The 56,542-nt window shown below is 42.2% G+C and overlaps 3 protein-coding genes and 1 long non-coding RNA gene across 8 annotated transcripts; 3 read left to right on the forward strand and 1 right to left on the reverse strand.

Moving 5' to 3' along the window:
* Positions 1–487: 487 nt before the first annotated feature.
* LOC138926646 (uncharacterized) lies at positions 488–6,917 on the reverse strand. Its single transcript, XR_011443231.1, has 3 exons — positions 6,895–6,917; positions 1,506–1,846; positions 488–1,450 (listed from the first exon to the last, which is right to left on the reverse strand). It is a non-coding gene; the product is annotated as an uncharacterized lncRNA (long non-coding RNA).
* On the forward strand, positions 5,775–56,336 carry 5-HT7 (5-hydroxytryptamine receptor 7). Of its 5 annotated transcripts, none has more exons than XM_017245662.3 (4): positions 5,775–6,528; positions 21,720–21,747; positions 47,453–47,541; positions 52,622–56,336. In XM_017245662.3, the coding sequence occupies exon 4, from the start codon at positions 53,014–53,016 to the stop codon at positions 54,637–54,639; it is 1,626 nt and encodes a 541-aa protein (XP_017101151.1). In that variant the 5' UTR covers positions 5,775–6,528; positions 21,720–21,747; positions 47,453–47,541; positions 52,622–53,013; the 3' UTR covers positions 54,640–56,336. The 5 variants fall into 5 exon arrangements, with proteins under 5 accessions (XP_017101151.1, XP_070137579.1, XP_017101153.1 ...); XM_017245663.3 differs by lacking the exon at positions 5,775–6,528 and adding an exon at positions 6,545–6,919; XM_070281478.1 differs by lacking the exon at positions 47,453–47,541.
* On the forward strand, positions 31,625–32,464 carry LOC108128203 (coiled-coil-helix-coiled-coil-helix domain-containing protein 10, mitochondrial). Its single transcript, XM_017245666.3, has one exon. The coding sequence runs from the start codon at positions 31,723–31,725 to the stop codon at positions 32,251–32,253; it is 531 nt and encodes a 176-aa protein (XP_017101155.2). The 5' UTR covers positions 31,625–31,722; the 3' UTR covers positions 32,254–32,464.
* On the forward strand, positions 34,048–34,613 carry LOC108128204 (coiled-coil-helix-coiled-coil-helix domain-containing protein 10, mitochondrial). The gene has a single exon (XM_017245667.3). It carries the CDS (start codon positions 34,163–34,165, stop codon positions 34,520–34,522), a length of 360 nt encoding a protein of 119 aa, XP_017101156.2. The 5' UTR covers positions 34,048–34,162; the 3' UTR covers positions 34,523–34,613.
* Positions 56,337–56,542: the final 206 nt, after the last annotated feature.

Consider the following 56,542-nt stretch of genomic DNA (forward strand, 5'->3'; position numbering starts at 1 on the left):
GCACAAACACATGCACAATTTCGCAAACATTCGCAAGGACGCCCATACACAAACACACACAAAAACTGAGGTCCTCTGTAATGCCTGCAGGATTCACTGGCCATTTGACGAGGCCTATTATGGGCGCTACTTTTCTGCCATTGCCGTCAGTGGTGCGTGGAAATTCAATCTGTGTTGTGGTCGCTGCAATTTGTGTTTTCTTTGGTCTGTTTAGTTACAGTTTTTTATTGCCTTGATATTTGTTATATACTGGCATCGATAAAATCGTTAGAAGCAGGACATTACCAGCGCCAGGATATTTCAACCTTGTACACCGGGAAGTAAATAGTTTTAAAGACGAAACATATATTATTTTTTTTTTTGAAAATCGGAGCCAGTAGTGGCAACATTTATTATAATTTTAAAAATTTCCTTAAAACTGAAATTTTTTTTTTATGAACAAACTAAATTATACTACCCTTTCTTTAAATGCATGGCAAGACCCTTGATTAGTTGGATTTTTGCCTCATATTGTATTTATATATTTTTATTAGATTTGCAATTTCCCGTCTTACTGTTTGTAGTGGAGCCCGGAAAAAATGTATTACGGTCATGTTGGAATTTTTCGGTATAGAATTCCGAGGGGAACCTAGACCACGTGCCGCTGGCCTTAAAGTTTGCTGGCTTGGCGAAAGTTTTTTATGGCCCGCAGCTCGCTGGCAGTGAAATTGCAAAGGCAGCCAAATGAACGTTGAGAGCATAAAAAGCGTCATTCAAATTAAGGACATTATTCCAGGCGCGCCCCTTTCCTTTGCTCATTTCGGAGCGCATTTGTTCAAAGTGCGAGTGTGTAACGCATTTAAATGGAAATGTCAGCGTTGCGGAAACTCGCAATGGTTTTAGCTTTGAGTTACTCCTCTTGAGCTTTATCCTATTTTCCCTATTCAGGTGCTTTAATTGTCTCCCTTCAGCTGGCTGAGAGGTGGGTGGCCCTTAAGCGTGTGTGCGCGTGCATGTGGGATAATAGGGTTTTTTTTTACATTTAGCACTTGGCTTTTTATACGTCTTATTTATGCATTTCGTTCATTTATTTTTCATTTATTGTCTCCTTGTGTTTGACATTTGCATTTCTTGTGAGTGCGTCACGTCTTGCTTTGCATACTTTTGAGCGGGCCACTGAGCCAAATGTTAATCATACGCCGCGTTGTCTGCCATACCTGTCAGCGGCAACTCGCGTTCTAATTGAATTGCTTTGACTTCGGAGGTCAACGGAAGGCTGGGAAGAAATTTAAATCTTAAAGCGAAACGAGGCGCGAAAACACCTGCTTTGATCTCCGGCGTCTGATAACCAGCCAGCCGGCCGGGTGTGTTTTTTGTATCAATTTGCCGGGAATCAGGGACTTTGAATCTGAAGTCTGGTGTCAGCAAATGTCAGCAGATCACACCGACAACACGACGACAATAACAACAGCTAAAAGTAAAAAAAAATAAATAAGCCAGTGTAACAAAAATACATTTGAACTCACGAAAATTTCAGAGCCACGACAGAGCAGCAGTGCCGGCGTGAAATTTAATCAAATAAATTAGCAATAAAGTTTTATTTTCGCTGTCACCATCTCAAGCTCGCGCGCTACACGTTGCGTATACGTAATACGAAAGTGTGATTTTATTGCCCGCCAGTTTTTTTCGACTTTTGGGAGCTTTTTTTATATTTCAACACTGGTTCTCACACTGGCCGCGTTTCAATTAACATTGTCAGCTTGATGCGACCTTCAATTTGAAGTAAATTAAAACCGTAGGAAGGGACATGGCCACACAAATAGACTCGAACTCACACGTCAGCTGTCAAAATGTCCATTTAATTAGGCTGAAATGAGAGATGTGATAAGGGTGTGGATTAGAGGGGTTTTTAAGTAACTGCTACGCATCGAACCTATTCCTAAGCCGGCGTATCCTTCTTTGTGCCAAAGGCAAAAGTTAATTGAATTTTTGTTTTTGTTTTACTTTTGGCTTGCCGAGTGCGTGACTGTAATAGTTGGAAACAAGGGGCCCGGATACAGACATAAAATTGGTTTTCGAAATACTTTGCACAGGGACCGGCGAACGAGGAGTTTACAGATTGTCCTACATACATGTTGGCAATAAAAACAAGCATAAATTTAAGCACCATAAGCGTTGTAGAGGCGCCAAAAGTTCTGGCAGCGATTATCAATACAATTTGCCATCCAACCGGGGCATTTATCATTTAGAAATATGGCCCTAACTACCAGAATATGCTTTACAAGGCAAAAATAAAAACAAACCAGCTTACCTTATACACTCTCAGCCAAATAAATAACAAACACACGGTATACCACAAACTCGAAATGCAAATAATGAAACAAACACAGAACACAGTCGCCCTCAAAAGTATGCTGCAAAATTTTAAACGCATGACGCAGCCAATTTATATGCACGAAAAAAAATTTGGAAAGCGAATTGAATCGAATCGGCAATAAATTGAAAACAGCAAAGTCCTTTGTAATAAATTGTAAAGGATAGATATACGAACAAAGGCTACTCATGGCTGGAAATTTTTTAATATGAAGTGAAGAGGCAAAAACTATATAATTTGTTCCAAAACTTGATTATTTGTTTTTCAATAAATGAAAGTAAGTATACAAAATATCCTCTAAAGAGCTGCTATCTGGCATGTCCCACTTGTTTATCTTTTCAGTCATCTCCATCCCATTGAATATTCCATTTTCCCCCAATATTCCCAAACGACTGCTGGGCATCTCGCGCGGAAAACCCAAAAGAGTTTTAGCGAAATGAAAAATTGAAAAAAACTCGATGCGAAAATACGATGATTTTGCGGTCGCCAGCTGAACTGATGCGTATCGGCGGCTTAGACTCTGGACACAAGCCGGGGCAAAGGGCATAAATCATGATGTATTTATCATAAATCAAATTGAATTCTCCTCAAACAACCCACCACCGCCTCCGCCTCCGACTGGCTGCATCCCAGTAGGGATTGCCGGGTTTTGGGTTTCCGTGGGTTTGCTGATGTGTTTGCTTGGCGCGCATATTTTATTTATGATTCTTTTCCAGTTGACTTGCGAATTTGTTTTGTCTCTATCTGACAGCTCTTCCGCCTCGGCATCGATTGTTGATTTCTGATTTCCCCCGTCCTTTGGATCAATCATTGTTTCCCATAACATCCCCCCACGCCCCATAATTTCAATATTGAGTTGAGGATTGTAAAGCAGGTAAAAATGGAACAGCCGACTGAGTGACAGCCAATCGCCAGTAACTTACACGACTGGCATGACATTATCAATTCCTTGACGTATAGGGACTGTGGCCTCAAGAGTGAAGAGGGCCATTGGTCAAAGTGATAAATGCGGCCAACCACTCGAAATGGCTGGGAACATCCGTGGCCCGTACCACCTTTGTGCCTCTTGACCATTTGCACAAATTACTCGACACTTTTGCCGTGGCACTCTGAAAGCGAAATATCTAGTAGTCATCATCTATTAGTTGAACAATAAATTTCTTTCAACTCTGACTGGCCTTTGCTTCTTTAATTTTATTTTTAGCAAGGGGTCAATGGTATGCAGAGGTCATTAAGAAAACATGGAAATGGCTTGGTTTTTAATCGTTCTATAGGAGAAATTGAGGAAAGAGTTCATTTTATGGTACATATTTTTTTTGTGGAATAAGATTTTTTTAAATTTAACTTTGAGTAATGCAATGATGTAAATGTTTTCCCACATATTCATATTTTTCATCCACACCTTAATTCCTTTTCAATTTCTGCCCTTGTTCGAACATTTTTCTTTCGTTTTGGTCTGTTCACTTTTCACTTTCGAATGGTCATTGCCGATGGGTCAATCGATGGGTATATAGGACTAGGAAGTTATTTCAAAGGAATTTGGAGAGATTTTTTTTTATGAACTGGCTGTTGGTATGAACTAGTCGAGCCTGGAAAGTTCGGCACACCCCTCGGCGTTCTATTTGGATTTGTGGCACTTTTATTGAACACGGACCTGCATTAAAAAAACATATTTTATCGCACTCCGAGAGCTTGTTACGTCGATGTTTGTGTGTAGTTGTAGTTGTTATGGCCATGTTGGTGCTTCTGTTTCGAAAGTAAACAACAATTTTCCTTTTTTTATATTTTACACCACCATACTTTTGTGTGGACTGCACTTGAAGATATGTATTTCTGATCGCCCGCCTGTTTAATGAATTTTTGTATTTAATGAATGAACAACATTGCTCTTGTTGCCGTTTGTTTTATTGTGGGTTTTGGGTTTTTTTCTGTGTCTGTTCGGCTCTTTTCTGTTCTGTTCAGTTCGCTTCTGTTCTCGTGTATGAATTTTTATTCGTTTTCTGTTTGCCAATTGATTGGAAATATTTCTTTTCATGTTTTTCAATTTGAAAAACCTAAAAGAACCGATGACGGGGCGGGCTGGGTGGTGTAGGCACCCCCTGCCATCTGTTCCAGCCTCCTCGATCCCCAGAATCTCGGCGGCAAAGTGCTTTTGAGCGATGGCGTATGAGCTTTTGTTTAGATAATAATAATTTTTGGCATTTTATTCGAGTGAACTGCGGTGCTCCTGTTTCGATTTATGGTCTTTGGCCGCCTGACAGCTAATGTTGGCTTATAAAGCTTTAATTTATTTTGTTTTGATTACTGCTTATTATCATGTCCATAAACTTGTTGCCGGACTATTGGGTTTTCTCTGACGATAATTGGCTCGGTGGGAACTGTTTACCCAGAGTGCTCAGATGATGAATTGTGATTATTGGGGCATTAAAAATAATCTTTTGGAAGGGTATTTTCATCTGGTTTTGCCATGACGTTTTCGGGCAAGAATCTCCTAGAAGCGCATCATTCTTATCTGTTGGCTTTTCCTGATGCGATGCTGTTAGCCCCTGCCTGAGTTTTCCTCTGTTAGATTTGCTGAATATCTCTCTCTCGTTGTAATTTTATTTTTCCCTAGCTTCCCACTGTTAACTTGTAACATTTTTAGTTTTGGCGGTATATTTGAATTTGTTACACAAATAAATAGTGCGTACAGTTTTAATGGCTGTTGGGATAGTTTTTATTGGTAAACAAGCATTATTGAGCTTTATTTTTATTGCTTACTAAGCATTTTGGCAAATGAATTGCAATGTCTACCGATTTTTCTCTACATTTGATAGAGAATCATATCATTCAATATGATTAAGCACATTTCCAGCAGTGGTGTAATTACCCATTATTAAATACATATTTCTTTTTAGCTTTCATTGTTTGATGACAACCTAAAACCATGTTCACCAAAACTATTGTTTGAAAGTTGTACATGGAGAAACCAATAATGAGCTTTTCCACTAATTAAATGCAAAAAAATTTATTACAAATTTAAGTGGTGTTTTTATCGCTAAGAGGAAATATTTACCCAATCAAACAGGCTTAGTAAATATTTATTATAAGCCAAGTCGCTTGCAGTGTTTCACTTTCCAAGCGTTCTCCATGGAGCTATATCCTCTCGCATGCGATAATTTTCCCCCCCAGTGGGTGGTGCTAACAGTAGCAGAACTGTCTGGCTCTGGCTCTCTCTCTTCCTTACTGGGGCGACCCGCTGAATTTCCCCTCTTGCAGAGCAACCTGGGAGAGAGAGCGCATCACTGCTCGACAGACCCACTGACACACTGGCCACTGATAACAGACCGCACTGGTGTGCGTGATGGTGGGAGAGAGTGCTGTTAAGGCCGCACAGGTACGGGGCCGAGCACTCTCTCCGCCATCAGCCGCCCGCTCGGCTGCTGTTCGCTGCCTTCCGTTCCGTTGTGTTCGGAGGTCGGTCGGCAGGTCGCTCGGTCCCGTTTCCAGTTAAATTTTTACCGTGCACCAGGGCAGCGAGCTGCGAACAGGCGGACGGGCGGGTCTTAAAAATCAAGCGTCGTGCCCGCAGTTTCAACGCGCTCGAAATCGAAATTATCATTGAATATGAAAAACAAAAATATTTAGTTTCAATCGTAAAATATCAAATGCCCCCCCTTACTCAAACGTGCGTGAAAAATCCAATTGCCAGCGACTGGCCGAAGAAAAAATAAACAAGTGAAAATATTTTGAGGAATTATTCAAATGAAAATACAAGCAGAAAAATAATGTGCTTGGGCTACTTGAATAAAAAATAAGCAAAAATATTCAATGCTATTAGTGTGTGGAAAGAAAAAATTCAATAATATATCCGCCAAAATCTGTCGGGGTCTGCAGATGGAAAATCAAATGAATATGAATGGGAAAGTGCTCGAGCGTAAATAGGCCAGAAGTCGAAACATTGGGAAGCCAGAGATAGCCACCGACCGACCAGGCGCTTGGACAAACTTGTGCAGTTTTCTCAGATATTTTCCAAACGCCGTGCGAGTGCTATTATTAAAGTAATTTGTGCGACACTTGCCACCTGTTTGACAACTTTTTGGAAAACACAATTTATGCAAAAGGCCTCGAGAAGAAAGCAGATCCGATCCGATCAGATCCAACGAAAGCGAGAGTGTGTCGTTGACCGGGAATATGTAAGTCTTTAAACCAATACTATATTCTTGGCTTGTTTTGTTTATCCCACCGCCACGGTAGACCAGACCCGCGAGTCTAACACCTTAACACCCATTCGCGGACGATCTTTGTTATCGCGAGTGTTTGTCAGAGACTTATATTTAGATACACTGGAGGCGGGCGTTATTGTGATTACTCGGCCAATCTCGGCAGTTGTGAACTCTGTCTTTGGGTATTGACCCTGACCAAGGAAGAAATAAAAACAGACATTGTAGTGGCAAGTGTCCACTAAGTGATGTACGCCCTTCACGGCGAGTGTGCCAGGGAGTGTGTGATTTTTTGTTTTTGTCGCTTTCACCCTTTGAGGGTGCTTTGAGTGCTCTTACCAGGTGCTTGCCGGGTGCTTGCCAGGTGAGTAGTGGGAAATTCCTCAAACTCGGTTAAGTAGCTACTGATATGCACAGGCACTTCAGCCCCGGGCATGGCTAATCAAATTACAAAGTCATACACCGCTTGATTTAATAATTCTGTTTCATGGCGCGATTTGAAGCATGTGCCAGGCCGCAGATGCTGCTGATTCTGGCCTGCCTGCTCCCGGGCGAATGCAGCAGTTTTATCTTTAAAGTTGGCCAAATTACCTTCGAAAGGGAGGCACACAGATGTGCACCCGAGTGCGGGTGCGGGAAGGGGAGCGGCCTTTGTGTATAAATTTACACTTAACTGCAAAACAACAGGCTTAATTGCCCGAAACCAAACAAAACTCAGTTTGCCAGGGAAGCTGACTGACTGCCAGGGTCCATGGTCCATGAAAAAGGCGGGCCAAGATCTGGGCCGCACTTTAAAGACTCTTTTTTAAGACTCGAAATGAGTAGAGTGATAAAATATTTATATTATATTTTGCGGTTGTGTTTTGAAGAACATTTAAATACTTCCTGGTATGCCTCAGAAATTAATTACAATCGTAATGCTCCTCTTCGCCAAAATAATGCTATAATTGCTAATTAATTTTTAAAGGTCAAGTTGCTGGGCAGAAAATTTCCTTTAAACAAATGAAAACTTCCGAGAAATTTCGAACACAAGCCCCGGCGAGTGCTTCTCGAAAAAAGCAACCACATCGTTACTAATTGTTTAAAATTATTTCTTAGCATTTGCAACAAATGCTGCTCGCATCCTTGAACATGAAAAGTAAAATAAGAGAGTGCTGCCAAAAGATGTCGGGACAATTCATGTGGGCACTTACACTAATTACAGCAGCCGTCACTGAAACTAAGGCGCTGCCGCTGCCGCTGCTACTGCTGGTGTTTCCGCTGCCAAAATGGCCAAAACGGATAGAATGGCAATGAGTCATGGCCATGGATGTGGCACGTGGTGCGCTTTACGTGGTACGGTGTATGCTTTAAGAATTAAGGCAAAGTTGCCAGCCTGGCTGGCTGACACACTTTCCCGTGTCTGATGCTCTTTCATCTATTGTAAATTGACTCTCGACTGTGGACGGAGAAGAATGCCTGGTACAATGGGTCGTATGCGTAATATGGTTGACAGTTTGCTGCTCCTCTGTTTGTTGCACTCCCACACAAAGGCACACATGCTTGTATGAGGTGCATTGTTCAGGAATATTGCACATACGCCGGGGTGGCTGCAGCAGTGGCGGCGGCGGCGGCTAGAAACAAACAGATCGCTCAAATCAAAGGCGACAATCCACAACAATGGAGTAGAAAACGCCAGCAGGCATCGCGGAAATATAAAGTAAACTATTGTCTGCCAGGATTGCGTCAGAGTCTGGGACTAGTGTTTATTTTTGTGCTCTTTGTAGGCACTACTTGGCTAGGTACATTGCGCATACGCCTGGTAGGCCCTACAAAACTCACAAAACGCTACTGGCTGACTGCCTGGCAGCAAGCGCTAATAAGCGTTTAATTAATTAATAATTAATCACTACGGCTAGCTCATCATTTCGGGCCGAGAGGTCAGCAGCTGGGTTTGTCATTTTCCCATTGTCTAGGCTTCCCATTGCTGCCCACGCTTATCGTAATGGCCGAAAAGTGCTAATCGAGGCAATTAACGTGGCCAAATTTAATTTCCGTCCCCGAGCGCTATCAGTGGAACACACAGGCACCACCAACATCAACACAAAGTCGACAAAACGAAGCGCCAGGTTTTTATTTACAAAATATTAGTTCATGCCCGCCATTGGGAAATCCATCAGGTAAGCCAGGGATTTCTCAGTTTCAGTTGCATGTGTCTTTGTTTGTTTCCCTTCTTGTGTTTGTTCGCCCTGTCTATTCCATTATTTGTTTGCCATTTTCCTTCTTTTTGGGATCTGACAAACGAGGCCAAACAGGTATCCAAGAAGTTGGAGCATTTTTCGGGAGAGGGTAGCGAGGGTTGTTTTTGAAAGGCCATTAAGCAAATTACTTATGTTAATTAGTTGGCACGGCTAATGGGGAATCGCAAGGATTTGCAGACCCCGATAAGTCGAGTTTAAAGCGGGCCACAGGGACTGACGGGGACTGAAATCTTTTCCTGATTATCCACCTTCCGCTCCAATCTAGCCTTGTTGATTTATGATGTCAAATTTACCCAAGCAGATTCCCAACTTGAAAGTCAATTTCACAATGCCCCGGGCCTTGCCACACAATGAGAATTCAATTTCCCCGCTGTTTCGGCCAGACTACTGAGACCCTTTGATTCATAAAATTGCATTTATTTGCCAGATGAGCGACTCACAACAGTGCAACAGCTTGTTGCCAGAAACGCATTCGGAATATTGCATAAATAAATAATACGCAATAATAATTGAGAAGCAGTGGCAGCAGAGACTCCGACAGACGGCAAATAATTCACATTATCCCTTTGTGCCATACGAACGCAAAGGAAACCATTCCGGTTTCCATTTTCAAATCATATAGTACTGGGGATGTCATTTTCGGATATTCAATACCAGAAACTTGTGTCTGGACTATTATAGATGACTATTTATGGAAAGGACTTTTTCGCTTATAAGCTTACAATCATATTGAATAATTTTCATTTTTAGCAACTCATTTTTCCTTAATCGTTCAATGTCCTTGAATTTTAATAAAATCCCTTTATGAATTCCATTTAACGCAGAAGCTTTCATTAAAATTATAGATGTTATGGCCTTAAGCCGTAAAATAATTTAAAGCTTAATTAGCTTGGTGCAATATTCGTGCGTTAATAAACGAGCATATTGAAAATGCCAGAAGCACGGATCAGATTGGATCGAACCGAAAGGGAGAACCGAACTGCATTCCCATTCAGCTGGGTATAATTTCATTAAAATCAACTCTTGTTGCACTGCCTGCGGTCGCTTGAAAGAAGATTAATTACTGACTTCACGTTGGCTGGGGATACTGCACTTTATAATTCAGTATCGACATATAATCAATAGCTTGTGCGAATCATGAAAAACTAATTAAGCCAGCTTGAATGCGAACAAAAATTAATTCGAATTGCATTTTCGGTTAAGGCTAATAGTAATAACAACCGCCATTAAGAACACTGCACAATATATTTTAATTTTGCGCATAATTAATGCCTGCAATTAAGTTGAGTTTTCGTTGTTGTTTTCGTTTTCCACCTTGGCGTAATTGTCACGCACCACATATAAACGTACCGCCTGTGCACGCCCACTAGGAGACGTAAACAATCCACTTAACATGCTGGGAAATACCATTTGATCCTGCTATCCATCTCATGCCGCATTGCGTATACGCCGCGTGGGACGGCCGAACAGAGCGAAAGGAACGAGAGACAGAGCCTTTGGCAACATTGTGTCACGCACATTATTGATAGGCAGGCTCAATCGTTTCGGCTTGAGTTTCTCGGGGCTCAGTTACAGCTCCTGCTGTAGCCGGCATATACTTCACCCAGGGACTCGCCCAGCATCTGGGCAATTATGGCTGGTCGGGCGCTGTTTATTAAAACGACATAATTGCGAATTTAAGCCCCGAGCCTTGGCTGCTTCAATCAACTGGATCAGCTGCGGCCTGCTCTTGGCACTCGCATCGTTAACCGTCATCTGCCGCCATCCTTTTGCACAGTCAGCTTGAAAAAGTTTGACCAGAGAAATTTGCATAAGAAGGCGGTCAGTAACAGAGAACTTTGGCCTTGCCGGAAAATTCTTTGTGGGCTTTTGTTTGCACGCCTCCCGTTTCAATTATGATTAATGACCAGTAATTAAAGCGATGAAACCGGCAACACAAATTGATTAGAGGCTAACACGTGAGTGGTTGGGGGACAGATTAGGAAGTGGTTGGGAATCTTTTTATTTTGGAAAATATTGGACTAAATCAGGGACTAATAAACCCATCCTGTCACCTCTTCAAATCAGACACATTGTATATATTATTAGCCAAATTGTACACACTTCAGGAGCCAACTCGGGCCGGTTCGGGCTACCGCAGAAGTCACTCAGCATAAGTCAGGGCAAAGGACCTTCGACCGACGGAGAGATGTTCAAGTGTTTTGGCTTTTCATTAATTAAATTGCCAGTCAGGTCTCGGATTGTTTATGTTTTGATTAGGCATTAGGCGAAGAGCACAGACCAAGACCGAGACCGAGTCCAAGGGCTGGAAACCGAAAACCGAAAACATGTTTGGGTTAAGTGCCCGAGACCCTCGAGAAAGAGAACGAGTGCCTTCCAGTCCATTCTCGCAGGCCTAAGTGGCAATTGTTCCTGTCTCGAGGGTGCATTATGTGTGGGCAATTATGTTTTGGGGCCATTAATCAAGGCCAATGTCTGGCAAGACGGCCGCGAGTGTTTGCCCACTACACTTTGATGGCTAATTGCATACATGGCAATCCGGTTCCGGTCGGAGCTCGTAATTGTAGGCATCTTCCACAACCTGATTGTGTTTTGGCCACACAATTGCAAAGAACTTGCTACAAACGCTAATTGAATTGTAATCAACTTTGTTCGCAAATTGAATAGAACGAATTAAAAGTGAGATGAAAAATGCAAAATGATTGCAGTTCAATAGCTACACAGAAATAAAAAAATGTTAGTATTTCATCTTGTGGCTTTTTTAAATATTTTTAATATGTTACAAAAGTCTTGCTTATATCGTAATACAACCACTTTAAGGTAGTCTCGTCCACAAAAGTAGTCCGTTAGCCAAATTAAAGGCTGTGAGGCAAGCAGTGTTGACTAAAAAGTGTTCTTTTAGCCCTTAAAGGGTGACTAAGGCTCAATTTCACCTAATAAAGTCATATTATTATGTATGTTTTTATAATTTAATACAACAAGTATATTGGGAAAATATAGGAAATGTTAAAGTTAAAATATTTTAAATTTTTAAAAGTTTTCTATATGTTGATTTACTTTCGTTCACAAAATCTTTATGCTTTACCACATTGGATCTTACCCGTCTAAAAATTGAATGAACTGTCAACAACGAGACTACCTTGTAGTAATTGTGCCATGAATTGTATATTAAATTAAATATGTATCAAGTTATTTTAAATCTCTCATAAATTTGTGGTCAAAAATAGTTTTCTTTAGTGTAAAATAATTGACATTTCCTGGATAGTTGATCTCTGCACTCGAACTACCCTGTTCTAACCCATATTTACTCTCTTCCGTATGGTTTAATATTGTTATAAACTGCTAATTGAAAACTCTGGCCAGTAAACAAGAAGGTAATCAAGCGCGATGTGCAATTAAAAGCTTTTCTCTCTCTACACTCGCCACTTGTGCACACAAATTGCAGATCTGCTTTTGTTATTATTATGCGATAATCATCGAGTAGAGTCGGATTTAGTCGAGTTGAGATGGAAAGAATCGGATGCCAAACTGCAGTTATGTTCGAAAAATATCGGGCATTGCCGGAACGTGAATGGTAATGTGTGGCAGCTGCGGGATATCCCGAAACAATGCGATTAAGTGCGTTTCCACATCGCTTGGCGCACTTGGCGTATACGTAATCCCCACTAATGCAGCGCTCAACTAATTGGCTCAGTTAATTAATGGCCAGGGGGTAAGAAATGGCATTCCATCGATCAGCCGGAGCTTACCATTAGTTTCACATTTCACGGGTTTGATCGATAACATTCCTTTGAAAAGAATGCAATTTTTTGAACTTGTACGCTAGCACTAAAGTAGGAGCTCTTTCTCTACTGTATATTTTTTTTATCACCAGATTTATTGCAAGCCCACTGGAATATTCCCCTCTTTGTCACCTATTGTGTGACTAACGATTCTATCTACTGCTGACCGCCGTAGCACCCCCGCTCACTCATGTGGCTGTGTAAATAAATTAAATTCAAATCTAAATTGATATAAACTATGCTCATTGAGGCTAAACAAAAAAAATAAATAAAAGCAGAAAAGAAGGCCCGTGCTTATCGCTCGTCCCACACTCATCACTCCCCGAAAAAAGCAAAAGAACCACCAATACTGACTCGGTGGGTGGACGGGCGCCGAAAAAATCGGAAACGGGGCTAGAGGGGGCGTGGCGGGTACTTTATCGTTGCTTAATTACGTTACTGATAAGCCCACTTTTTTGGACGGAGTTCGCCACGACCAGTTCTAACGTTTTTTTTCCTCCTATTTGTATTTTGTATGTTCGCCTTCATTTGGCTTCGCGTCCATATCAGGGCCCAAATGTTGAATTTGTTTTTGGTTTCTTGGCTGGACAACTCTTGGCGCTTGGCTCTTGACTTTCGGGACTGCTCAGCCGAGATTTTGTTAATAAAAATTAATGGCTTTGTGATTTGTTTGGCCTTAAGTGCAAGATTTCCCTATGTGTTTAATTCTTGTCCGGCCGTAGATAGTGCTTGTATTGCTGGCTAGTGTTATACTTTTCTAGTCATTTTCTCCACAAAAAATGTATAATTTTGTTAATGGAATATTTGCTTTTCAATGCTCTCGTAAATTAAATTTTATTATCATTGTACACGGGTCAGGGTATCAGGCATTCCTTTCCGAATCGAATTATTTTTCTTGTTTTGATGCTGGTTAATGGGGATAATATTGCAGATTGGCTGCTGTTGGTATGCAGAAAACGCCCACAGTCGGCACTAATGTCCGACTAATTATTTATTTAGGCGCTTTAATTACTTATTTATCGCCGGTGCTCACCACTGCGTATGCGTTATATCGGCGGGCGAACAATAAAAACCGGCAAACGCAATTCGTTTCTGGTTGCCAACGGGTTGGATAAAAAGTCAACGACACTGCTCCAAAAATAAATAAATAACTATTTATAAATATATCATGCGAATTATAATTGGCATTTGTTTCGCTGTTTATTGTGGATGCCCCGCCAACGCCAACCATAAAAGCACAATATTATTATTTGGCAGGGAATGATTTATTAAAATGGCATTTCCATCAGTGTTGATGTGGAAAAGTTCTGACCCCTGGGCATTGTTTACCGGCGCTGACTGAGAACCCATTAACCCATTCAATCATTTAATGTCGAAATCGTATAAATACACAGAGTGCGAAGGCATTTATTCTGCCTCATAAAATGGTGATATTGTAGCCATTATTTGTGCATAACTTATTTTTTTATCCCACTATGAACACATTTGGGTGTTTTTCAATTTAAGTTTTGTAATTTGGCAAACTTTCCATATTTGAGTTTCCAGCTTCAACCTGTCCAGGTAATGTCTTCAATGGAAATGGGAAAGCAAAAGTTATCTGTATTGGTACAATCATTGGCTTTTGTTTGCAGTCTGGAGCGTTTATCAATCGAAAATAATCTTTATACATGGTTTGGCCCACATATCCGATATTTATTCCTTCAATTAATTTAAGCGCCAGAACTAGATAGAGTGGAATTCAAGTGGGCCAGATAAAAGTCAGTAGGCCGTCCAGACCAGGCCAGTCCGGAGTATCTGCCAAATATTTCGGGCAAACACGAATATGTCCTGGTGGTGTGGCTATTGCATGCGAATTCCCAAAACATTCTGCATGATTGATGAGCTCTGTGCTGCCCAACTACCGACACAGACACAGATATGAAATTTTGGACCGGGAATGGCATTTGCATATATCCTAGCTCCGGGTTGCAAATTGGCTTTATTTATTAATCGAATGCATTTTGTGGTCAGTGCAAATATATGAAATGAAATGTTCAGCAAATATGAGTTTGCACTTTCTTTTTTCTTTCGGTTTGGCAAATATTTAATTTACGCCACAGGAAGTGACTTGATAAGTTTTCCAAAAAAAATATTAAAGGCATGTGGTAGTCAGCATTCGATGAAATTTAAATTTTGTAAACTCCCAAAATGTAGTATGCCATCTTTACGTTTATTTTTGTGGGTTCTGCACGCCACGGCGTGTGGCACATAAATCTCATGGCGAATTTAGTTGCCGATTTGCATTTGTGTCGCCTGGCACATAATTCATGCAGCCCGACAAGCGCCCTCCGCCACCACTTGGCTGAAGCCATAAATTTAATGTATTTTCTGGTGCGTTTTTATTCCAAAATTTCAACACCGTTCTGTCCTCGACCTTGTTCTCGGCAGTCTGCAGCGTTTTGGCATCGATTTGTTGGCAATTATGCCATTGGAATCTATTTATAAAAAAAAGAAGGCAACTCCAGGGGCAACTCCAATCACGCAACCTGCATGCAACCTGAATGGGATTCCCACTCCCGAGGTTCGCTCCGCCGTTGGGGAACCTTGCTGCTTGAACTTCGCATTCCTTGGCAAGGCGTCGCCAGCCTTGGCTGCATTTTAATGGTTTTTATTGATTTTTAGCATTGTTTCGGCATCACCCTCGCACTGTGCCACCTGCCCCAAGGGCTACACCAGCCACCTAGAACTGAGAGAAAAATTTAGAAAAATTATTTTATGAGTTTATTTTTTAAAGTTTTACAAGAAGAGCCTTAAATCGTGATCGAATAAAATAAATAATTGTTTTAATCTAAGTAAAACTACAAATAAATCATTAGCTTAATTTGTAAATTTTTCTCAGTGCATGGCACTCGTTATGAGCATTCATCGCATCAATTGGCGCGTGCCAGCCAACGCTCCTAAAAACCAGCAACACGGGTATGAGGACACCTGGACTTTCCTGGGCTAGCTGCACTCGCACTTGTGCTGACATTTAGCTTGGGGCTGCCGTCCTCGTTTCGAGCCTCCCACTCTCTTGATGGCACCACCCCCGCGTCTTTATCCCCGCTTGGCCCCACCAACTGCACATACAACTGCATGTCCTTCGTCACTTGCTGCTATTTAGGAATTCGCGCAGTTTAATCTTCTCCTCACTCGCAATGCTCTGCACAAAATCAGGGTCTAATTACTTGCCGTGGCTGTTTGGGTGAAATTAGCTGGCAAATTGGCGCCAAAGTGGCCTCCATTTGATTCCTAAAGGGGCGGAGGGTATTGACGTGAAAAGTGTAGGGAGGCATTGTCTTTAATATATTATTTATTTTTTATAGTGGTAAAAAAAACACTGAAATTAAATTACTACGTGATGCACATATTTTTAAGGTGATAAAGCTACAGAGAAATACATAATATGCATGTTTTAAGGGAAAAAGCTTAGATATTTTTCTTTAAAAGCTATTTCTATGCCGCGAGATTAAATTCTATAAATAAAGTCCTGAGAACTAGTTGGCAGTTACATCAGAATAAATACCCATAATTGGTTTCAATTACATTTTAGCATAAGCTTTCAGATTTTCTAGATCCTAATAAAATTATTGATATGCCTTGGCAATGGGTTGAGCAAATCCTAGGATAATATTTCTCAAGAGTAACTTATGCTAAGCGAACTGTGAGTAGCCCCCTTGGCCAGAGCCTGTATCCTGGTAGCTGGCCAAGACGAGTGCAGGGTATAAGCCCAGACGATGGGCACTTTGCTCAATTTTTTGTCAGCTCCCTCTTTCAAAATGTCTCTGTACATCCCTCATTCCTCCGGTTCTCGGCGGAGACGTGCTGCCCCCCTTTTTTCTCGTGTATTTCGCTGGTGCTTCCGGTGAGCACGCCTCGCTTATCAGCGCATTTTCAGTTGTTCCTTCAGTTGTGCGGTAGCCCCGGCCCCTAGCCGTCCACCCTCTGGCCCCCTGTACGGTCTGTATCCTAACCAGCCCAGGGGCCACCCACTTTTCCGAGCAGTTCTTCCCTCGAGCCTCGTTGCTTGTTTGCCTGTTTTGCATGTCATGCGCTTGTTTGTTTTTTGCTCCTGTTTTCTTCGTTTTGTGCTTCCTTCCGTTTTCAATTTCTTTTTACATGCTCGCGTTGTAGTTGTTGCGCTCCCACCCTCCGGACTCCCGACTCCGACCGCCGACCACCGACCTCCGACCGCCCATGCCGTCGTCGCCTGCCGGATTTTCTTATTTTATTTTTGCATATTTTGAGCAGTTTTCCGTATGACATTTCTGCTGTCTCATGGCATTCGAGAAGCTGCAACTGCATCAGACGGTCTTTTGCGAAAAAATGGGGGAGAAAAACGTCTTTGCTTTGTGTGCCAAGGATTTGGCTTGAAATTAATTTCCTGGCCTCTGATCCGGCCAGCTTCAGGGACCCCAGGATTTCGAAGGGTCACTCGCCTTGACGCACAATTAGGCATGAAACTTGATGGTTTTTGTTATTTATTTGTGGCCAAGCATCTAATTGAAATATAATTTAATTTATGACAACGCACGCATAACACAAACATTTGCTCAGGAGGTGAGCTTTAATTGGAATGCCTCTGTCCGGGCATCAAAGTCAACTTTAACGCATGACCTGTCAGATCAGGGCCAGTCGAGCGGCAGTAATTCACAATAATACGAGTTATGTATACACTAAATACAATAATTTATTGATTTTTCATACGAGCATAATTCCTGCACGCATCCGCAAACTCATAATGTCTTCGGGAGTCGGAGATGGGGGCCAAGATGACTTCCGCTTTGTTTGCCTTCGATGTCAATAAAAATATGTGGCCCCATCTGTCCGGCCAACTTCATAATCATCGAGGAATCAAAGATGAGTGCGTGACCGAGGCAAAAGTTGTGATTCGAATGAAATTATTGAGACGGGGCAGCTGCCCATCTGGTCTGATGAATTGTACAAAAATGTTTTATTCAAATAGTCAGAAAGTTAATTTTGTTGTCGGTTTAGCTTGGTCAGGAGACTTATGTGGCTTAGTTGGGGAATTATGTATAACATAAGAAAGGCTTTTAGGACTCCAATTTTGGATGATTAACCTATTTAAATATTCTCTGAGGAATATCATATTTCAAGACTTATTTAATTACCAATTAACCTATAATTGATCTCTGTGTACTAAAGTAATAACAATAATTTCCATCACGTCGCCATCTCTGAGGCTTACGGCTGAGTGATTGACATGACCGCAGGGGATCCCGGCGGGGTACCAGGACATCGTCCTAATGGCCCATTGACAATTATGGTGCTACTAAATCTTGGCCGAGACCTGGCTAGTAAAGGCTGAGAAGAAAGAAAGTGGCCGGGGTGGGGGCGCTGAGTTCTCTGTGTCTGAGTCAAAGCAAACATGGCCCATGTCATATGCATGAGCTCCAGTCGACTGGGGTTCGTCTTTGTTTGTTTGTCTTTGGGAGCAGGGAATACCAGGCAAGGACAAGGATCTGACCCATAAGACTGTGGTCAGGGTTGGGGTCCCAGCACCCAGCTTAGGGGGCTGCATATTATTCAATTAAAATCGCACTGCCATTAAGCTTGTACGGACAACTGTCAGCAGCACGCACGCAATCAATGTCAACACGCACACTCTCCTTAGCACACACACACACTTGAACGAGTCGCAAAGGATATGAGCACACTTACACCCTCCCACCCACACATACATATAAATATATTCGGGCCGGGAAAGTGAGTTTGGTGGGAGGACGAGTTGCGAGTACGTTAATAGAACTTAGACTCGCATAAATGTCAGCTACAAGATTTCATAGCCCCGGGTTAAAACTAAGTCCCTGCATATGCGTGTCTGAAGAGCTTGGCCGTTGGAAGCGTGGCGTTGCCAGGGTGAGGGCATGGGCGAGTGCCACCAAGGATGCTGGCCATGTTTGGGTGTGTGTTAGGTTGCCAAGTGTGCGCCCAAAAGCAGGCAACGAAATTGGGCCGGCTTTAAATTATGTGGCGCAGTGAAGGGAAATTTAAAGAAAAATTCTAAATGAAAAAAGGCAGGCCTCTTTCAGATTCGAGAGGAGGTGAATCATCAAAGTTTTAATCATCAGCTTCCTTCAAAGCACCTCCTATATTGTTTACCGAAATTGCCAGTACAGTGTCTTGTTTTTAAGCTTTTGCGGAAAATTAAGACAAATAAGCACCGACCACTTTCACGCACCTCTTTCAGGTTTTTCTTTCAGAAGCACGGGTAGAAGTTTAAACAGATATACATTGAAGAGTTCTTGCCTCATCTGGCAACACGACCTCGTAGCCACACAGAGGAAAACTTTTTGTCTGCTCCGTGCTCCGTGCCACGCAAGTTATCCAAATGGCAGGCCCCTTGGCGGAATAGAATCGGGCAAAATCCGAAAGGAAAAGAAAAACCGGCGGCCCCGAATTGAACTTTTTGCATGGGAATGAAAGCTGGCTGGGCTGACTGGTGGGGCCCCTGCCGGTGGCGTTAAGTGGCGCCCAGCCAAGACGCAGCATCAGCAATTGCCACGCCCCCAAACTCGTAGGTTCCACGACTCCCGCCTCCCTATTCATGTCGACGTCTCATGGCCTGCCTGCTGGGTGGAAGATAGCGAGCTGGAAGAAAAGAATTTATACGAAAAGTTGAGAAAGGGAGGGCCTGGTTTCACAGAAAAAAATAAATATTTATATTACCTTATTTTTTTTGGTTATTAAGTAAAAAAATAAATCGACTCCCTCCAATGTTCTGAAAAATATTTTATTCAAAATCAACAGTCTTTTTTTCCCTGTGCACTGCACAAATGTAGCCTCATTTTTACGGCTATCGTCTCAATTTTTATGGCTCAAGTTGTTGTAAATTTAGTTAGAAGTCGAGTTCAGCTCTATCATCTGGCACTTCTGGGCCACCCTTGAGAGTTTGGCTCGAAGGCTTTTTGGACTCCGGCTCTGACTCCGGCGGAATCGATATTCTGCGGCAACAACTGGGGCTGCGTGTCCGTTCGCCATTCTATTGGTCGTCAAGCGGAAAATTTAATACTGTTTATTTACACAATTTTCCAGTTAGCCCGCCAGCAGCCAGCTCACCTTAGTATTCGGTCGCGCTTCAGGTTACATAATGCGAGCTCTTCAGCACTTTTTGTATCTTCCATCTTAAAGCTACTCCAGAGTCTAGAGACCCATTCGATGCGGTTGTGGTTGTTCAAAACAAACAAATAAATTCACACACGCTCGGTGCACGTATTTCCATTCACACTTTGTGGGAAAAATACGAGTTAACAGTACATTTGCTATTGTATTTATGCGCTGATAAACATAGGAGGCAGTCCCGTCACACCCACCGACGCCCCACTAACCCAACACCCCTAACCTCTCCATGTCCTGGGCGCTTAGGTCCTGCGTATGTTATTCAATTTGGCCCGAGCAACACCTGAAAATGTTGCCACAGCACCTGTCCACACACTTCGGGCAGTGAGCACTGGATAAACGGCTTAACCCTCGACCGATTTGCGAATCTGATTTGTTCTCTTGCTCGAGCTCATCAGAAAAGGTCACAAAGCTGATTTGAAAAAGAGCAAACAATTTTTCGAAATGAACATGAAAGGCTATTAATATTGATGAGGCACTAGCAAAAGTTTCCACCGAGTTCATTCATTGCTTGGGTATTGATAAAGCCCTAACTAGAGTGAAATATTCAAACAAAGATAAAAGAATTCAATAAACTTTTTCTGTCAGAAACCAAAACAATCAGATATAGGTATCAGATATTAAAAGTTCCTAAAAATAAAGCATTGGTGGCAGAGTGGTTTATCTATGTCATATTTTTAAAATAGAGATAAATTTTTGTGTGCAATATATGGCTGTGATGTGTAATACATAAACATAAATCACGCAATGATTATTTATTCATTTGAAACTCATTCGTTTTGCTCTACCAGATTACACCATCATAAATATAAATATATCCATTTTTTGTCGTTTAAGCATTCCGGATGCATACCTTGCAGATTGCACATGCGATCCTGCGCTTAATGGGTTAAAGTTGGCCCTCCGATATCAATACTCGGGCTGTATCGTTCAATCTTTATTGGGGCTTACATTTATTTATTATCGCCTTTCGCTTTCGGTACATTTATTCCAACAATTTTGTCTGCTGTGGCAGTCGACGCATAAATAATATAACAACTTTGAAGCCGGCGTGCCCGGCACGGTGAATGCAAACGCTCAGTGGGAAAATATTTTCGGAAAAGCCCGTACGAGTGCGAAAAGAAAAGCGGAAGCTAAGCTGAAAAGTCTGCGCCGCCTACTGGGGATGACGGAAAAATGGGCGGGCCAGGTGCAGCCAGAGGTGTGCTGTGCCATGCAATTTATGCAAAATCACGTATGCCGGGGCATAAAAAAATCCAGGGAAAGCACAACAAACTATAAATAATGCAGAAGCCGAATGCAATACGATTGCGGCAGTGAATAGATATTTAAAGTTGAGTTTCAAATAAATTCTGGGTCAGGCTCTATGGGTTTTGTTAAACAAAACATTTATATGGATACAGAACAAGTCATTTCTCTGGCTTTCCGTAGACCAAAAATAAATAACCCACCACTTTTGGGGCAGGTGAGGATTGGACTCGTTTATATATAAAATGTACCCCTTAACTTTTGCCCACATCCATGTCATTGACTGCTGTCAGACGGCAAACATGGCACTCTGACCCATTTCTAGCCCGGCTCCTGAACGAGCGTTAATCTTTTTTATGTGTAGTACCATCCTGGGTCGCAGAGATTCAATATAAGATACTTTTGACTGGCTCCGAAGAGGGAGACAAACAGAGACGGGCAGACCGAGACGGGATGAAGAAGGAGGCCCTTCAATTTTATTTAACATTTCGGTTGTCATTTGGGCCTGAGTGGCACTTCGTGTTGGCTTTATTGGGTTCATCAAATGGCCGACAGCCAGAGCCAGCAGTCAGCATATGTGGGGACTCAGTTAGTCGATAGTTGCCATAGATACTCCCGGGAAGTGGGGATAATGTTTGCCGGTTTGGGATACTCACTGAAGCACTTTCTAATAATCCAATGACTAAAGGAGCCATACTCACCCGTTTCCATATTTCTTTCTCCGCTTTCGTTGCAGATGGAACGGCACTGAACGAGGTAACGAGGTGAGTCCGTGAATTCGACTACGAAGCCATTTGGGATTTGAAACACACACAGAGTGGAGAGCATTCCACTCGAGCGGAGCGCCAGAAAAATTTGACTCTAGATTAGGCCATAAAAATTCGCATTAAGCTGTCTGGAAGAGATAACTTCATATGAATTTATTGACATTTCTGTTCAGTTGGTCAGTTCGAAGGTCCACTTGTTTGGCCAACACAAAAAAAAAAAACAAGCGGAGGAGAATAAAACATTTCTTGGTCTTTCTGGGCAAGCAACCGCCTCTAACCTTCTTTGTGCCCAACTGAGCATGAAAAGGCCAACATCCGTTGCGGCTAATGTGCCTGTGGGCAGGATAACAAAAAACGTGGCAATTCGAGGGTCCTTTGTGTGAATGCGGCGACTAAGAAATACATAAATAAATTAGTTACGTGCCTGGCCAACGTCCCTCCATCGAGTATTTGTTATCAACATTTCGAATATGAGATACAAACAGCTCTGGCTAAATATTTGTACACCTTGATGGACAAATTTGATGATTTTTGTATTGAAAAGGTGGGTGGAGATAAATCTTTTTTTGTTCGCTTTTCAATTTGGATTATCCAAAGACATGGAATGTTAGGATATTTCAATTCTTAAAGAGCTGCACATTTTTGTTTTTGATTTAAACTTGTCGTTAGTCATGAAAACGCTAACCAAATTTTTGTTACACCTTGTTGGACAAATTTGACGAGTCCTGTTAGAGACATGTGGTTGTGAAACTTCTCTACTGTTTTCTGTGATATATGAAGAGACTGTTCCCTAGGACCTCACCGATACCCGGAGCCCGAGATTAAATCACAAACTGGACAACGCTTAACTTTGCGGTTGCGCTTCATAAATTTTGTTTATTCATTTGTTTTGCGTCCTTGCCTGGTTCGGTTTGTTGCTTTGCTGTGGTACCAGCTCGGTTTTTTCCATTATTTTTTTTTGCCTCATACCTGTGTATATGTTGTATATATAAGTAGAGCAGTTTTTGTTGGTGCTTTTGTCTGTTGGTCAATTATTCAGACCGAAACGCTTGCGGTTAGCGCAGTGTGTGCATAAAGGCAGCAGCAGAACGGCCAGGGAAGTAGGGCATTTAAATGGCTTAAGGGGGGGATCTAGAAAGGGATCGTGTGGGGTTAGCAGGTGGGCGTGGGCGTGGACGGGGCGTGGGCTGGGTGGTGTGGCCAACGAGACGTGTGACTGTTGACGGGCTTGTGTAAATTGCATAAACTTGGTAAATGGGCAAAAAGTGTTGCTCGCTTTTGTGCGACGGCCCGAGCGAGCAGCGAAACGACTTTTCCATCAACAGGTGCCGTGTTGGCGGTCAAAGCGGGGGGTTGGGAAAAAGCGGCACAGGTGCTGAGTTCGGGGCTATAGCAAGAGTGTGAAGTCCCAACAGTCAGTTCATTATGTGGCCGGGACTGTTTACCTAGGACTCTCGTTTCGGTCCCTCCGGCTGTTTACAGTGATGTCAGTCATTGGGTTGGTCACTCGACTGCAGCTCCAAGTCCTTGGGCAAGGAAACTCGCATCCTGTGACCACATCCTGTCGACGGCATGCCAGTCTTGTGGCAGGATGAGCGTGCGACGAAAGAAAAACGCATTTCACAGCCTCATCATGTGAGCCAATACACTTGAAAGAAAACAATGCTTGTACAAATGATTGTTTTGTTTTAAAATCCTCATAAAAATTAATCCTTATATTGTATTGCTTATTATTTTTCTTTAATTTTTACCCCTAAATGTATTTAAAATCTTTAACTTAAAATGAAAATGACAAATCTTACTTAAAGATAGTCAATTTGTACTATTTTTCCCCACTGTGCAAGATTTGTAAGACTTCCCAAGTATCCTAGGCATTATAATGCCGGGACTTGGAAGTCCTATCTCTTGAAGAAGGCCTTTTCTTTCTCTGTCTCTTTGTGGCTCGGTGGCTGTGTGTGTTTTCCCATTTTTTTTGGGGGCACAAGAAATCAAGCGTAATGAAGCCCCAGACGTGAAAGCAGACAAAGGTTTACTGTTACCCAGCCCATTCAAAATTCATCGAAATGATAATAGATAAGCCGCTTGACACTAACACGCTTAGGCACTCGCAGAGCGTGTTTTGATTTGGCCCGAAAGGTGCACAAAAAGAGCATTTAACCCGCTCCAGTTCCCCAGGAAAACACTGACCAATTAGGTCGGAAACATGCGGCCGGATTAGCTCCGAATTAGTTATTGTAATTGTACTGAACCAAGGTATTACACGACAGTTGTTAATGGGCCAACAGGTCGTTTTCGTCCCCTGGGGATGGAGTGAATTATTCAAGAGGTGGTCCTCAGGGGTGGGTCTGTGAAACTTTTAAATGATCAAGTTTTAAGTGGCTTTGGGTAACTTGCGCAGAATTTTCTGCAAAGTCTACGAAACATGACAGCTATAAGCACATCAAAATGGCGATAGGCTATACAATTAGCCAACTTTTTTCCATTTGGCCCGCTCTTCCTTTTGCTCTTCCCATTATCCGACTAGTCTCTTCGCCTTGACCACCCATTACCGATTTAATGGGAGAGTTGTTTACTTTAAATTGTCGTAAATTACATACGTGTGCCGTTAAATAAACTATCCGGGATGGGTGTGCCTGGCTGGCTGTTTGTTTGTGTGTGTGTGGCTCGGTTGTTATTGCCTTACAATAACAATAACAATGAAAATCATAAGCTAATTGCCATAAAAAGCGGAAAATTTTAAGCACAACCTTTTAGGGGCGAACGTCAAAGGCAAGACACGAAAATCGCTGCAGGAAATGATGTGACGTGAGGCTTTTGTTTTGTTTTGTTTTGTTTTGGTTTCATTTACTTACATTTTTTTGTTGCCCTGGCCGCCCTTTGCTATCCAAAACAAGAGCAATAATAGCAATAACAAACAACAAAATAAAAAAACAAGCAAATAACACAACATACAGAAGCGTTCTCCAGGGTTAAGGGCGGTGGGATGGATCGAGTTAAGCTGTGTTGTGCTCTTCTGGCCACAAGAACATCATTGAAATTGACTTCATTATTATTTTATAGTCTTGGCCTTAAGTTTTGCTGTGCTTGCCTTTTATGGCTTTTTATCAAATCTTACATTGCGCTTGTGGCACGTTTCCTACTGATGGTCATCCTATTGGTTGGTTTATTAAAACCCAGCTCGGGGCACTTCTCCCAACCAGTATATACAGTATTCAGAGTATATGTGTGCATAAATCTATAGCGAAGACGTCCTTATCCAAGGATATGGTATATGAATGAGGTGGTGGCCGAAGGCGAAACTGATATAATGCATTTTGCAACAGTCCTCCGTATTTGGTGGAAAGCCAGATATCCAATCCCCATTAGCACTGAGCTAAAACAATGGATACCGTAGCCATTGGAGGCGAATTCGATTACAGATGGGTGCTCGACAGCTCATTCTAACTTGGAATTCAAATGAAAATTTAATTCGGATTATAGTACTTTAGTTTATCTGTCGGAGAAGCCATATAATTTCCAGTCAGTCCATTTCCTCCATCACACCTCTGGGTTTTCCACTTTCAAGTGTCACTTGCCATTTGCCAGTCACTTATGTGGTCTCCTCGTTTACACGATTCCCGCCATTTTCCTCTTTTTCTGTGTGTGTGTGTGTGTGTGGTACAGGCATTATGTAAAATTTTTATCGCCATTTTGATGTGCAGCAGCATTTCATAGTTTAGCGGGCGGGGGCTTGAGTCGGATGCCTTTGCCCTTTGCCTTTGTTTGTTTGCGGGCATTAGCGCACACCCACTCGCCCGAGAGCACTCTCGCTTGTTTTTGTTTTTTTGGGTCACTTTCAAAGCTCTTGGCGTTTTTCAAGTGGTTTCAGCACACTCTCGAAATAATTTCGTGTGTGGAATTTGTTTCTGGCGGGTGCTATCAATGCGATTAAAAAACAATTACACTTGTGACACTAATGGCACAAAAACAGCAACACGCACCTCGCGCCACACCACTTTATATATTGAATTTTTTGCAGCCCTGCCTCTGCGCATTTATTCTATATACAAGATATATACAAATATATTTTTTGAGAGGGCACAAAAAACACAGCTAATGCTGACAGGGAGAATTCAGTGTGCGTGTCTGTTTGTGGCATCTGCGAAAAAATTGGTCGATTTGTTTACACGGCCATGGATGCTGGCCGGATAACCACATCAAAAATAAACAACGAATTCAAAATTGATTTTCCAAAAATCAAAATAAACAAATTCACTTTGCTGTTTCATTTCATTTAATTTTAAATTTTCTCTTTTGGAGTTGTTACGTTTTTGGCGATTCTGAGTTGCTTTAAAGCTCTTTAAATTAATTGCCCGGCCAGAAAGGGCAGAGCAGAGGTGGGCTGGAAAGCCTAATGGCCAGGCTAATGGCTGGTATGCGAACGTGGCCAACTTCTTGCGGCATTATTAACATGATTGCCGCCAGGACCCCCACCAGAGAGCCGAGTCCTTCAACGGCTGGATCCGCAGAGCAGAAAGGAAAAGCTTATCAATGAATCACCAAGGCATGTGATTGATGATTTGATGTGATGAGTGTCCCTGCCATATGTATATACCAGAAGTATGGGAGTGTGTATGGCGTGTGTATGTATGTGTGTCGTTCCATTTCCTCCGCTTACCCACCGAATGTGGCTTCTCTGACAAGGATTAGGTGCCTACGCAGAATCCGAATAAATACCAGATACCCGGAATTCTGGGGCTTCTTCGTCCAGGGGATGCGGAATGACAGCTCACATATGCATATATTTGCACAAGTCGGTGTGAGAGTGTGTGTACTGGGCTGTGTACTTATGTGCGTGTATTAGTTGCTCTAAGACAGATTAAAAGTGAAGAGCCTGCAAAAAGTTTTCCGCCCATCCAGAGTCTGAATGGATATACCCTTACAGGAAAAATAGAGTGACTAGACGGGCATTAAACATTAAATAAATAGACTTTTTCCTGCTAATTTTAGCATCCGGAACATTAGCATATGTATGATTCACATGGATATTTGGGCAAGTGATTCATTCAGCAAATTACCCCAAAATTTGTTTGAATTGCAGACCGTAAAGTCACATGACTTTTAGCATTTTCCTTTGTATTAATACTACTTCAACGGATTTTCATTTGTATAATTCTTCGACGTCTATGAAGCTTTATTTTCTTAATTCTTTCATTCAAACTTGAAGGGTAGAATTCTTTTCATTCACTTTTTAATTAAAGTTCAGTGGCTCATTGATAAATACCTTTATCTCCGATATCGGGCGCTCTGTGCTAAAGGGTATTAACTAGTCAATGTTTTTCGACCCGCTGCGATTTCCTCAGTTCGTTTTTCCTCAGTTGAGTTCTTTTCTGTTTACCGACAGTAACCGCCATCATCATCAGCAGCTGCTTGAGCTTCCGCCGAGCGTTAGTCGGCGGCTTCAAACAGCTTCGCACGTTCTTTTCCCTCGGCTGGTGCTGTTGATTTTCACACATACATATAAAATTACGAAATAATGCACAGAGAAAAATATATAAAAAATACCTTTAAGGGTAATTTTATGGCTAATTTATCTTTAAAACCCATTTATATCCCGATTTAATGTTTTGAAGTCAAACTAAACCAAAGACTAATATATACCTAAGAGAAAAAATTCGGACAAATTTGTCGATTTTTTATAGAGTTATGTTATAACTGTTAAGTTTCTTTATAAAAACAGAAGAATGAACAATAATAAGCAAATAATCTTAAAATAAACTTTATTAAACGAAAATATGTTGGTGGAAAAGATAGGTACCGGATATCGCATAGTCAAGAAATTAAATATAGCCGTCTTTGTGGTTTTTACTTTGGTATATATTAAATACATAGTTAGTTAATAATTTTAGTTCGTTTTTTCTTCAATTTTTTTTAAGATTGAAAACCAACAGATCTTGCTCGTATTAGGATCTTAATTTACAGATTTTAATTTATATCTAAATAAGTATTTGAATCGTAATTTCACTTAAATGGGGCATGTGAAAAATTCCTTTAAAATATCCTTACTGAAAACCATTAATTTCAGGTCAAATATTTGTAATTTCAAGCCTAATATTTTGTTTCCGTGTATGGCTGTCACGAATTCCTTTGTCCTATCCCCGGAATAGACCAAAATGTTTACACATACGCGCGATTTTCTTTTAACAATTCATCAAATGCGCTAAGCGCGCACAAAAACTTTGACACTCGACGTTTTCTGTGTTTGGCAAAGGCTGTGGAACAGGGGGTGGCTGAGGGGGCTGTGAAGGCAAACTTTCTGACTGGGCGCCCCTTCGATGTTACGCCCATGGATGCCATATCAATCATCGCCCAAAGTGCGTGCCCGTTAGACACCTTGGCCGGAGTGTGTTCAGGCTTTAAAATATTTATTTTACTTAGCTCTTTGGCCGGGCCGCGTTGAAGGCTAAATACAATAACTCAAAGTGATTTGCCAGGTGGAAAGAGACCGCCATTATTTGCATGTCCCCCACTTGCTTTAACCATGCATTATTTATTTGTCTTGGAGCAATTTATTTCTTGTGAAATTCTGCAGACAATCGAGCGAGGAATTTGTAGCTGACATCGGCAATTAGTTACCGGTCTGAAAGGAGCCTTATACCTAACTCTTGACAACATTTGAGCTTTAAAAGTGTTTTTAGGAAGGTGCTCAGCTGTCGGTTTTATAGAATCGGAAAATAATTTGCATAATTATCTGCCTGATTTACTTTATGCCATAATCCGACTTCATAGTCAACATCGCGTATACGCCGCGTGGGCACCGCATTATAAATATATGAAAGCTTAACTCTATTTATTTTCTCTGCAGGCCTGTCATTTAATTAGTGTAAACAGTTTTTAGGCCGGGTCAATAAGCTGATTTAAAATTAATTACTTATTAAATGCTAGGGTAATCCAGCCCATGTGCACATGTGCATGCCTATTCCGTTCGAGTGTGTGTGCCAGTTGATTTATGTAAATTAATTAAATAAACACCTGTGGCCAGAGGTATTTCAGCTATGTACACATGAGGTGGCACATGGGAGGTGTGTGTCCGGGGGGTGTCTTTTAGTCAGTGGGAGTTGGGGTTTGAAAATGATGATAGTCCTGGGACAGTGTCTCGTGATCCGGTCTAATTTAGCTCTGTTCCTAATTGCATCGCCCTGATTTATATTGAATGTCAACTGGAGCAAGTCCATAAATTTTTTTGCTGTGAAACCGCCTTGCGTGGCGGCGTCGCATAAGGGACACTGGCTTAGTCTTGGCTTATTCCCGTGCGATAAGTCCTGGCCCGGAGCCCTGGCCGGGGCCTTTGTAGGCAGTCGAGTGTGCGCATGATTTATTTTCATTAAAAACTTCTTTCGCGGCTACTTAAACATTGAACTCACCCCTCGAAGCCACAAACTTTTCGCGTTCTGCTCTTCATAAGGCAGAAAAGTGGAAAAGTCAGCAAGAAAGAACAGGCGCAAAATTTAATCTGGCCATTACCAAGTTCTGAAGCTTTCACAATGAAGTCCTTGCATCCTTTCGTCTCCTTCTCCCAACTGCAGTCATTAATTTCCAGCTTAGTTTCGGGTCCCAGCTAATAAGCAAAAAGAATGTTTATACATATTTTCCACTTTCGCGTACATAATTAAGACCCTGTTTGCTAAGCTAAAAAAATGACTGGAAAGTGTTGACCTCTGCTCCAATCGGAGAACCCTAGAATCTAAATTCATTTACTTGTCCGTCCTCGGGACAATATACGTGCGTGAAGTAGCACTATTGCATTGGCCGATTGCATTGGCGATTCCATTGGCACGCGATCATTAGTCAAGGAACAGGAATTGCCGGCTGACACTTGATGAAAACAAAATGGAGTACTACGAATCAGGGAGGGTTACAACAAGAACATGGAATTGCTAAAATGGTATTATATTTTAAATCGTGTTTTATTGAATTTTTTAACTTTTATTAAAGCATTTCATATCCCAACAGAAGCAATTTCTTTCAGTGTCCTGCAAAAAAGCTTAAAACAATCGATGCCTGTAGATTGAAATTGCTTTCTTATCGCTCTGCCATCATCATTTCCATGCAATTAGTAACTGATTTAGCCTCAGTGAGAGTCCCTTGCAGTTGGCTCCTGTTTCTTTTTTGCCGTGTCCTTTGGAGTTCCTTTGGGACTTTACAGTGGTTTTTGCATTGCGTGCGTTGTCAGAGTGTTGGCAAATTAAAAGTTCTCCTTTCCATTATTTGATTGCCTGGACGAAGTGAGTTTTTGTATAAATTAGTTTCCTGCCACTGAAACTGAAAATGGAAATGAAACTGGAGCTGTCGCTTGCTAATTAGACATGGAAAGTTGAGCTTATCCAGGTGTGAGATCCGCAACTTTTTCTGGCAATTGCATAAACTTTGATGTTGCCGTTTGGAAATAAAAAGAAATCTCTACCGTATTTTTCTGTCGCTGTTAACTGCAACTTTGGGTTTAACTAGAATTACTGTAGGTATATTCCGTTCTTTGTCTGCGACATAATTATGTGGCAGCAATTTGGATTGCGCCCCCAACACAATAACCATAAAACGCAGTAACAATTGAGAGCCCAAGAAACGAAAAACGAAAAGGGGCGCCCCCAACACGGCAGCAGTTATTTCAACACCTTTATGGCGTTCTTTCTACATTTGTTAGCCGCAACTGTGCACTGGAAAAAAATGGTTCTTTTTATTATTATTTTTGGCATAATGATTCTAGGCCTTAGTTTGTTGCGCCAGAGGATCCATTAGACTCAGGACTTTATTGTTTTCAGTGCCGGCACACTCGGACATGCTGGCCTCAATGGTTTGGCTTTCGTCCTGGCCAATGACCAGTGGAAAAGGTGGCGGTCTAGCCCGGATAACACCAGCGGCTGACATGCAAAACAAACGCCATTGTCGGGGAAAGAATAGCAGCCGAAGTAGCAGTGGCAGTGGCAGTGGCTACTACGTGGAAATACATTTACAAACCGCCGATAGAAGTCTGTAGATAAAGCAAATTGCTGTGCTACAAAATCGTTAACTGTAATTTACCGCATTTGAAATGTTTTCCATTCCCGTTCCCCACATGGCCCATTCCTATTTTCCTGATTCTCCGCCAGCAGTTATGAATGCAGATATCCTGGTAGACGGTGGTGTATGGCAAACTTAAATTATGTTTTTCAGCTTGATGTTTGTTTTTTTGGCGAAAATCGCCAAAGTAATTGGGGCGTGTATGCATCATTCTTGGCGAACGGATATCGGAGGTGGGCTCAATGCGGGTGTAAAAGCACTTGAGAGCCACTTGCCAGCCATGAATTAGCCTCTGAACAACAGCCAGACATGTAAATGAGGGCTGGGAATCAACTCTCGCCTCCATCTAGCCCATATTAATCATACGCACTGCGGCCGCCACGAGAGCCGCTGCTTAATTCACTCGAAGTGCAATCAGCACAGCTATGCAATATTGCACACTTGAGTGGCAGGCAAGTTGCAGTTGCAAATTGAAAGCGTGCCAGCATGGGCTGTCGGAGATTAGCAAACAGCAGCCCGCCTAGCAAATAGCCCGAAGTTCTGTCAGAATGCAAATGAAATTCGCATATCTCTGGCACTAGATCACGGCAGTGTGCAATAAGTTTGCCACAAAATGTGGGACAGCTGCTAGGAGGCGAGTGAGTGGCTATCAAAAGTAATGAAAGTGCAGTGGAAACATTCCCAATGATGAAGATCTGAGGAACATGCTGGTAATACTGCTGGTGTGTTAATATAATATTTTAGCATAAAAATATCGAACTATTATATCTCGAAGATATAATATAAGCAGGCATGACGCCTGCTCAGTATGCCTTGTCACTCTACTCACTCACGTTTACACCTACCCCTTTACATTCCAAATTCAGATTTCTAGATAGAAGCAAGTGCATAGCCGTATTTTCCTCGAACTTTTGATTTTGATTTTGGGCAGTTAAGATGCCACGTCAGGGATCCGATGGCCGATCCAGTGGGTCAATGCGTCGCCAACCTAGTCGCAGCAACAGCAGCAGCAGCATCTTTGCCACGAAGTCCTCCCGAGGTAGCAGCAAAAACTTGCCGGCGGTTCAGCAGCCCAAGAAGGAAACCGCTCCAGCTCCAGCTCCTCCCAAGACAGCGGCGGCAGCTCCCCCACAGGCGGCATCTCCTGCCGCAGACTCCAAGGGACGGAGCACTGGGGACATGTTTAAGGACATGGCTACTACAGCGGCGGGAGTGGCCGCAGGATCGGCTGTGGGTCATGCCGTGGGCGCTGGCATTACTGGCATGTTCAGTGGAAAGAATCAGGCTCCGGCCCCACAGGCGGAAGGCGGGGCACCGACAGCCAAACGCACTGAACTTGTGGAAGAGGGTCCTTGCGCCTTCGAGCTCCGACAATTCCTCAAGTGCACTGAGGAGAACAGTGATATCTCCGTCTGTAAGGAGTTCAACGAGGCGATGCAGCAGTGCCGACGGCGCTACAATGTCTAAGACTGCGACGATCCATTATCAAAATTGTGAAAATACGATTATTACACATTGCTAAGATATGGTTTAAACAAAGAGAGATTGGTCAGAAGAAACCACATAGAGTGGTTGGAAATTGATGTAGAACTCTATAACATCTTAGCTCTTTCGAGAATATGTTCTGAAAATCAAACTATAAATTGGAGAAATAAATATATTTTAAATACTGATGAAATATTTAAGTCCATAATTTAGGTTTACGTAAAGTAATTTTCAATTATTACCCTAATTTTTTGTTTGTATATCATATATCAAATAGTACAAAAAGCGTTTTTTTCATATTAAAGTTGTTTTTTTATTAAACATTCCTAACAATCGCCCGCCAAAAGCCGTCTTGGGGCTGAAAGAAAATTAATTGGCATTATGCGGGCCGCCATCAACATGAACTCATCTCCTTTGCCAGAATTTCGGGCCATCCATCTTAGATGCCGAAACATTATTGATGTTGATTGATTTATAAACATTTTGCGGGCCCCAAGCTGGAGAACGGGCCAATTAAGTTGTAGCCAAAACAATAAACAAAATGAAATTAGCATTCCGACTCTTTTCTTGTCGTTTTTTCATTTTATTTTTATTAAGAGTCTCTGTGGTTTTGCAGATGTGGCATCAGCTGCTGTCACATCTATTTACTGAAATTTTCAGCGAGCAAATATAATTTGCTTAAATATTCATAACAGACTGAGTGGAAATTGTATACGGCTGATTAACATGGTGTGGGTGCGTTGGGTGTGGGGATGTTGGTGCGGGTGTGGTTTGGTACTGGATGCGTGGGTGGGTTTTGAATTTCCCGGGACGCGGAACCCGGTACTCTGAATTTTCCGCAAAGCGTACAGCATCAATCAAGTGGCATTTGCAGCAGTAACAGTGGCAGTCGGGTCATTTTCGGTTTTCAGTTTTCTGTTTTCAGCTTTCAGTTTTCCGTTTCCCTCTGCCTTGTCGTTGTTATGCGGTTTGCAATAATTTAATGAAATATTGTGTTTGCCGCATGAACTCGCTGCATGTGGAGACCAAAGCCAAATTCGAATTATGCCTAAACTTTGGCTGGCAGCTCGGCTAATTGCCGCCGCTGTGTTTTCATTTTGTTCCCAAAAGCCAAAAATAGTCAACGCAATGAACTTTTGCATGTTCGTGGCCAATTAAAGTATTTCCGTTGCACAAGGCTAAAAGGAAAGCGAAGTGCTTTCATTACGAGCAGGTGCAATGGTAGTATTTAGCCATTTGAAATACTCTACAAACTACTATTCTAATGTTTTAGGGAGCATTATTTGCATTAAAAAAATATCCATGCTATTAGTGATTTTATAGTTTTCAAATAGATTTAAATCAATGAAGAAATCCTTTATGAATACAATTTAAATCCTGGAGCACAAACCCTTCAAAAAACTATAATGACTACCAGCTCTACCCTCTGCTCGTCCACATCTCCTGGGAAAATATTCAAAGGAAACCCAGCTGGAGTTTGTATTTGTTTTGCTTTCATACCTTTCGCGATTGCCGACAAATTCATTATGTGTTCGTAATTAGTGCGGGAAATGGGAAAAGCAAACGCAAAGCGCGGGAGGAAAAACAAATGAGAAATAGACCATTTTTTCCATATACGATTATATATAGCTTTTTAGCCCTTCAGCCAGACTGTTAGTCAGGTGACGCTCTGGCGTGCACTTGGCAATTAGCTTTCAGGCAATGCAATATGAATTAGCTGCCAAAGGATTTCTCGGGGGAGGCCTCGATCCTACGAGCTGCCATGTTTTAGTCGTATGAGGCATTTGAAATTCTGCTCTCCCAGTGAAAGCAAGTCAAAACACAATACAGTTTGTTTTTAACACCAATACATCCCCAAATTAGGGAGCCAAAAATCAAAGAGACTAGTAGGATGCCACGCAGAAACAAGAGCACCTCGGCCAAGGCACACTCTGCCAGCCATCTGCCGGTGGCGCAGCCCTCTAACAAGGACTCGGTGGTAAGAAGCACTGGCGGCGCCTTCAAGGATGTGGCCGCCCATGCTGCGGGCGTGGCAGCCGGCTCGGCCGTGGGTCATGCCGTGGGCGCTGGCATAATAGGTTTGTTCCACGGCCCCAAGAGCCAAGTCAAGCACAGCGACCTTGTCCAAGAGGGTCCTTGCGCCTTCGAGATGAAACAGTTCCTCAAGTGCACCGAGGAGAACGCCGATCTGAATGTCTGCAAGGAGTTCAACGATGCTGTCCGCAACTGTCATCATCATTACAATTTGTAGGGCGGAGAACTATTTTCAAATAATCTGTAATCAATTGCCTCTAACACATTGTTGGGCATAATAAATTCGAATAGTTGCATTGTTTTCATAAGTCATAGTCTATCGAATGTTTTTGTTTTAAAATGAAAATTAGTTCAATAGGAGATGGTTCTTTGAAAGTATTTCTAAATATATTATTTACTTCTGCCAATAATATATTTCCTTTTTTTTACATTTAACACTGTCTTGCTCCTTCATATAATTTTTGGCGATTTATTTACTTTCAAATATTTAAATCAATTTTAAAACAGACTCCGACCACTAAAACCATTCCTCCAATCGTTAAACTTGGTCCTTTGTTCTGGTGTTTCATTTCCATGGATCTCAGGGATCCCAAATCAATTTCAGGCGATGTGGGTACACAATTAAAATGCTTTATGACAGGTCCTTGGGTCGGGCGTTTATTTTTTGTGCTTTTTTTAACACTTTAAAGCCAGCCGCTGGATCGAAACCCATTGTCATATGCTCGCTGCTCCTTTGGCGCTGTTATTTTTTGTCATTTTCAGTTAATTGTGATTTTGTTTACTGACATCCTTGTCTCTCCGTTGGCTCGACCCCTTGCCTGGGTCTGGGACTCGGGCTTTGTTTGCCTTTCTACTTTGTCTGTGAGCCCGGGCGCATATTTACTTTAATTTTGTTTTGTTGCTTTACTTCGACCCACTCCCCAGACCAACCGGCATCCCAAAGAGCCATCCAGCCAACCTGCCTACCAACTTTCACCGATTTTAGCGTTGAACGCGCCTTTCTCCTCGCTTTGAGCGCTTTTGTTTCGCATTTTCGCGTTTCAGTTTTTTCTCAATTTTTTGTTGAACTTTTTTGTGGGACCCAAACTTTTTCATTTCGTTTTTTTATCTGCCTGGCTTGTGCACAATTAAGCCAGCGAAATGTTTCGGCCACGTCAAGGCGACGAAGACGACAACGTTGACATTGAGGACCCCAGAGAGAATACCCTTTTTAATTTCTGGCATATTTTTGCAGCACCAGCTCCTTTGAGAAAACCATGAGAAAAAGTACAGTGAAGCAATTATGAAAGGACTTGGATCAAAGATATTCTTAATTCTTGCTAGATTGTACAGTCAAAATAAAATTAAGCAGGAAATAATTAATGCTTTTTGGTATTATAGCAAGAAGGTCCTTAGGTATTAGAGGCAATTTCATTTAAAATTTTATTTTGATTTTATCGAATAAAAACTGTATATTTGGTGCTGCCTTAAACACTTTGTCAGGCTTAATGAAAACAAATTTAATTTTTTGGCAAGCAACAGCGAGCCTAATAAATATTTATTATGTGCTCGAATTTCCCAGGCTCGCATATATCCCCATCGGGAGGTCCTGTATCGCACTAAACTGACACAGCCAGGCCGAATGCTGGCCATGTCAGCAAATACTCCTCCCAGCTGCGGTCATTTTCATGGGAATGGGATTTGGAGTGTTGACCAAATGCAGTTTGGATGTGACATGGCCAGGAGCGGCAGTCAATTCGGGCCATAATTATGACCAATTAGGAGGCTTTGAATTGATGGTTCTACCTTTCAATTAACCTACCGTGAGCTTCAACTTTAATGCAAAAGGAATTTTAGATAATAAAAAATGTAGAAAATAATCTACAAAAATCATTTTATTTGAATGAAATTACTTTGTAGGATGTATATCCTTTTTGCTGTCATTAACAAAAGAGGACTTCAACCATATCTGAGTTGGAAATCGGCAGGCAAAAAGCGTGAAAACACATTAAGAGCGATGAAAACAAATACAGGCCAGATGCAGATACAGATACAGATACAGATACAAACAAAGAGGCACATGCAGATACAGATGGATTTTCCGTTCCAGCTACCGTGTGTGGCAGGTGACGAATGCACAAAAAAACTGCTTTATTGATTGCCTCTTTTTGTTGCCCGCTGAGTTTTCCGGTTTCCTTTGTTCGTTTTTCCACTAAAGTGGGCGGGAAAGTGTGAAATTCGATATCACGAGCATTGCAATGCACATTAAAAAAGTAATGGTTTTAAAGTTTATTATTTTTCAATAAAATACAATTTTTTGGTTTCCCAGATTGTTTTTGATTTCTTGACAAAATACTAAATATGTAGATTAATTTTGGAAGTATAGGCAGCTATTTTTCAACGTGTAGTTATGTTTGCCTGAGAAGGAAGGAAAGGCGAGGGCAACCTGCTGCGGGCAAACAATGAGAAATGGCTGGTCCACCTGCTCTCCCGGCCACACAAAAGTGTACACACTTGGTCAGACGACCCACCAACCCGGCAAGCAAGCAACCATCCGACCTGAACGTGTTTAATTTAATTCCGTCGGTTTTCCAAAGACCATCAATGGCTATTCGTGGAACGGTTTATGGACCCTTCGGCAAATCCTATAAAATGCTAATAAAAATCAAATCAATTTGAAAGGCGGTCGGCCGGGCAGTGGGGCGTGCAATGCAATAAATTGCATCAGAGTCGTGTAACCAAATTGGTTGAATGGCCAGTAAGTGCATTAGTCGGCGGGATGTTTTGTGCGAATCTGTCAAATATCAAATTGATGTGCAGCCAGCTGGACGAGGAGCGAGGAACAGAAATCACAGAGATGACGGGCGGAACTGGCGGAAGCGGAAATGTATTTCCGAAAACCGGAAATGTACTGCTGCTCTTGAATTGCAAATGGGGCCAGCTAACCCACTGTTCCCCTCCCACGGCACACTGCCGGTCCCATTTGGAAAGGACCCTTATGAATATGCAGAGTTTGGCCAGGAAAATTGCCTCGGGCACAAAGTAATATGTGGACCAAGTTGCGGTGCAACTCTTGGCATTTAATAAATATTTCACAAGTACAACTTCTCGGTACAAGTACCGGGAGCACTCGGAGTTCATTAAAGAGAGGGACCGAAACTAAATTTAAATTGCCGGCAGACGACCGGCAACTCCTTTGCGCTGCCCTTTGTCCATTTGCATATTAATTAAACCTTACAGCCGAAAGGCGGTGGCCAGCCCCAAAGCCAAAAGGTCAAAAATTCCAGGGCCAGGCCAAAAACCCATAAGCTGACCATACACACAATACCACACACATCTGGCTGGCTGCTTCATTAGATGGCGTGGCATATTTTCAAGGCAACTGAGCCCGGTTTAAGCCCATAAAAATTTAATTTCATCTTAACAATGCTGTTTTGGCCAAACAATTTGCCGTCAGCCCAAATTTATCTTGCTCACCCTGCCGACGCGATGTGTCACTTAAATATCAATTTAATTTCCATAATAAAGACAGCTCCTTCCCTCTGAAAATAAAAAAAGCGGTGGCAGTCCACGGCAGTAGCTGACGATGAATTTATGCCAGGACCCCCGGGGGATTTTCTCTATGATTGACAGTTTGTTTAGCCGCCAAGAATGGGGGGAGTCCCCGAAAAGTAGTTGACAGAGCATTGATTGAAGTAAGTATATCAAATATGTATCAAATATGTATTAATAGAAATGGAAATTTCAGTCGGGAAACAACCGTCCAACTATTGTTAATTGTATTTACTAAGCTTTCAGTGCCTGAAGGGAAGCAGGAAAAGTATCTTTCGCATAAAATTCAGCTTGTTTGCTCCTGATTAGGGTAGAAAATTCAGTTGATTGTAGTGTAAATAAGTGCTAACTCGGTTACGAAAAGCAGTTGAGTGGAAGAATAACAATTACTTTATTCGATTACAGGAAACTGAATATTCTGGTGTGGTTGTTTCAGAAAAAAAATGTAGTGTAGGCTTGAATGTGTAAGTGGCTTTTAAATTTAAATTCATACGATTTTTGTAAGGTTTTGTAGAATAAATTGTAGATCCAAGGGTATATATAGAAGCCAACATAGAAGCAATGTGAACAAAACAATAAAAGCAAACTTAAAAGTCCATTAAAAATGCTTAAGCGACTTTCTAAAGTCGCCAGACCGCGTCTACTCGGTGACAGCCAAGGGGTGTGGATTTGGATGCAGATGTGGAGGTCGGAGGTCGAAGTGGCAGTGGGTGTGAATGTGAATCCGGGTGACTGGACTGAATGAAACTGAATAAAACCCCACTGAACCGAACTGAACCCACAAATGTATATAGTATGGACTTGGTGGGCCGCTGCCACTGCTTCTGGCACTGCCATTGCCGCTGCTCTGGTCGTCGACAATAAATAGAAATCTCAATTTACGATGCGTTAGTTGAGCTGCTCCCATCCCCGGGTTTCCGGGAAGGCGGCGTTAGTAACTAATGCCGCAAGGACACTGTTGACTGAGTGGAGCGGGGCACTAAGAAAAAATCAACCCATCTTCTAAATATCTAACAAATCGGCAAGTACTTTAAAAGCAAGTTGAAAAAAAAAATATATTAAGCTTAGATTTAATGCTAAAAGCTTCGTTTATGTATAGTTAGGTATAATCTTTTAAATATTTTTCAAACCAGTTTTATTTTAGTGTGATTTGCAGTATCTGAGGGTGGCATGTCCTTGCTGGGGGCCGAAACCAACTCGTCTGGTCTGCGCCTCTCTAATGGCATTTGTGATGGCTGCGGTTATAGTCGCTGCCGTCGTTGACGATGATGTTGATTGGCGATTCAGCGACGCATGCATGGATATGTCTCCATTGCCCTAATCCTCACTGTTGCCCTCTGGGTAGCTGGAAAAGTGCTTTTCTGTTTTCCATCAGCTGCACTGAGTGTGTTTATGTTGACATTAAAAACTTTGCTCTTGCCAAAACTCTGATGGTGCGAAACCGAAACCGAAAACTTAACCGACGCATAGTTCAATTATGCGATAAAAGTTAAGCTCTTGAAAAGTTTCTGACTGCGCTAATACGTGACATAATTTGTGGTAATGCGATTGAACCGACGGAATTGTTCAGAATTGTTCCAGACAGTTATCGTCGGGGCTGAGTGACTTTCGCCCCGACAGATACAATGTTTGAAAACTTATCTTCAAGGATAAAAAAAGTACAGAGTAAAGACAAGAGGCAGAGTGCTTCAATTAGCGCGCACTTCCGTCCGAACGGTCCAGTAAATTAGCCCTGGTCCAATGGGCTAATTGCAGGCTTTTCTTTGGCGAAAATTAGTGGAAAAACTCAACCGCAAATGCACTTTCCGCGGCAGGGAATTAAGCCAACCAGCCCGAACTGAAGTCTGATCCTCTTTTGGCTGAGACAATTCCGGTCGGAATTCCCCACAAAGCTGAGCACTTGCTGGCTAATAGGGATGTCGGAAATATATCAAAATATCAATATATCGATATATTTTCTCTTAAAAAAAATATTATTATCGGAATATTTTTTGGGCAAAAATAGTCGATAATAATATTTTTGAGTTGGTATTTCCGATATTTTATGTTTGGTCACTCTTAAGCCAGAAATTGGCATTAAGTTATCTTATCACGCCTGGAAGTTCGGTTCCATCTGAACGGTTGGCTTCTGCCATTAAATGTGTTGTCTGTGACTCCCGTAGTCGAATGACATACCAGCATATAACCGAAAGAGTTTTTTTAAAATCATTGAAGAAAGATTTGTTTTGTAATTTAGAGTAATTAGGAGCATTAAATACGAGAATTAAGTAATTAGCATTATTTAGAACATATTTCATCAATTAATTAAGTTTTTTAAAACTTTTTTTTTTTTTTATATTATGTTTTTTTATAAATAAATTTGAATACTATGTCCTTAATAATTTTGTTATTTTTTATTTCAAAGAACGGAAATAAAAGTTGCTTGAGAGTGGGTATAAATATTTGTTGTTTTTCAATTCACTTTTTAAATAAAAAATAGCTCTTATTTGCAGTTCATGGCGGATGAAAACACATATTAAAACCTTTTTTTAAATTTACAAACGACCTTTTTTCAATTTTAGCTGACCATAAAAAATATCAAAAATACTCGATATATCGATTTTTTTTGGTGATATTTCTTAATATTATCGATTGATATTTTTTTCACAGCAAATATCATCAATACGATATTTTTTCAAAAACCAACAACCCTACTGGCTAACAAAAACCGGCAACCTCAGCTAATTGGTCCTTCAATGCAAATAGTGGAAGCTCAATTGGACTGGCCCTCAATAGCCTGTGGTTGGGAGGAAAGTGGAGTACTATAGTTCAGGTTTGCTATTTGTTCAGGGCATTGTTAACCCAGCCTTAGATATAACAAGCCATCAAAATTAAACCTACAAAAATGGTTATCATAAAATTGTAATTTTTTTATCCATAAGGTAAAGAATAGAATAGCCGTCAGTAAACAGTAACTAAAAAATGTCTAGCTAAAATTTTATCATCACTTGTTCGGTTTTATCCTCCTGTGAACTCGAAATTTTCTCCAAATGAGCCTCGACTGCCAAAGGGGCGTATACGCAACGTTTAACATTTGATGAGGTATTCAGAATTTTAAGTGCCAAAAATGTGCAGAACTTTGAGTTCGCAGAGCATAACTTTCGAAATTGCTGCATCATTTCAGCTTCTTTGCCTAACTATTTTTGCTGGGGCCTCGCATAAATATGAATTTACAAATTTACATGCCACTAAAAAAGGCTACAAAGTTTTTTTTCGACTTTTGCAGCTGCAACTATGCGGCGTTCAGCGGCAAACAAGGACATTTTTTCGAGGAGCGGGTGAGGATGCCCTAGAAGTCCTCTCACAAAATAGGCGCAAAAGTCTCGGGCTTTGTTGTTGTAGCTTTTGGTGTTCTGTTGACAAGCCGGCACTTCTGTTGTTGTTTCTGCTGTTCGGCGATGTTGCGGCTCTGGTGGAACGCATAAAAACTTTTAATTAAATTCCCCTGCCAGGCCGGGAGCCAGGCCACTTGTTGTTGTCTTTGGCCGCAGCAACAAAGAGTTCAGTTTGGCGACAAGTTTGCATAAAGTAGTAAAAGAGCTATTTTTATACTGTTAAGAAGTTTCGGCCAGAAGCACTGTTCGAAAAATGGAAAATAAGTTGCCGAGAAGAAACTTAAGTTGCCACACAAATGCAGCAAGGACTCTGCTTTAATTGGTGATTATTCTCAGTGCTCAGTGCTCAATGCTTTGATATTGCAGAGGCTTGAAACTTTTTACTTCATCGAACTCGCATTTCCACAAAAGTTTCGTATTCCTCAGGCTCACCAGCTGAAAAAATTTAAAAGTTTTCACTTACTATTAGCTGTGAGAATAACAATTTGTGTGAAAATTAACGCAATTAAATGAGACTCCTTTTTTTTGTGCCATTTTTGATTTCTTCCGAATGAGCTTCCCCGGAGGTAAGCCTTTTAAATCTCTGGTAAATATCCCGTGCAATATTCTCTGAAATCCGCATTGCGAAATGAGATTGCAGGACCTCTCAGCCTTCGGAATCAATTTGGAAACGTTTAAATTGTATATTTCTTCCTTCTCTTATTTCCTGACGACTATTTGCCCTGGGCCTTGAGCTTCTCATTGGGTTATCCCCGGACTCCGGATGCTCAGAGCAGTTGCAACAAGAGGCGACTAGCCGGCCGTAGACTTCACTTTCGTCCTCGTCCCCTTGCCAGCTACAACCCGGACGTCACATCCTTTCGCTTCATCCGTGCCGCAACAAGTGTCTGTTTGCGTCTGTTTTGGTTGGGGACTCCTTGGGGTGGCAACTGTTGCTTCTGGTTTTGCGGCTGCTGTTTGCATTTTTATGGTAAACCGCCTCAAGCGAGTCAATGTTGCTTTTTCGCTTCCCCAATTAAACGGGTTGCATGGCAAAACAAGTTGGAAAACCCATTACCAGCAGGTCATATTTTTTATACATTTTGCATTCATTTTCTGCGTGTATTTTCCTTCTGAATTTAATATAAATACTCTTGGTAGGGGCTTGAATATATATTTTAAAATCCCCATTGCCCATGCCCATGCCCTGCTTGTCAGATTCATTAATTATAACTCAACAATAATATTTGATAAATACAACATTATTGTTTATGAATCAGCAAGTTAACTTTAGATAAATATTTCAGTTAATTGCAATGTTTTTGCTGCTCCGGTGGACAAACACTCGCTTTTCAAAGAAGGGTCAGCGTGACAAGTGGGAAAAGTTTACGGACGCTGACAAGCTCTAAACTTTGCCGACAAATTGCTCGACCCGCCACTGACATTTGCACCTGTCCCCCGAATCCACTTTGCCCCCAGATCGGAGGCGTGTATACATACATCAATGTCAGCGGAAGTTTCCCGCTAAATTTAGGATTCTCTTCGGATGGACAAAATGAGGCAGGTCGGAGCGTGGCGTGTGTGAGATGAAAATGCTAAAAATCGAAAATTCAATTTAAACGTCACACTGCTCTACCATCGAAATCATATTTTCACTGCCATATGCGAAGTTGATGTTCCATGCCAGAAACGTGTCGGACGGCCTTCGAAAATCTGGCAAATGTCAGACAGGCTGTCAAAAAAGGCAAACGTGAATGCGGGATCTGTGTATCTGTATCTCATGAATGAATCGACCCACTCAGCAGTTTCCCCTCAATGAACGAGAACGGAAGACCTGAATGCATCATGGATGTGTTTCGGCAAAGCGAAAGCAAATCAATGGCAAATGGCAAAGCCGAAAAAGAACTTAGCAGATGGCATCGTATGTGAGTAGCCAATATAATGGAGAACATTTTCTTGAATGGCCGAAATTGCAGTCCACCTAATAGAGTCAGAGATTTTGTCGGATTTCTGTCATGGTACATCGAAATAAGCTGGAACCATTTTGTTAGGTTTCTCCTTTAAATGATTGTCCCAGTAGATTGCTGAGAAAGAGACATTTTTTGGTAATTGGGCTGAAAATGGAAAGTGAATTTAAGATCCTGTTTTGTTTTGGCAAAGAGACAAATATTTCAATTATTTTACAGCCTTCGAAAAGCAAAGTTCTTATAAGTAAAAGGAGGTTATCTAAACTCTAACCACATTACTATTCTTCTGATTTTTTAAACATTAAATGTTTTCAAAAAGCACTTAAAGTCAAAGCGAATGCCATTGTTACTGCACTCCTCTATTAATCAACTTGAATTTCCGGGCAAGGCCATCAATTGAAGCCGATCAAGTTACCAGTTTCCATGGACCCATCTGCAATTCTCCGATTCTCGGATTTCAGTCAAAGGAAAATATTTACATTTTTCACTTGGCCAAGCGAGCGAAATGAAATACCAAACAAAGGACACAAAATGCGACGAGGCAATAAAGGAAACCGAATAATTGTAGAAAATGCGAAGACGAGCCACTAAAGATGGCAGCCCGAGATGGCAGCCTTGAAGTAGGAGCTACTTGGCGAAAAAGCATAGAGCAGAGTCAGAGCCGCCTGAAAACGAATTAAACTAATATTTATCAAAGAGATGAGCGAGACGTGCTTCAAGCTAAACAAAGGCGACAGCGAAAGCCGGCGCCATTCGAGGAGAAATGAGGAATGGGCCAGGACATCAGGATACTGGGACACTGGGACGGCAGGACATGGTTGAGCGGCTTGAGCCGTTTGAGCAGGATGCCCGGCATGTGCAGGATGTGCAGGATGAGCTGGGGCTGGAATGAATGCGAGTCAGATGCTGCAGCGTCACGGAGGACTAAAGAAAGTGACGCTGTCAAAAAGCGGAATGAATGGACTCTTGCTGTTTTGCCAAACACTGAAACAAAAAATTCAAAAAGAATAAAAACACTATGGTTTTACGCTTAAAGAGACTCTTAAAATATGAATGTGCTTAACCATCAAAATGCTTGAAACCAACTATTAAAATAAAAGATTATTCATTACACATATTCTAATGAAGAAAAAAACTACTCTACTTTTTTCCTGAAAGATAAAACGTTTTTTTGCCAAGTGAATGTGTGCCAGAGTGGCGCGAAAGTTGAGCCAACTTTATGCTAATTAGCAGCTGCTAACCAGCCTTAAAACTTTGCACTTAACAACAGATGGCAGAGGGAAGGGACTTGGAGTATCAGCAGGAGGACGAGGAGGAGCACCAGCAGACATGTGTTCTAATATGCTCCAACCTGGCAGGCCGGAATTTACGGCTCTGACGGTTTTGGCCCACTCTCTGCTCGTTTTGGCCCGTTTCTTCGGCATTGTGGCTTCTGAAATTGGATAAGTGCCGCTTTCTCGCATTTTCGGACAGCTGGGCTCCCCACAATGGACATCGGAAGATATTTTTCGGGGCCATCTCCTTGGCTCAGCACTTTTTCTGCCGTCTCATTCCCTTTTCAAAGCCGGACTGCAGTTAAAGCTGTCGCATCTGCCTTTTCTCCACCACCTCCCCCAAATATACATTCAAAAATATACCATTTATAAGCATATATATATATTTCTGTTTGTGTGGGGGCGTGGGCTTGGGGTAATTGCATTGAAATGGGAAAATAAAACGGCTATAAATATGCCCATTGTGTGCCAGTGCGATTCCAGAGCCAACAATGCGGACCATAAATTAACTAAATTGAAAACCATTTTGGTGCAGCGTTCTCCAGAGCTCGCCGTTCTACCTCCATAGCTGGCAACACTTTTATATTCACTACATTTCATAGAGAACCGGGCGATCTATTGTGGCCCTTCAATTCAAAGGGAGGACTAGACTTTATCAAGAGCTTGGTAATTATCTGCTGGTATTGAATTTAATATAGTTCCTATTTTCCTTTGAAATCGGAATGAATATAAGCGATTCATTTATTGAATCACTGATGCGTTTATTACCATTAACAGATGAATTATATTCAAAGCGTTAGAGCTGGTATTATTGACCAATTCAAATAGACACGATTTTAATAACATCATTTTTGTAAAGGCGTTTATTAGCTGATGACTAACTGTAAAGCAAACATACAAATGATATGTTTGATATGTTTCTGTAAAGCATACATGCATATGACTCTCCAAATGCTTTTCCCGAGTAAATGAACAACCTTTCACGATTTCATGAACTGCATTTAATCCGCTTATTCCTCACACTCGATGAGAGCATCACAAAGTCAACTCGGAATTTTGTGCACAGCTTTTGTGCAGAATTTTTTCGTTTGATGCGCTTTCCGCTCGCTGCGCACATAAATATGCAATAGAAACTTTTCTCACGTTTTTGATTGCATTTTTTGTGCATCGTCATAAATATTTAATGTTTACTTTCGCCAGCAGCCAAAAGAGTCAGAGCAGAGCTTCATTTTTTATACTACCTATCGCAGCCCAGTCGAACACGGTCGAGATCTGTGCACATTTATCCTTGTAATGCCGCCGAGATGCCTTTATTGCTTTTCTATGTGGCCAGAAGTAAATAAATGAGTCTGAATAGTAGAAGATAGAGCAGCCACAATGGGCTGGGTACCCCGCCATGTCCTTATTAATAAGCTCTGGCACGGGCTGTGACCAAAAACCACACGATGCACTTCATTAACTTAATTAAAAATCTTGCCGGGACACAGAGAAACTTGAGCTTTGAAAATGGCGAATATGGGTTCATGACAGGGCGGCGAGTGCAAGTGGTGGGGGTGGCGGATGTGGAAGTGCAAGTGCAAGAACCGCAAAGCGAGTCAATTCCAGCTGAGTGCGAATAATGCGCCTTCATCCGCAAACAGGCACCAACAAACACGCTGCACGCGGAGCGTAAACTCAATTAAAAACTGTCGAGCTGTTGCCGCCACGCCGCATTTCGCCAGATGACTGAAGTTGATTATCTTCATCCAGTGTCAGAAAAACACACTCACATGTCTCTCATGTGAGTTTTTTCCCGCTGCCACTGGTCCGCATCCTAGCTATTCTGGCTTTTTTCTTGCCACAGTTAACAGTGCATGCAAATGGTTTTGCTGGGAAGCCCCTGGAATCTCCTCCATTATGGCTTGCAATTTATATTTTCCTGTTGCCGTGCCAACCGGCAACTTAATTGGATTTTAAATGCAGTTCCATTCATAAATTAGCCGTGTAACTACATACAGCTCTCTGAATGCCAAATGCTAAGTACAACACTGATTATGTAGTTAGTTCTTATAAATGATTTAGTCTTTGGTTGTCCTGCTTTTGTTAAATATTCAGTAGTTTTTGTATGAAAATAGTTCTAGCGAATAAAGTTTGGTTTTCAAACGAGGTAATAATTTATTTATAGATTACACAGTTTTGACAATAAATGGGTGTGGTATTATGGGAAAGTTTTTGAGTTCTATTTCAAGAGAAAGAAGAATGTATTCTTGGCTTGACTTCATCTAAATTCCGAATAAAGCAAACAAAGTCACTCCTTGCGAAATGATTGAGACACACATAGCATACTCCAGCAATGCATACTTGCAGTTGTTGCCACCCACCCACTGTTGCCCCATTCTGGCCCACTCTGTTCAAATGCAATGCCTACAATGTCGCAAATGCGGCTAAGCATGACGTTGATGAAGCGCATGCAACAGCTCAACTTAGTTGAAGGTTTCGAAGCGTGGCAGGTTGCTGATGTTGCCGTTGATGTTGCTGTTGCCGCTGTGCTATGTTGCTGACAATTCGTTGTTAGCGAGCGTTGTTCATGTTGTGGTTGCGTTTGCGTGTGCGGGTTTGTCAGTGTTCTAGACGATAAATTTTCAATTTTGCAACTCGCGTGCGTGTGTGCGCCTTGCCGTTTCCGCCTGTTTAGCCACAGTTCAGCGCAGCACATCGTGGCGTATGATTGATGCCGTCTCAAGCAGAAACCCAGCACACACTCTCGCACCAAACACGCGGCTGCAGACAGAAGCTTATGATATTTACATAAAAAACAAATCTTGCCAGAGGGAGTGGGTGCCGTGTTCGGTTTCCTTTCTTTCCGACGCCTTGATGGAGTAGCCCGACACCCATACAGCCACATAAACATAAACTGGAGCGTTTACACGAAGGACACTAGCACCAATACCAACACCATTACTTGCACACGCTTGACTCCCATTATGTGTTGGGGTCCTTTAATTACTTACATACACCTCATCACTTATCTCATTCATTGCAGCTACACGCGCTCCCGACGTCTGAAGAGTGTCTAAGCCAAAGAGGGAGACAGCTACAGCCAAACGAAAGAGACGGCGCCGCGGGAAAAAGGTAGGTCCTGACTCTAGACAGGCGTTCGCGGATACAAAAGTGCAGACAGTCCTTGTGCCAGATTAGCAGGGAGTAAATTAAAAAAGATTATGTAATGTTTTAAAGAGATGATTAAATTAGAATATGAGCTTCACGCTCCACAATATTCAAGGTGCTATGTGAGCCAAAGATAAGGAAGAAGGACAATATTGCTTAATGTCCTATTTAGGGTTTTGGATTATTTCCCTTTGAAATAAATATACACAATTTCCCTGCTCAAAGCACATTTTCTAGTAGCTTGCTTAACCTTTGGAAGGAATTTAATTTCAACATTATGGCAGGACAGGGAATGCATTCTGAAGAGCACGCTCGGCCCTTGGAAAACAATTCAATTAGTGGCAGCTAAGAGACAAAGTTATCCGGCAGCCATATAAAAAGATTTTATGACTCTCTCATCGGAGGAGATTCTGAATTCTGGATGCAGGATGAGGCATTCCACGGACGCTCACGCTGGCCGGCATCCTCATAAAAGTCAGCGCGAGTATATTGAGTGGAAAATTGTTGGGCCAGCCATGCACTTTGTTGCATCAGCAGCAGCTGGTGCATCAGTTCTTCAGAAACTGCAGATGGAGATTCTTTCCGAAAGGATTAGATTGCATTCGAGCCATCGCATCAGATGTCCCTCGCTTTGTGCTGCAATCAGGCTGAATTCCGTAGGTCATTGGGAAAAAAAAAACAAATCAATGGAAACTGGCCAGGCAGTGGCGAGTCATTACGTTGATTGAAGACCAAGAATAGTTTGTGTTTCACCAAAAGCCAACAAGTTGGCAATTTGAGAACAATTAGCAGTTTTGTTGACACGCCCGTAGAGCCGAAACAATGGCCAGGACAATGGGCTGGAACAAAGGGAGCACTTCGACAGAAATATTTCCGTGCATAAAGGCGAAATGACATTTTTTATGGTGATGTCAGAGCGCGCCAGAGAAATAATTTTAAAACCAATAAATTGTGAAAAAACATCCGACAGCCGACAAGCGACAACAACAGAATGAGCCATAAAACCGACAACAAATATTTGACTTGACAAAACGGGCATTTATGTAACGTATCAGGAGAAGAGCGCATAAATTCCACCGGCGGGAATCATCGATGTACTGTTTCGTACACCCTGGGTGGCCACCATAAATAATCAAATGAAAATAACAAAAGACTATAAGGCGCAACAACCAAATATGCAAATGTCTGTTGTTTTCCTTTTTCTGTTTAGGCTTTTTGTTGCCCACTGGTAATGGCTAAAGCAAAGCGTATTTCGTGCTGTTTCCTGAAAAAGGAAGACGACGCAGGGCCGTGCCCGCAATTTATGTAAAATTCAATGCTTTATTACATCATACACGCACACATAAATAAAAGAAATGTGCCCGAGATGTGTGGGTGGGCCTGTGAGTGGCCTGCCTATATATGCAAATCATATCACTCATACGCCCACGTGAACTTTAAATGCAAAAACATTATCAAAAATGAAACACCAGTGAAAATGTCAGCCCAGCACCTACAGGACGAGAATTCCTAAAGATAAGCAAATGTTTTCACTCGCTTTCTCCTCTACACATGTTTTGTGCACAAATTTTATTATTCACACAAATAAACAAACAAGAACACTCTCACATCCCCAGATACTTACATATGCCTGGCATTTTACCCAAACTGTTCCTGTTGAAGAACACTCTCAAACAAAATTAATGGCAAAGACGAGCACTTTGCTGCCTGCCCTAAGCCTTGAGAGGTAAAGCATAAGCGTTCTTAAATATTTAATTCAGGCTAAAGGATTACCCAAAATGCCACTTGTTTCAAGCTGAAATACATCAAGCTTTCAAACAGAAAATATTAAATATTTCTGAGAGTTAGAGCCTATAAACTATAAACTTGAAAGAGTTGTTTCCCAATATTGTTCTCTTCTGTAACGATTGCTGTCATCCACTGATTGCTTCCCATATTTTGTAGTTCTGTGTTGGCGGGCTGGCATAAATATATGATTCGAAATCAACGCATTCATTATTTACAACCATGCCAACGCCGAGACGAGACGAAAAAAAGTGTAAGGCAATGTAAACCAAGATCAGCTTGACACATAAACATCAAGTGCGCAAGAATTCCACCCTCCCGACGCGTCTGCTGGATGGATGGATGGATTTCTACTGAAAGAGCCAGGTCCCCTCTTTAACTCGCCTTCCCAAAAAAAGGAAAAAGGAACTGCCACCAAAAGGGGCGCCAATGTCGACAGCGGCAATTTAAAATTGCTGGCTTTTTAACTCGCATCCATTTACAGCAATTTTGTGAGCTCTTGAGCCGTGTGTCTGACAGTGTGCGAGTGTGCCAGTGGTGTCCCTCGTGTGATGTGTCAGGTTGAAATTACATCGGCGGGCGGCAGGCACTTGGCAAATGGCAAATGCTCCAAGGATAACACATAAATAAGCACAAAACGAAGAGGAGCAAAAAATTGGAATGTGAAGAGCCTGCCTGCATGAGAAATCAAATTTTATGACTTTATAATTGAAATGCGCTCGCGAGCATATGAAATGAGTGGGCGGTGTTGGCCATTACGCATACGCCCGGTTGGCTACACAGATTTCAATCTCTCCCTAATCTCCTGAGGCTTACAGGACTTACCACCAGTTGTCTCTTCAATTTTTCGGGACTTATTACGTTTTATTTTCCGTATGTTTTCAATGCCTTGAAGGTGGAAATTGTAATGAAAGAAACATCTCCTTATGTTTCTTTTATTTCCTTCTATTAAATTTTCCATTCCTATTTTGAGTGCCGAATTCGTTCACTTACTCATAGCTATTAAGTTTGAATGGTAGCTTAATTTTTTTACTTAAATAAAATGTCCTTGAGTTATCTCTGTTGCCGTTTCCATTTTATTTTGTGGAGAATTTATTATGTGTACCTCCCCTAGAGCCGTCTCAATTTTTCTGTGAGTCACTTGGCTCGTGACTTTCGGTTCTCAGCCACAAATCTGATCAGCTTTAAAAATGCTGTCTGGTAAAAAAAAGGCGAAAGGAGAGCTTAATGCTTCAAAGTGCCGGCGCCAAGGCAAGCCGCATAAAAAAAGGGGGCGGATAGACACAAAAGAGGGCGGGCCGGGCCAGGGGCAGGGGCAGTTGAAGTGCGGTTCGCAGCAGACCATAAACTGCAACCATCAACTGCATTGCATTCTCTGTCGAGTGGCTGCTGTGGGGGATACTCAACGGAGCTGCTTGAAACAATTGCTTGGGATATCTGCAAAAATTAAGTTTACGCTCGCTGATTTTAAAAAGCACTTTATGCTCGCAGCTCCCTGTTCTAGCCCCCTTATCGCCGTATTTATTTTATCTGCTTTCCTGGCTTATTGAGAAGTTGGGGTTGGGCAAAACTTAAGGATTTGCAAGCGTCAGCGCAGCCATAAAATATATTTTGTGTTAACTGAAAGGCAAGCCAGTAAATCCTATACAGCACTTAATAAGGCAGAAGGGGTGGCGTAAATCTAAATTGAAATCTCCGCCAATGCGCCGCAGTAAACTATTTCTTATTTACAACAAAGTGGCTCAACTAAGCTAATAGTTGCTTGGCAGAACAACTCTCGGATGTGCACAGAACGAGTCCTGTCGGCACAGCACAGCCAAGTCGAGCCACTGCGGCAGACCTCAAGACGCTGCCGCAGAAGCCAAAGAAACTGCCAAATATTTGAAAAGTTGTGCCTCCTTATCCGGAATACCAAATACCAGGGCGAGGGGCAGGAGAAACCAAAGCCAGAGCTGGCTGAAAGTTGCTCATGCAGGACGAAGGACATAAATATTAAAACCTATGAATATTTACGTCCCCCTGTCGGCTTTGGCAATAATACAAATAAGGCCACACAGAAAGCGGAGGTTTTTTGAAGCTTTAGCTGCGAAATCGGTCCCCATCACGCCCCCGAACGATTCATAATTAAATTACATTATTTATGTCCCGTTGCCAGGAGAATTCGTCCGGACAGGACAGAACAGGACAGAACCGTCCTGCCTGGAGCTTAAAGCGGCTTACAAAATATTGTTTGCTGACCAAATAATTGCAAATGGTGCTGTGTTTCGGGCCATCTTGTCCCCTTGATTGGGATAATTAACACCAAAAGTCGCTGGAGCGCAATGGACTGCCGCATTCAATAAATCGCACAGTGTCGACACATGAGAACCGAATTCACAGAAAGGCAAATGCTTTTTTAAAGCGGTCGACGACACTTTCAGTGTTTTGTAAAGAAATTCAATTAGGGAGAAATGTATAAATTGTACTTCGACTGCTTCTTCTAGCTCTGACCACGAAAATAAAAATAAATGCGTGGATTTCTGGCCAGGAGCGGTGAAATGCGAAATAAATAAAGATGCGAAACGGAAGCTGCCAAATGAAAATGGCCACAACAATGGCGGAGGCGCCACCGCCTTTTAGCCGCCCTTTGTTTATTTGTTTCGGCAAGTGCCAGTGGGTGGTGGCTGTGGCTAAGGCGGCGTAGGCGTGGCGCTGGCTGTGGCTGTGGTTTGGGCCGGTTGGCGGTGGCTTGGCTCAACAGCAATTCAATAATCAAAAGAAGTATGAAAATTAATACAAAAGGACCGCGCCAGCGACGAAGAGACTGCGGTCACTCTCCCTTTTCACTTTTCCGCCGAATGATTCATCCAGACTCGTGACTCGCGGAAAACTGTGCAAAATTCTTAGCAAGAGCACATGGCCGCCGGGCCATGAAAACGTTGGCGGTTGTTTCTCTTTTTTCGCCTTTTTTATTTTCCATTTTTTCCTCATTGTTTCATTGTTTAAAGAATTTTCCTTGGAAATTGTAACAACTGTGACCATCATTAGGGCGACATGTGCGTGTGGTAAGGTCTTTTGTGAGCTTGGAGGAGTAACGAACCAGAGCCCAGAGTAAGAAAAAATGGAAATAAGCAGAGATATAGCGATATAGAATGAGGCAAGAGGTTTTTCACCCAGCACCTTGAACTTTATTAGAATTTAAATCCAGAATTTGAGCCACTGACATTCGCACTTTATAAGCACGAGACAGTAATGATTTTCTCGCATTTTCTATTTCCAGGCGACAATCAGACAGACCACAATAAGGCACTGAACAGCGGAGAAAAAGATTTATTGAACGAGATAACCCACAAGTACAAGGCATAAAAGTCAATGACCACATCAACTGGAAGCCGCAAGCAGCGTTTTTATTAAGCATACGCCCCCACATAAATTAGTAATCAAGACGCGCCCGAGGCGAAACTAATAAGAGGACTTATTTTTATTGAAATTATTATGATTAATGGCCAGTGCTGAGCTGTACTGGGCGGGAAAGTGACTCGAGTTGCGCAATGAACCTTTGGCTAATCGAAAGCGCGATGCGAGGCAGCAGGTTAGCTGTGGGTTGCTCATACGCCGCGTTGGCCCGTGGAAGTAGCGTTTAATACAAGAAACCGAAATTACACAAAATTGATGGCTGCAACCGGTCACTGTCAACGGAAACTAATCTCCACCGCCACACTGACGCTTTTCATCCTATTCCTGAGCAGCTGGATAGCCTATGCAGCGGCAAAGGCGACGGCGGCCGCTCCGCTCCTGGAAAGCGAGACGGAGCCGTCAGCGCCGGACTTTGCCAACAGCAGTAGCGCCTTTCTGGGCGCCGTGGCCTCCGCATCGGCTGCGTCTTCGGTTACGTCCTTAAGTGGCACTCCGCCCATGAACAGTAGTCCAGTGGCCATAGTCACGTACCAGGGCATTACCAGTAGTTATCTGGGGGATAGTAACACCACCCTAGTGCCCCTGTCGGATACTCCCTTGCTCCTGGAGGAGTTCGCTGCCGGGGAGTTTGTCTTGCCGCCGTTGCAATCTATTTTCGTGAGCATTGTCCTGCTCATCGTCATCCTAGGAACAGTGGTGGGCAATGTCCTGGTCTGCATCGCCGTGTGCATGGTCCGGAAATTGCGAAGACCCTGTAATTATCTTCTGGTATCACTGGCGCTCTCCGACTTGTGCGTTGCCCTCTTGGTAATGCCCATGGCTTTGCTGTATGAGGTCCTGGAGAAGTGGAACTTTGGTCCGCTGCTGTGCGACATCTGGGTGTCCTTCGACGTGCTTTGCTGCACAGCCTCGATCCTGAATCTGTGTGCCATATCCGTGGATCGCTATTTGGCCATTACCAAGCCCTTGGAATACGGCGTGAAGAGGACACCGCGAAGGATGATGCTCTGCGTCGGAATTGTTTGGCTGGCGGCTGCCTGCATCTCGTTGCCGCCGCTGCTGATTTTGGGCAACGAGCACGAGGACGAGGATGGCCAGCCTATATGCACAGTGTGCCAGAACTTTGCATATCAGATCTACGCCACCTTGGGATCGTTTTACATACCGCTGTCGGTGATGCTGTTCGTCTACTACCAGATCTTCAGGGCGGCGCGGCGCATCGTGCTGGAGGAGAAGAGGGCCCAGACCCACTTGCAGCAGGCGTTGAACGGAACCGGATCGCCTACAGCCCCGCAGGCCCCGCCACTGGGTCACACGGAACTGGGAGGAAATGGCCAGCGGCACAGCAGTGTGGGCAATACCTCTCTAACGTACTCTACCTGCGGTGGCTTGAGCAGCGGTGGAGGCGGTGGAGGAACCCTAGGAGTGGGACTGGGAGGTGGACACCACGGCAGCGGCGGAGGTGTCAGCGGCTCCACCGGTCTACTTGGTTCACCGCACCATAAAAAGCTGCGGTTTCAGTTGGCCAAGGAAAAGAAAGCCTCCACCACCCTGGGCATCATCATGTCGGCCTTCACTATCTGCTGGCTACCGTTCTTCATCCTGGCTTTGATTCGACCTTTCGAAACTATGCACGTGCCCGCCTCCCTCTCCTCGCTCTTCCTCTGGCTGGGCTACGCCAACTCGCTGCTGAACCCCATCATATATGCCACTCTGAACCGAGACTTCCGCAAGCCGTTCCAGGAGATCCTCTACTTCCGCTGCTCCAGCCTAAACACGATGATGCGTGAGAACTACTACCAGGATCAATATGGAGAGCCTCCCTCGCAAAGGGTAATGCTCGGCGATGAGAGACATGGGGCCCGGGAAAGTTTCCTCTAGAAATTGTAAATGGAAGCTTGTCAAAGCTGAATGGTTAAGGACATCGATGCAGTTTGGAAAATCTTCTAAAGGATTTTCATTAAAGGCTCGAAACACTCAAATACTGGGAGGATTTCTATAATAATAACATAAAAATTGTAAAGTCACGGAAAGTAATCCTGGAAGAGCTGCTTTTCTGGTAAAACTAAATATTGAAAATCAGAAACTCTTAAATTATAAAATTGTACATTTTAGAAAAAAAAACACTCAATGTGAAGTTATAATTTACCAAAGTATATATGATATATTGATTTTGAACCTTGAGTTGACAGAGAGAAGGAGTTCGAAGATTACTTTCCCATACCCACACATGGATATTTGTATGTAGTAGTGTTAGTAGTGCGTATCTCTGTATATGTGCACCGCCCCTTACATTCGCGCAAGTGCGACCTCGCGGACGACTCCTCTAAATGTAACTTGTTGTTGTAATTTTAAACGTAGAACTAAGCAATCAGTGTGGTCCAGCCACACACCCACCCACACGCACTCACAAAAAACCATCAAACACACACACGGTTGTAACTGTGACAGGTTTCTACGGTTCCTTTTATGTTTCGAAAACAATCAGCACCGAATATGGAACACAATCGTTATCGAATCTATTGATATCCCCACCCCCGCAAACCAATCTGTCTAGCCCCAACCCTAGTCCACTTCCCCTGACCTGAAACAAACAGGAAGAAATGTTTGCCAGAGTAGTTAGTTGATTTGCTATACTCAACCTGAGCCAAAAATTAAATTTACAAGCTGCAGATGCAGACACTAAGTCTAGATACGATTAAAATTACGTTTGTGCTATCCACTGTAAATACCCAGCTCTGTCTATAAAGATACATGCAAATAAAAATATACAATATATATATAAATATACAAGAAGAGTAGCCTATACATACATATGTAGTACGTGTACACTGTGCAGCTCGAGCTCAAGTGAACTAAGAAGTGAACTAAATTGTATTTTGTAACTTTCTGCATTAGTCTTTTGTTGTATTTTGTATGAAAAGTCACGCCTCTCTGTGATACCAAACATTAAGCATTACTTTTATGTTTAGAATGAAGCTGCATCAAACGTAACACACATACAAACCTAAACATATAGATATAGTATCTACTAAGTGTGCATGTTTTTATTGTATGTTTATGTATGTAAGCACTCCGAAAAGTGCAATATGATATTCGCGCCGCAAACCGACCGACAAACGATAAGTAAAAAATAAAAACTTGGTGTTTAAATTGAAACGCAGACACAAGCGAGGGATAAGCTATGAAACTATTTACATAACCCCGACCCACCCATACCCCATACCCCCACTCGCATATATCGCCACAAGAAGATGAGAATGAAATTGAAATTCAAAATGAAAATTAAAATGAAAAACAAACAAAATGGCAAACGAGCATGACAAAACTACGCGCAGCTAATTATACGCAACCCGAAATAAAGTTCATTTCAAAAATAAACATCAAATATTATTACTAAACAAAAGTAATGGATGTAACAACTAAAACCACTAAACAAACCCAAGTAAAGATTAAAAAACACTTTCCGAGTGAAGCTTACAAAACTGCATTTGAAAACTGTTCCCGAAATAAATTGAAATCATGCAAAAATTAAGGCATCAATAAAAGGCAAATCGTATAAATGTAATTTACCTGAATTGATTTGGTTTTTCATTGGGGTTTTTTGTCGATGGGGGTCCTTTCAGGCATTCATCTTTGAAAAATGACCAAAGCATTCCAGCCAGGTGTTGAATTAAATTCAACTCCAGCAAAAAGCTAGTTGCAGCATCTGGAGGAAAACTCGGTGCGCAATTCAACAGACTGCGAGTGGCTTTGCCGGCAAAACAAAACAGTATATATATCT

This window comes from Drosophila bipectinata, chromosome 3R, assembly GCF_030179905.1.
Source record: "Drosophila bipectinata strain 14024-0381.07 chromosome 3R, DbipHiC1v2, whole genome shotgun sequence".
NCBI lineage: Eukaryota > Metazoa > Arthropoda > Insecta > Diptera > Drosophilidae > Drosophila > Drosophila bipectinata.

Bases quoted from the DNA above. Each gene is read 5' to 3' on its own strand.
- LOC108128203 (XM_017245666.3), top strand. From the start codon at position 31,723: ATGCCACGTCAGGGATCCGATGGCCGATCCAGTGGGTCAATGCGTCGC.
- 5-HT7 (XM_017245662.3), top strand. From the start codon at position 53,014: ATGGCTGCAACCGGTCACTGTCAACGGAAACTAATCTCCACCGCCACA.
- LOC108128204 (XM_017245667.3), top strand. From the start codon at position 34,163: ATGCCACGCAGAAACAAGAGCACCTCGGCCAAGGCACACTCTGCCAGC.